General features: G+C 42.7%; 1 protein-coding gene across 4 annotated transcripts; it reads right to left on the bottom strand.

Annotated features, from left to right (window-relative positions):
• Window positions 1-12,720: 12,720 nt before the first annotated feature.
• On the bottom strand, window positions 12,721-51,500 carry RELA (RELA proto-oncogene, NF-kB subunit). 4 transcript variants are annotated; one of them, XM_075188695.1, is made up of 11 exons: window positions 51,318-51,500; window positions 36,124-36,165; window positions 35,611-35,771; window positions 24,054-24,202; window positions 23,781-23,872; window positions 23,545-23,676; window positions 22,765-22,869; window positions 18,465-18,674; window positions 18,296-18,376; window positions 16,948-17,007; window positions 12,721-16,850 (listed from the first exon to the last, which is right to left on the bottom strand). In XM_075188695.1, the coding sequence occupies exons 1-11, from the start codon at window positions 51,322-51,324 to the stop codon at window positions 16,252-16,254; spliced, it is 1,638 nt and encodes a 545-aa protein (XP_075044796.1). In that variant the 5' UTR covers window positions 51,325-51,500; the 3' UTR covers window positions 12,721-16,251. The 4 variants fall into 4 exon arrangements, with proteins under 4 accessions (XP_075044796.1, XP_075044795.1, XP_075044794.1 ...); XM_075188694.1 differs by having other exon boundaries at window positions 16,948-17,004; window positions 18,465-18,677; window positions 51,318-51,499; XM_075188693.1 differs by having other exon boundaries at window positions 18,465-18,677; window positions 51,318-51,499.
• Window positions 51,501-72,089: the final 20,589 nt, after the last annotated feature.

The raw sequence follows: 72,089 nt of genomic DNA on the forward strand, positions 1-72,089 counted from the left end.
CGTCCACTATTCACAGGACACATACCCTTTACTACTAGGTGTGTTTCAATAATAGGCCTACATTACCATTATATATCTAACTTTTCTAAACATTGATTCAATCACTCTATAGTAACGGAAACTATAAACACAAGTTGGTTTCCTTAAAACATGGTGAAAAATCCCAATACTTATAAATATTATACACAGAAAGAATTGGTACATGCAAAGTCAAAATGTATGCATATTGAAATATATCCATGTTGATTAATACAAACCAAAAGTATATTAATATTGCTCCCATTTCTACTTTGTGATTTTGGTGAGCACTTAGCTTTTGCAACTTTTGTCAGTACATATTTCCTATGTCTTTGCAATAAAGTCTTTTGCAACAACTGCTTTGCTGTGTTGTAGCTGATCACACTGTTCAACATGACATATAGCCAGATTACACACCAAAACATATACTAAAGATAAGTCACAGAGTGGAATAAATACACTCAAACATGGAAATAAACAAAGGTAAGCCACATACACGCATCATTCGGGGGTCAAACTCATTACCTTTTCATTGCAAGCTAATTTCTTTAGCCAAACTGCACATTATGCACTGAACCAGCCACAGCCATGTTCTGTGTCGCATCTGGTTACCAGCCGACATGTGGTACAAGTGCTGCTTCAACTCCCGGATCTTCATTCTGAAGTGATCAGACGAATGAACCCCGGGGACTCCTGCCTGTAATTTTGAAGGATAACAAAATTGAAAACTTCCAACAAGGAGGTTATATCTCCTCATCACATTGAAAATCAGCAGTCTTGTTGCAATGTTTTCAAGACTTAAGATTGCTTGTAATTTACTTTTAATAGTTTTATTTCCCTGCCTATACCACACGAAGGCGCTAAAGGTCCAGCAATATTTTTTGAAGATGCGGCCTTCAACAACCTAAACATCTACAGTTTCTTACAAATGTTTAAGGGATATTTTCCCCCCTTCTCTGCCCAACCAGAAATACTTTTGCTACATAGCTGTAACGCTTCGGTCCCGCAAGTAGTACCTGTTCCGTTACCCGCATGTCATTGGTTTGGAAACTGCCATGTTCCAGCGTCAGACAAACTTCATTCATTTCATTCAGCTATACTCAGTTCGGCACAGGTGCAAATCCATTGCACTTCTGGACCTCCCTTCTTTTCTCTTTGGCTGAGCATTTCTAGAGCACTATTTAAACCTCCTGGATTCACCTGTCTGATGCCTGTTCTTGAAGCTCACTTCCTGTAGCCTGTGGTTCTGGTTCCTGTACTCCTTGTGGATCTTCCGCTATTCCAGCCTGCTCTCAGTTCGTGGCCTGTGTTGAACCATCGCTGCTCCAGTACTCTTCTAACCATCTCCAGTGTACTTCATCGTGACAGCTCCGGTTCTCTCATCGCTACACTCAGAGCCACTATTACACCTGTGACTCCTCAGCTGTTTCCACGAGTTGCCTCTGCAATTCCAGCCTGCTCTCAGTTTGTGGCCTGTGTTGAACCATCGCTGCTCCAGTACTCTTCTAACAATCTCCAGTGTACTTCCTCGTGACAGCTCCGGTTCTCTCATTGCTACCACTCAGAGTCGCTACTACACCTGTGACTCATCAGCAGTTTCCACGAGTTACATCTGCTACTTCAATTTGCTCTCAGTCTCTGCCTGAGTTAAACTATCGCTGCTCCAGTTCCACTACTGCCATCTTCAGTAAACTTCATTGTGACAGTTCCAGTTCTCTCATCACTACCACTCAAAGCCGCTACTACTATTGTAACTCATCAGCTGTTACCACGGGTTACCTCCGCTACTTCAGTTTGCTCTCAGTCTCTGCCTGAGTTAAACTATCGCTGCGCCAGTGCCACTACTGCCATTTTCAGTGTACTTCATCATGACAGTTCCAGTTCTCTCATCGCTATCACTCAGAGTCGTTACTACTATTGTGACTCATCAGCTGTTACCACGAGTCACCTCTGCTGCTGCAGTCTGCTCTCAGTCTCTGGCTGTATTAAACTCCTGCTGTTCCAGTACTGCTGTTAACCATCTCAACTGTACTACATTGCGATAGCTTCCGTTCTCTCACGACTATCACTCTGAGCCGCTACTACTCTACTGCATCTCATCTATTGGTGCAACGAGTTACCCTGGCCACTTCAGTTGCTCTCAGTCTCCTGCTGTATTGAACTATTGCTGCTCCAGTACTATTATACCACCTCTCATGTACTTCATCGTGACAGCCCCAGTTCTCTGACCGCTACCACTGTGGACCGCAACTGCCTCGGTGACTCGTCGCCTGATTCCCCAGTTATCTCCACTTCCTTGTGTGGCCTGCACAACTCCAGTGCTGTACTCCAGCTGTTCCAGTACCTCTACCTATCACCCTTGTGACAGCCTCTGTTTCTCCTGGTTGCACCACAGGACATCTACTCTCCTTGTGCCTCATCTGTAGCTGCCCGTGTCACCTGGCTCCTCCACACCATTCTGCTGTACACCCACTCACAGGACTGCGACCTGCAGATTTGGGGCTGCAAAGTTCATACCTCCTTGCGGGGGTGCCTGGTGAAAACCACCGGCCTGTTAGACTCCGCGCCTGTGGGTGGGCTAAGCAATGTCCAGCAGAGCTAGGGATCAATTTCCTATAAGCCAACCATGACAATAGCATTGTATGCTACAATATCACCCATTATGCAAAAAAAATAGCTTGAGGCAAAAAGGGGACACTAACAGGAATTTTACAACATAAGACACACAAGGACTCTCCTGTCACTCCGGTTTCCCCCCCTCCCTCACTGCGAGTTTCTTCTATGGCCACAACATATACCTTTGACGCTTTGGCTACTATTCAAGTTGTGATGGTGGCTCTTCAGACCTCATTGTCCAAAAGGACCAGATTCATAGAGAACACAGTGGACTTGCACACTAATAAGCAAAATGAGACTCAGGACATAGACTATTTACACAGAGAGTTGGTATTTTTCAAGGACAAAGCTGAGGACCTCGAGAACAAAGAACAGAGAAACAACCTCAGGGTTCATAAATGTACCTAAATCGGTGACTCAACACCTAGAACATTACCCAAGTCGCCTATTCCTCCATATTGTCCTGGGGTTTTCGGACCACAATCTTCAAACCTACAGTTTCTGAACCACCGAGAGATGTTGTTCTCAAATTCCTCTCGTTTAATGTCAAGGACAATATTAAATAATATTGGTAAGGTTATGCTCCCACTCTTTGACATCAACCAAGGCCCTTTAATCTACAAAGGTCCAGAAAGATCTCTATTTAAAAAAGAAATCTGATTTTTTTCCTGTAAATCAAAAAAGTACAGCAATACAAATCTTTTATAAAAAAAAAATTAGATGATTTTAGAAAAATCTGCGATACACAAAATAAAATGGGTTTAGGAGAAAAAAAAATCTATCTAGAGGGGAAAGAATAGCAGTTAAACAATTACAGAAAACACATTCTATTACCATTAAACCAGCGGACAAATGGGGGGGTGGTGGTATTTATGTCCACTGCTTATTATATCGAAGAATCTTTGAGACCAGTAGAATATCCATCATACTATACAATTCTTAGTAAAGATCCTACCATGGAATATCAGAGTTTGTTAAAAAAAACAAAAAACATTTACATGCGGCCTTAGTTGAAGAAGTTATTTCAAAAGAGTATAAATTTTTATTCTTGTACTATGCTGTCATGCCAGTTTTTTATTTTCTCACTAAAATCCATAAGTCAATTACCAACCCTCCTGGGAGGCCAATTATCTCAGGAAATGGCTCCCTCACTTCAAATCTTTCTTTTTATGTAGATCATTTTTTGCAGTATCATGTAACTAATCTGAGATCGTATATTCAAGATACGACTTCACTATTATCCCATTTGGACACTATTGTATGGAATTCAGATTATGCTTTTCTAACGTTAGATGTACAAGCCTTGTATACACATGTTCCACACACACAAGGGTTACAAGCAATACGTGAAAAGTTGTCAGCTGACAATTCGCTTTCATCAAATCACCGTGAATTTATTTTAGATTCTATTCTTACTCACAATTATTTTTTGTTCGACTATGTACTAATTATTTACAGATTTTAGTCATGGCCATGGGCACCAGATTTGCCCCAAGTTTTGCCAATTTGTATATGGGCAAATCTGGTGTACTATGGTATGATATATAGATGATTTTTTTATTATTTGGAAGGGTGGATATAATTTGGCACTGGAATTTGTATCCTTTCTTAATATCAATTTATATAATTTGTCTTTTACCCATACGTATGATTCTGAATATGTAAATTTTCTAGATGTTTCTCTCTCAGTGCAAAATGATAGGATTATATCAACTAATTACAATAAGCCAGTTAATGCTATCGATTTTCTTCATTATACGTGTAGCCGTCATAGACTGTGGATTAGAAACATACCTAGAAGTCTGTTCTTTTGGTTGAGGAGGAATTGTAGTAAGCTTGAGAACTAATCAGGTTCAATCGCTGAGTATATGCCGAGTTTTTACAGAGGGGTTGCCCAAGTATTCTTTTAGAATATGCAAGAATAAAAGCTTCTCGGTTAGATAGAACCAAACTACTCCAATGTCAATCAGATTCTAAGTATTCCAAATGTACTCTCTCTGAGGATAAAGATGTTCCCCTATTTATATCGAATTTTAACACCAAATCAATCCAAATTAGAAGAATTGTTAACTGTAATTATGAAATATTGAAACAAGACACTACTCTGGGGCCGCATCTAGGAGAGAAACCCAAAATTGCTTTTCGTAAGAACAGAAATCTGAATAATATATTAGCGCCCAGTTTTTTTAAACATCATAAAGAACAAAATATAGAACCTACGAGCCACCGAAACCCTTGGGTTGCTATAGATGTAATATAAAAATATGTGTGTTAATTGTACATTTTTGGTTAATAGAACAAAAGAGATAACCAGTAATTTCTAAAAAAAAGTTATACTATTAATCAATTTATCAACTGTGAATCGAAGTTTGTTGTTTACATGCTGCAGTGCCCATGTGGACTGCAGTATGTGGGCAGGACCACTAAGAGTCTGAAGACCAGGTTTAGAGAACACAAGCGCAATATCAAACTGAAGTTATATACCCATAGTGTGTCAAGACATTTTCTACAAGTCCATAACAAAGATATTGGAGGTTTACAGTTATATGGGGTTGAACATATTGCAAATACATTAAAAGAAGGAGATAGATTTCGTTGACTTTGCAATGCTGAAACATTTTGGATATTTCAGCTATGAACTCTGTTTCCAGAGGGTTTGAAGGAATCTCTAGAATTTCAAGAATCATAACCTATTCCAGCTAGATACATTTTTAATTGTTTTTTGGGTTGTAGGTTTTAGATCTACCTATATTTGTTTCTTAGTCCGATTCATTAGTGATGAATTCTATTAATTTGTGTTTAAGTATATGTACTCCAGGTTGGTTCCAAAATTATCTATCAGCTTATGCATTTAATGTTTATTATACAATATATTTTTATTTGATTATTTAGATTTGATGGTTTATACATTATATTTGTTTCCTTTGGGAATACTATATTTAGTTAAGCTATTTTGTTGATTTTTTTTATTATTGCTGTGTTGATTTGAATTATTCAATATATTTTATGCTTTTTATCCATTCAGTTTTCATTATTTGTGTATGTTATGTATGTAAATTCCTCTCACGAGTATTGGTTCTAATTGTCACTGAGATACAATGGTGACTACTCCCCAAAACGAAGCAGAATGCAAAGCAGCAGATATCTACGATATCTGCTCTGCGATGCATCTTTAATGAATATGCGGGGGACACATCGGGGCATGGATTCTATGTTAAGTGCACGTTGCTTTTAATCTTATTGCGCTACCATTGTCATAACAGGCCAATGTTTATTTTTCTAATTATTCATGTGTCTGTGAGCTTTCTCCATGTTTTGGAATGATGGCTTTGCAACTACACAATTTCAGGAGGATTAATGTTATTAAAATGAATATTTTGCCCAAACTACTGTATTTATTCCAGACCATGCCTGCAAAAGTCCCGGGGGTAAATTGATCAGGCTGTTGGTTTGAAAAAGTGGAGATGTTGCCTATAGCAACCAGTCAGATTTTAGCTGTCATTTTTGTAGAATGTACTAAATAAATAACAGCTAGAATCTGTTTTTTATAGGCAACATCTCCACTTTTCAAACCCGCAGCTTGATAAATTAACCCCCCCAGATTCTTTTCTTCACACACTCCAATACCTCTGTGGCACATTTATTTGGAACTGCAGGAAACCCAAAAATGGTTGAGCTTGTTTAGCAAAAAAACAAAACACAATGGGAGTCTCTGCCTCCCCTTTTGAAAAATATTACCCTGCTAGTCATTTGTCACTTCCGCTCCCGACAGGTCTGTTCTGATATATAAAGATAAAAGTTCATGGGAGGACAGTGTCTAGAGACAAGGGGTGCGCATCTTACCTTGGCTTCACGGTCTCAGACCAGCCTCAGCTTTCGTTTGCCCCCCAGAGTTCACTTTACATCATCATCATTTATTTATATAGCGCCAAAATATTCCGTAGCGCTTTACAATTGGGGACAAACATAGTAAACAAATAAACAAACTGGGTAAAACAGACAAAGAGGTGAGAAGGCCCTGCTCGCAAGCTTACAATCTATTGGACAATGGGCATTTGACACATGAGGTCAAGTCTACATTTGCAGTCGGCCCAGCCAGACTGCAAAGGTAAAAGTGACTCATAAGCTAAATGATCCTGTCACACAACAATGTTGGTCAAGGGGTAGTTGTATAACGGGTGGTAATAGGGTAATGTAGTGAGGTTAAGAGGGTGGTTGAGGAATATTATAAGCTTGTCCGAAGAGATGGGTTTTCAGAGACCGCTTGAGAGCTTGTATACTAGAGGAGAGTCTTATTGTATGAGGGAGATAATTCCATAGAGTGGGTGCAGACGGGATAAAGTCCTGTAATCGGAAATGGGAGGATGTAATGAGTGTGGATGAGAGACGCAGATCTTGTGCAGAACAGAGTTGCCGAGTTGGGAGATATTTTGTGACAAGAGAGGAGATGTATGTTGGTGCATCTTTGTTGATGGACTCGTAGGTTAGTAAGAGTATTTTATATTGGATTCGGTAGAAAACAGGCAACCAGTGTAGAGACATACAGAGTGATTCAACAGAGGAATAACGATTTGCAAGGAAAATCAATCTTGCCGCAGCGTGCAAAATAGATTGTAGGGGTTTGAGTCTGTTTTTGGGAAGGCCAGTAAGGAGGGAGTTTCAATAGTCAATGCAGGAGATAAGTGCATGAATTAAGGTTTTTGCAGTGTCTTGCGTGAGATATGTGCGAATTCTGGAAATGTTTTTTAGATGTATGTAACATGATTTAGATATAGAGTCAATGTGGGGAACAAAGGATAGGTGTGAGTCAAGGATTACACCTAGACAGCGAGCTTGTGGGGTGGGATTTATGGTCATGTTATCAACAGAGATAGAAATGACATGTATGCTCTTGTTGGTGGGTGGGAATATTATTAACTCTGTTTTAGAAAGATTAAGTTTGAGTTGGTGAGAGGACATCGAAGATGAAATGGCAGAAAGACAGTTAGTTACATGGGACAACAGATGTCGAGAGATCAGGAGGATAGATAAATTTGGATATCATCTGCATAGAGAGGATACTGAAATCCAAAGGAACTTATTAGACTTCCAAGAGAACCGGTATAGAGAACAGCAGAGGACCTAGCACTGAGCCTTGCGGTACTCCAACTGATAAAGGAAGCAGAGCAGAGGTGGCCGCAGAGAAATTAACAGTGAAAGAGCGATTAGAAAGGTAGGATGAGAAGCAGGATAGAACAGTGTCTTGAAGCCCTAGGGATTGCAGCGTTTGTATGAGAAGAGAGTGGTCAACGGTGTCAAATGCAGCTGAGAGATCCAGGAGAATTAGGCGAGAGTAATGGCGTTTAGTTTTAGCAGTGATCAGATCATTGACAACCTTAGTCAACGCAGTCTCTGTGGAGTGTTGAGAACGAAAGCCAGACTGAAGAGCATTCAACAGGTTATTTGCGGAAAGCATGTGAGGCGAGTGTAGGCAAGTCTCTCTAGAAGCTTGGAGGGGCACGGCCGCTGAGAGATGGGACGGTAATTTGAGAGTTTGGGTCGGAATCTTGTTTTTTTTAGAATAGGAGTAATCACTGCATGCATGTATAGTGACGGAAAGATGCCAGTAGAGAGCGAGAGATTACAGATTTTAGTTATAAGTGAAATGAGCACAGGAGACAGGGATCTACCAATTTGCGAGGGAATAGGATCAAGAGGACAGGAGGTAGAGTAGGAGGATAAGAAGAGAGTAGAAATTTTCTCTTCATTTGTGGGGTCAAATGAAGAGAGGGTGTCAGAGGTTGGTGGGAAGGAATTGAGCCAATTGCTTGTTGAGGAAGAGGATACCAATTCTAGTCTGATCTTATCAATCTTGTCCTTGAAATAGGAAGCAAGATCCTGGGCACCGATAGTAGACAGAGGGTTTGGGGTGGGGGGATTGAGAAGAGCTTTAAATGTCTTAAAAAGGTGTTTGGGGTTAGAAGCCTGAGCGTAGATAAGAGATTGGAAGTATGTTTGTTTTGCAGTGCCCAGAGCATTTCGATAGGAGCAGTAGATAGAAGTATATGTGAAGAAGTCATTAGAGGTGCGAGTTTTACGCCAGTGACTTTCTACTTTACGGGAAAGTTTTTGAATATTTTGCGTTGCTGTAGTGTGCTACGGCTGACATCGAAGTCGACGTGTAGTATGTAGTGTCGCTGGAGCTACTTGATCAATGGCTGTTGCTAAGGTTTGGTGAAAATGAGGTACTGCCATCTCAGGGGAGGAGAATGTAGAGATAGGAGAGAGGTGGAAAATTGTTGAATATTAATAGAATTAAGATTTCCGTGGGTATGAGGAGGCTTGGTAGTGTTAGACAGTAGAGAGGTTAGAGCAGTGGGGGTAAGCGTGTAGCCGATAAGGTGATGATCCGAGAGGGGAAAGGGTGTGTTAAGTTAGAACGTGAGCATAGTCTAGAGAAAACAAGATCAAGGCAATGGTCATCCTGATGAGTAGATGATTCAATCCACTGCGAGAGGACAAGTGAGGAGGTTAGAGAGAGTAGTTTGGAAGCAGCTTTGGAAGGTGGGTTATCAATGGGGATGTTGAAATCACCAAGATATTTGGTATAAATTGAACAAATGTCTGGAGCTTGCTTTGCACCCCTCACACCAATATGGAAACACCCACATTTTCAGTTTGGAACATCTGCCACTCTTACTCGCCCTTTGGTGGCAGTGGGTTTCAATAGATTAGTTTCATATCACAGGGGAATCTGCTCCATTCTCTTTTGTTGATGTTTGCAAAAAATATAAATCTCCCTCATACACTCATTTATTAATTTCAAATGAAGTTTTATGCAAGACCAGCTACAATCTTCTAAGCTCCGATCCCAACTGTTTTGGGCACCACTGTATTTATACTCCAGGACGTAGGTACTATATCTCCATACTGTACCAATCTATTTTGTTACCTTTCCCTCACGATGCCGAGCCATTTGAGCAAGCCCTTGGCATCACACTTGATCGGGAAGTATGGTCAGCCAGTCGCCATCAATACAGCTATATGAGAGAATGCCTATAAAGTTTACACTCATTGGTATATGGTTCCCACTAAACTGCATGCCATTTATCCCCAAGCTTCGCAACTGTGGACACAAAAGGATCCTTTATACGCGTCTGGTGTGAATGCCCACTCATATCTCAATTTTAGGACGATGTCCTAGACGAGATTACTCAGATCACCAACGTTCACTTATCCAAAGGCCCATTGACCATTTTACTTCGCCAACTGGTCCAATATGTTAACAAATCATCTGACAAAATTATACGCCACATTTGCAATACAGCTAAACTCCAAATTTCTAGTGAATGGAAGGAAGCTTCCACACTTCCCAAAATTGGTTTTTAAAGAGACTCTGGCACACAGCTTCAATGGAATACATATGTAGCCTTCTCCATGATGCAATTGCTGCATTCCAGAGTCTAGGAACCGCGGTATTATTGTAGCAACCGCAACACCCCCGGGTACTTTGCAGCACCTCATTCTTTTTTCAGTTGTGGTACGACGGTCAATTTCTACATCAGTCTGTAATCCTGTAAAGATTTAGCCCCCTCGCTGTAGCAGAGTTGCTATGTCTGTCATCCTCTCCCACCCTCCATAACCATTCCTTCCCTCCATATACACAATTAAAGAAATAAAATAAAAAAAATCCAGGCTTTTATTTCCAGTTTGAATCTCCTGCATCCATGTCACTTGCACTTTATTTACTTTTTTTTTTTCTCTTTTCTATAGTTGTCTTGCTCATTATATTAGATTGCTACATGCTATAATTGGGCCCCACTGGTTCAGATCGTTCGCATGTAAAGTATTTATCCTGGTTATTCCATATTTTATGTACACACACTCTTTACAATGTTATGCCTTGTTTTGGGACATGTTCTATTCTTCTGTTACAAATAAAATAAATAACATTCATAAATAGAAAGTATATACAGTATATATTTCTATCCATCTCCTGGGATCTTGCAGCTTGAACCTTAAGTCACGCTTTCTTAAATTTCCACTGGAGACCTTGCATGTGATAACTTGCCCATGGCACAATCCCTATGGTGGAGTAAAACATTCCTAACAGTAGGAGCCCCTTTCTTATCAATGCTGGACGATGCATGACTTGCCAGGGACTGGGTCTTGATACACCTGTCTTGCGACAAAGATATATTGTTCTGTATATTTTCTATCTAGACAGGAGAAAGTTTATAAGTTGTGATGGGGTGACTATTTGCCTTGTTCACAATCCAACCATGTTGTTGCAGAAACGCCATCACTTGAGCTATCATACACTTGACAATACATTCTGAATTACCCACAATGTCACCCAAATAAAAACATATCTTGACTCTTTGCTTCCTCAGTTCCAACATAGCATCTAAAAACTTGATAAAAATCCTTGGAGATGTCGCCAGCCCAAAGGGCAGGTTGGAGAACTGAAAGTTCCCAGGGACTAGATCCTGAGGAATTTCATGTGATAAACTGCATCCTGAAGGACTATAGATGAGAGAAAATTCACTTTGCAGATGGCTGTGAGGATTGAATTCACAATTTCCGAGTGCAAATGTCTGGTATCAGTAAATCAGTTTCGTCTCTTCAGATACTGAACAGTGCCAAAAGTGCCTGAAGACTTTTTGAGAAGAAATAATCTAAAATAGAAGCCTGCACCTTCTTGTCCCACAGGAACAAGAGAAATTACATGAGCCTCATTAATGTGTGCAACTATTTTTCAAAGTTACCAATTGTACCCTGGGTGTCAGAGCCCTGGACCGAACAAAGTTTTCTTTGGGAAGCCTATGAAACTCTATTTGCAAAACCCATTGATCTGTGATGGCCCACTTTTGTGTATATTGTGTAAACTTGCCCCTTGCACGACTAAATGGGGCTGATGATCCTAATAATCATAGTGTAGTTTTCTGATTGGACCTTACTTCTTTGGGCCTAAAAACACCAAAAGGACTGATCGAATGTATCAGGCAAATTGTCTTCCTAACTTAAAACTACCATCCCTAAATTGCTGATAAGACAACAAAGAATATTTAAGTCTTCAATCTTGTGGCAAGTGGTTAGATTTACCCTCAGGACTTCTGTATAAGTGGCCAATTTGTCTCTAAAAAGCAGGGATCTTTCACAACTGAAATTTGCAAGACTATTCTGACTGAGCATATGCTGCCTAAAGGTGCAACCAGAGGGCTTTCATAGTCAATGCTGCTGAGGCCATTGTCCTTGTTGTTGAAAAAGCAATGGTATCTAAAGATGCTTCACACAAAAACTATGCTATATCAATGCTTTCAGCATGTACCTAGCTTTCACATGGACATCTGTATAGATATAAAGTGACTTATGCAGCCCAGTCCAGGTGACTTGCTCAGGATCCAGGTAAGACATTTCCCAAAGACAGGCAACACTTCGTTCACTGCCTCAAGATGAAGACCATACTAGTAAGAGACTCAGACCTGCTCCATTAAGCAGTGCATGCATGCTCAGACCGCTGAAGTCCAGAAACAGTGCTCAATTCAAAATTGTTACATCAGATCTACACAAGGAAGTAGAAGGCTTGTGTTCCATGGGAACCAGTCTGGGCCCCGGTTTGTAGCATGAAATTGTGCACTGCCATGACCCAAGAGAAAGTAAGCCCCATCGTAAAATAAAGGGGGCATGCTTGGTGGATGTGGATCAGTTATAAAATCAGCATTTTGTTTGCAGACTCTCTGCTTTTATTATATAAGCCCCCCCCCCCTCCCTACCCAGTTAACATTTTTATGTTAGATTGATTTTTTTATGGAAGCCTCAGTGCAATGATTATTAACAAACCGTTCTCACTTAATATATGGCTAAAAAGCACGGAAGGTAGGAAAACAGGTAGCTATAATACTTTTAGCCATATTACCTGTCCCTATAGGTTAAATTTTTACCTGGATAAATTTTGCCTGAAGTAGGAGTGGAGTCCAATAAATAAAATTTTCACAAGGTCTCTCCAACACAGATTAAAAACTACACTAAGAAATATTTATTTCAAATCAACAAATTCCATTTTCATGTTATAGCTACATGCAGAAATAAAAACAAACACCAAAATTATTTTGAACTTTATTCCCCCTGCCAAAACTTCTTGTTGAATATGTAAATGCTGAAGCACTGACCACAGATTTGTACATTGTTGTATTTAATCTCTCTTTCTCGTTGCACTACTCGATTTAGTTTGCTACTTTGAATGTGAGTGTACAAGTAAACAACCTGAAACCAAGGTGTCATTAAAAAAAACAAAAAAAAAAACACTATTAAAAAAGGAAAAACAATAGTGTAGAGAATGATGCTGCCATAATCCAGAAAATATTGATACTATGTAACTTCAACTTGTTTTCAAAGCTTAATCTGAGCAGTGTACCAAGGTGTTTTAATAATTTGCATAGATTACAACATTAGAGTTCGGGTTGGCTGAAGTGTGTGGTCAACCAAAAACAAAGTAAAGAATGCTAAAACTAAATTGTTTTTCTTTTTTAATTGGAAAAACCACCTATGCCTATAGTCAAAGCTGCTGGACCTAAGAGTGATTAGAGCAAGAGATTACCAAGAGTAACAACTGACTGCTGTGCAAAACTTTTAGAGGCACCGAGAACCTGCAAACACTATGGGGCATATTAACTAAACTGCAGGTTTTAAGTAGTGGAGATGTTTCCTATAGCAACCAAATTCTAGCTGTCATTTTCAAGAATGTACTTAAGAAATGCTAACTAGAATCTGATTGGTTGCTATAGGCAACATCTCCATTTTTCAAACTCCCAGTTTAGTAAGTATACCCCTATGTATTTAAGAAGCGGTTATATAGAGGAAAACATTGACTGGATTAATTTAAAAGCAGAGAGAGACGGACAACAGTTTCCATTATAGAATCTCAATAATAAGCAGTTATGAATTGTAAACTTCCTTAAACAATTAAAGTAATGAACAAGTTAATGAATAAATACACCAAAAAGATTTCAACCATTTTTAGGGATACCTCGTCCATTAGTTGGAACAGTTAGTGATTGCTAACTTTATTAAATGGACTATACATCGACAACCCAAAGTCTCTCCACGATATCTGTTGCAGAACACTTACATATATTGCACATTGAATGGAAAGCTTAGACAGAGCAGCCCTAAAACCGCACTATCAATGTCGAATAAACAGTCATGGTAAAAGAACAGAAACCTGTAGTACACAAATATGTCTATGTAGTTGGACAGGTGTCCTAGAACACAAAAGTAGGAGCTGTATATCTTGTAAAACACACCATAAACCGAGGATTTGTTAAAACCAAAATGGAAGCTATGACTCATATGTAAGTAGAATTATGTTTTATTTAAAGGAAATTGCAACACTATACAATGCTTTGAGACCGGAACATCTTCTTCAGGCTTAAATCCATTCATCCCCCAAGTCTACGACACTAGTTTCTGCTAGTGAACAAAACATACTTTGCCCTACATATTGCCCATTTGTTGCCACTTCTTCCATTTATATAAATGGCCAGTCTTGCCCTAAAACATCATACTGTGGAACTTTAGAAGACGTCTGTTTCTAGGTCTAAAAGTGGAGACTGATAGGTTAGCTTCTTCTAAATCAATGGAAGAGTTAAGTTAAAAGGATACAATCAATATACCTGTGTATTCTTTATATGCGTCTATACAGTTGTAGCGTAGTACATTGTAAATTAACAATTGCGCAAGTTTACATATACTTTGTTCTCTGAAGTTTCCCCATTTCCTTCACAGTGGATCTTTTTTCACTGTGCTGTAAAACAATTAGCTGCATTATTTCTAATAAACTGATAATACTGTTATAGCCTGAGGAAGGATAGATATGACCTAGATCCAGCTGTAGTGCAATCATCTTCAAGAAACACATTAGATCTATAACCAAGAAGATTCCAAAACAACAGAAGAAAACATGTTGTTCAGGACAGTGCACCCATTTATAAAAAACAAAAAAAATATTTTACTTTGAGCAACTTCAGAAGACACAGAAGACACACACAAGTAATTTGGTGTTACGGAGAGAACAAATAAGGAATATATGAAACCTTATGAATGTTTTATAACATACGCATATGAGTAAGAGAAACAAACAGCTGGGAAACTAAAACACAGCAACATGCATGTCTGGAAGGATATTTACTAAAATATTGTATACGTGTTTAGTGCAGATCATTTAAACAAATATTTGCAGCTTGTTAAAATATATAAATAAAACTGGTAATTATTTACTTTTTGTTTACACATCAAAATATTTATCTACATCCTAAAAGTTAGGAAATAATCATGAAAATATAGCTATGGCTCTATGGTCAAAATGGCAAAAAGAGGAAAATGATCCCAAACTTCATATAATTAACGTGGAAACAGGATATTAGACAAGATACTGGAGAAACAAAACTACAATAATGCAGAAGTTTCATGTCTGAAAAAAGCATATGTGCAGCATTGTTTAATTTTACTTTCATCTTAAAATTCCCAAAAAGCAAAACTCTTCCAAATTAACATGCTGAAAGTTTAGACTGCGAAACTTCTACACAGCACCCGCTGTTATGTTTTTGATTAAAACAATAACGTAAACCTTAATATTTATTAAGTAAAAAACCTGTCTAACAGCCATTTACTGTTATGTACCAGCACAACACTTACATAACTGCCATATCTTATTGCTCCTGCAATAACGTAACCGTTTAAAAAGAGAGAAAAACATTTTAAAATCTACCAGTCCAACGTCTAGTCTCTGCTAGTATAAAATACCACCAGTGCCCCAAACACTTCAATCCAGACTTCTTAGAAAAGTCTGCATCGATTTTAAATGAATAGTTTTATGAAGTGATTGTCATAGTCAGGTGCATTTTGCCTACATATCCAGTTATCCTGTATATAGTGAGTGCAGTAGTTGTTTTTCTACAAGTTAGGTAATGTGATAGAAAGAGCTAATGTATATAAGCCTTATTTTGCTGGAATAAAGATAGGAGCAAAGAACAATGACTACAAACAATTGCCTGCAAGGCTGTGTAAGTTGGATGTCCTTATCAGATATCTGGAAGTTAAAGACAGTTACCACCTCAACAATGAAAACACTAATCAAACATTTTTTTACTCCCAAACTATGAAATCCACCAGCACCTGCCAGACAAGAAAGGTCAATGATATTCAGATGCGGCAGCCATTCTGAGTGCTGAATCAATGTTCACGAGATTGCAGCCAACCAATTTATAAAAATGAATGTTTGGGCACTTCATGACAAAGTAGTCATGGGTCACCGATTCTTGAGCATTCAATCTGTTCATTCATCATTGGCTGGTTTCCCCACAGAATGGCTGTCTCCACTATCTGTATACATCAATTGCACTTTACCACCCCTGAAAGCATGGTTCTTTTATTGCATTTCAACTGGAAATGATGAGGACAACAATGTCTGATGGGGGCAGCACAGTCTGCAACGTTGGAGGTCTGACATGACCTTAATGGCAGCAATACCATTATTGGCTAAATGGCACTTATGCCTTGAAGAGTTCTACTGTCCATGAGTGAGTGTAGCACAGCTTCAATTGAGCTTTGCATACAACACTTTACTAGACATGCATTTCATTTCATAGAACCTATGAAAGATGCAAAGTCAAGATCCAAAATGGAGCCTAGACACTCTCCCTGTTGCATATCAAAAATCCCATTCATTAAGCCGCTGTCAAGTCTTTCTGAGCCTTCTCCTCCACATGTCTCCTCACTGGGCCCGGTAGCCATAAGCCGAGCAATAGATTCAGGATAAGCCATTAGGGTATTCTGACTAGGCCCAGGCTCATGAAGAGCTTGTGAAAGAGTATTTGAAGACTGGGATTCACTAAGAAGCTGACCAAAATCACTATTGTCAATAGAGCTTAGGCTTGCACAATGGCTGTCAGGGTCATTATGGAGCATGTTCACTAGATCAAGATTTCCATCATCTGTAAAGGAAGAATAGCCCAAAATAGAGTCTAGGCGGTCATCAGATGTGGGTGGAGGTTGAGATGTAGGAGGCAAAGGGGAAAATCCGAGGTTGCTGAAGTCGCTGACATTTACAGTGGAAAGAAGAGTAGTCACTGTATTTCCTGCATCAACTTTGACCATGGGCATTGTATATTGAGGGATGGAGGGAGTCATCTGCATTGACATGTGAGAGTTTGGCCGAATGGGTGTAGGCACAGGTTCTGGAAAGAAACATACAATTTTTAATGAACAATCCTTCAGAATGTAAAGAACAGTTAACAGTATGACAAGAAACTAGATTAAAATAGACAAACATACCTATTTTTGGCATGCTCCTTACTGGCACAGCAATCCTGCGCTGGTTCCTTGTTTCGCCTGCTGGAAAAAGAAAAATTAAAAACGGGGTATTATGTCTTGTTTACCACAGCAAATTGCACCTTGACCGGAGGTGAGCAGTCACATGGAACAAGTCCTCCTCCACTGATTATAATTAACATTTATATAGATACAGCATACTCCACAGCTCTTTACAATTGGGAAGAGACACAGTAATAAAACAAAACTGGCTGTTAACAAACAGGCAAAGAAGGTAAAAGGGACCTGCTCGCAAGCTTACAATTAATAGGAAAATAGGAGTTTTATATATGAAACTTAGTGCTACAGATTGCAATGGGACGAACTGTAGGGCTCAGAGCAATGTGGGCTTGGAGGTCAGTAGGTTGTTTGTGTAAAGAAAGGCAATAAATGTATATTAGGTGCAAACTGTTTGGATAGCTGTTAATTGGGTAGAATATTTTAGAGAGGTTAAGAAGGCTGAGAAGATGAGTTTTCAGGGAATGCTTAGAATATAGAGAACAATTCCAGAGGGAATGCAGCCAGAAAAAAAAGATTTGTATATGGGAAATGGAGTAATAGGAGTGTGTGAAGCAAAGACCTTGGGAAGAGCACCAAAAATTCTGTACACACACAGCTTATAAAGAACAGGACAGGACATCTCAGACACAGGGACATCTTAGCGCATGGGCACGCTGGGCAGTTATCTGGGGGCCCCACGATCATAGGGGCACCACAGACTTGCCAACTGTTCAGTATATTATTCCAGGATATTTATTTAGAACCTTCAAACCCTTTTTATTAAAACGTTTAGGTGGACTAATCACCTCAGTATGAGTTGTTATATGTAATCTGAAAACAGCAAGTTCGCATTCACAGATATCTTGACGAAAACAACGCACACATACTAATTGTACTGTACAATTAGTACATGTAGGGCCCCTTTGCACCGCTTAGCCCAGTGGTCTATAATGCTGTTAAGACTGCCCTGCTGAGACAGTATCTGTGGGGCAGGAAACTTCACTTATCATGGCATTTACTTCACTGATTTTCAAATGTGTACTGAGATATTTAACAATCAATTAAACAAACAAAAAGCACATTTAAAACAAGTCAATTGCTAGGAAGTCCCACATGGGCAAGTCTTGTAAAAGTGCAACTATTAAAATATATGAATATTATTTTATCAACTTCATGAGAAAGATTTTTTTTTAAAAAAAATGCAGCTTGGTAAATTAAGGCTGCCACCTCAAACAAAGCGCAATTCGACACTTAGGATAACCGTTTAAAAGTCAGAAATTTTTAAACAACAGATGTAATAGGACTTGCTCACCTGCAAATGGATTCTTTTTCACAATGTGTTTAAAACTTTCCAAAGTTCTTTTCCTTTTTTCATCAATGTGATGAAGATCACCTAGAGAATCAAAGGATGAGAATAACGGACACCAATAAAAGCAGTAGAGCTGCCTACATCACACCTAAATTTATCTGGGCTAACATACCTTCATCTGGTAGATACTGGAACTCCATTGGTTCACTGACCTCCTTGTCAGAGGGCCTCCTCAACTGCATCTGGACCTTCACAGGCTGCCGGATTTCTGGATCTTGGTATGGGGGTGTCCTGAAGACTATAGCTACCTGTCTGTGAACATCCGCTTGGGAAAATGAACCTCGTGCTTCCCAGTTGCCAAACACGAACACTACCTCAATATCTTCTGGGGGTCAAAACATAAAACCTAGTTACTGGACAGGGACATCATATTTTATACATTAAAAAGAAAAAAAAGTATATGTTTTTTACAACTCTTTACATGTGAATTATTTAGTCTGGCAGTCTCTTTGTTAAAAAGATGTTGTTCATCTGAAGTATTAAATACTATCCATACCCCCCATATCATCATCTATTTATATAGCGCCACTAATTCTGTAGCGCTGTACAGAGAACGCACTCACATCAGTCCTTGCCCCAATAGAGCTACAGTCTAAATTCCCTAACACACACACTAGCGTCAATTTGATAGCAGCCACTTAACCTACTAGTATGTTTTTGGATTGTGGGAGGAAACCGGAGTGCCTGGAGGAAACAGATGCAAACAAGGGGAGAACATGCAAACTCCACACAGATAAGGCCATGGTCGGGAATCGAACTCATGACCACAGTGTTGTAAGGCAAAAGTGCTAACAACTAAGCCATCATGCTGCCCCCTCCACCAAATGTCCAATGTCAAGGACATCTGCTATTTGGAACACACTAACCTACCTATGTATGTCATACCCAAAGGGATACTCTCATGCATGCAGTAAGCAGATATTGAAATCCACCACTCTGACACATTGCATATGGACCAAATGGATAGAGACGTTGCTTACTGTGTGTTGCTACGTTCTGTCTCCACATGTATTTTCTTACAGATATCATTTCACTACACAGCATTTTAAAAAATTACAATGCCTAGCACATGAAAGGACTACCATACTGTAACCAGTAAATGATCAACATATAAGAAAAAAGGAACACTATATCATATAGAGAAACTTAAATGACCAGCACCATATTAATCATCATACAACAATAAAGGCAATTTTAGGGCTCATCTGTAGTATCAACAGTGGCTGGAAGTCACATTGGTAGAAGGGATGAAGAAAAAAGAAAAACAAAAACAAAAAAACAAGCCAGGATTTAAGTTAGGGGATTGACTTACAACTATACTGTGAGTTGCAAAGGGTGTGTGTATATGTAGATTAAGTGTTGTGACTGGATCACTTAAAAATAACTTATGGTATAAATGTATTTAAAGGAAATGGCGTAGAGCGCTTATTTATATAATTGCAAATGTACTTATTTTTGATATTGTGGGTATGTTGGTAAAAGATATCTTTATTTCTGAGACGAGGGAAGAAACTGGTTTGTTTAACCTTGCTAGAGGAAATGCATGATTTCTGAGGTATATATCTGATACAATAAGCCTTTGTGGAGGAAGTCTTTTGTGTATCGTGATGTGGGGAAAATACTTGTTTGGGGTCTTGTATCTTTCTTTGGGAATGTGCATTCTGCGACTGTCTGAAGAAAGGACCCATGTTAATCTCATGTTACTTAGATCTATTTATGTGTGGAGGGTCTAGCACTTGTTTAATTAAGACTTGATACTAGATTTCCTGCATCTAAAAATGATATGTAGGAAATCACAGCAAGTTTTAGAATATCAAAGTTAAGAGAAAATATTGTTAGCTTTGCATTGCATGTAAATCCATGTTTGGGTAAACAAATTACATCCCAATTCTAAAAATAGCTCAGACCTTAAGGGGGCTGGCTTACCCTATTAGGCTGTGTTCAAATCTGTATAAAAACAACTGTGTTGTATTGAAAATTGTTCTTCTGGTTCCATCTAACCTGATCACGGGTACCTTCAATCAGTGCGACTACAAATAAACATAACTTGCTTCAAAGACCTGCTTGAAAATGTCTTCCGTGCTGAAAATCCTGTGACCTACAGATTAGACCCAAAATGTAATCCGTTCCCGGCTGTTTCTGAGGTTTGGACCCAGCATCCAGTACCCAGCAGCCCTGGCCAGTGTGATCTATCCACAGCAACCTTGACCTATAGGAAGAGGTCAGGCGTACCAGAGAAGTAATGTTGTTTTCACCGCACCAGGAAACCCCTCTCTTTCCAACAATAATATTTTGGGGAGGTGCACCTACACAGTCACATTGACTTGACTTGACTTATAGAAAGAAAGAAGAAATAGTGTGAGAAGGGCACTCTTTTGTTATATTTAAATATGATAATCTTATATGTATTAAAATTCAATTTTTATTAATATCGATTTAAAACATCTTCTAGCGAAATATAAAGTAAAAACAATAAATAAAAGGAAAAAAATGGTTGTGTAACAGTATTTACTTTACCGATTTTAATGCACTGTTAAAAAGTAGTAACCACTACAGTGCTGTCTTGCTGTATCATATAATCAGTCAATGATTTTGAGCTGACTTCATCAGTTTCACTGCAAGTGTGGAGGGAATGTAGCATTGCTAATAATATGCAAATTAGACATAGCCTTATTTATAAAGGTACACTTAGTGGTTTATAGTAGTATATCTTTGTTAATAATCTGACTTGATCCCCCTAAGTAGTTCTTTGTTACAAGTCTTAACAACATGGATACATTCGTTATATTGTCTGCTGTAGTTGCTTGTTTATTAGTACGCATTCAAAATATTTCCCCCCACTGTGTCTTGTAATTAGCTACACATGGAGATAGTATTCATACCTATTAAACAAACGTTTGCTACACAAGCATGTCATTGTATATTGTATGATAAGACTTCCTGAGTAGCAGTGTAGTTACTCGGGGCGTAATAGTATGATACACTGTGAGTCATACTGACTCTACATAGTGTAGCCAATTGCTATTAGGAGATATTCTCATTGTCCCCTCTGCATTGCGCTTTTCACTCAGTTGCTACCTGCGTTAGTTAATTCTGTTCACTAGAGTCATGTATTGCTTGGTCTATCTACACTATAATGAAGATCAGTTGCTTAGTGAGTTACTGGTTCTGCTCATATTTCATGATATTGGAGAATTTATACAGCAAGCTCAGTAAACGCTGACGCGCATTTCGCCAAGAGCTTTGTCAAGGAAAAAAATAAAAACTACCAGCCCATATACACCAGTAACGGAGTACATTAGCAGTGTTCGTTATCCAGAAGAAACCCGGTTCTGGAAGGCGGTAAAGGAGTCCAGTGGTGGCAGCATTTGTAAGCCCCTTCTATTGCGGTGAGAGGGCGCATTTGGGATAACGAAACGGGGTGGTGGCAAAGTAAGCCCAGCCGATTCCCAGCAACAACAGACAGGGTGGCATAAGCTGTCCATCCTGTCACAAGTGTGTGCTGCAATTGGTGTAGGTGACATTAGGGGAAAGACCACACCCATTTATCACTTTTTCAACAGATACATCAACCACAGAACTTTGAAATGAGTGGATTTCACTTGGGTCAAAGTACCTTACTGTATTCAAAGTGAATCCTGTTTGTCAGATATGTCCTCAGTTTTGAAGTGGGAGTAGACAGAAAAATCTCTAGACAGATCAGATAAGAATGTTCACAACAAAAGAAACTTTCAGGATAGATATGTGCTGATCTGGTAGGAGGAAGTGACCTGTCTGAACATTACTGGGGGAAGGACTAAATAACAGGGGAACAGGGGGTCATGATGCGAGAAATGAAATGAAGGCAAGCAGGAAGCCACAAATTATGTTAGATAGTGGAAGGAGCAGGCTCCTCAACAGCACAAGTGATGCAAAGTAATGAAAAAACAGTGGGGTCAAACACACATCTGTATTAAATTAGTTTCATACAGTCAGCATTCGGAGTCTAATTCCACTTTAAGCATTAAAGTGCATTTTGTGAAAATAGTATACTACAAACTCTCAGAGAGCCCTTCTTAAATTAGCACTAACAATATCACAGAAAACATTATTCATCTTTGTATAAATACTCCAAATACATTTGAAGCCATTCTCCAGACATATGGATTTGTACATGACTGTTTAGGTATTCATTAAATTTATGCAAATAGGCAAATTTCATTTTATGTACAATGATATTCAGTTGCACTGAATGTGCACAGTATAGAAAAAATAAACCAAACTGACATGCCATGGAGAACACTAACCAGCCATTGGTTGCTGCTAGCAATGCCAAACGTGTACGATTGCTTGTATAAAGGCAACTAAAAACTATCTTATGGTAGCACAGAGCAAAAGTTTATCAGCTGCAGGCTCAAACCAATGCTTCATACCTTTTTGCACTTTATCACAAAGTAGAAAGATCTCATCTCCTCCTAAGCAACTCCCAGAATTCTTGTTAACTCTGCAAATCTTCAGTTCAGCAGTGTTGGGAGCTCCTATAATAGGACAAAATAAATACCACACAAATTTACATTTCATCAAAAGCAGTAACAGATGGATAAAGTGAATGCTGGTTTAAAAAGGCATAATACACAAACAAAGTAACCTCTCGTAAATAATTTAGGGATGATGGTGGTGGTGGTGGGGGGACAACTGAAAGTCGGGGTGTCTGCTTCCCAAATGTCTACCCGACTTAGTCACTCTCCCCAATTTTCCATTTTCGTACAGGATCACCACATTATAGAGCAGAGATAGAAATTAAGGCACTCGGAGAATTGTAATTAATACCTTTACAGAGACGATGATATGAGAGCCAGGTGCTGGTTCCTAGTAAATTGATAGACTGTTTTCTCATGTTGTAATTTAGTATTCTTTGGGAGAGAGGGGGGATTCAATTTCACCCAGAATACCACCGATTTCTGCTTGCGGCTCCCAGAGCCGCAAGCAAAAAGCCAGGTTTTAAATTACTGTATTAACGTGCACCATTACCATATTAATGGTAATAGGACGCAAGCCACATTACCTTTTACAGTAGTGCTGCCTATTGAATTCGCTTATGGTATAGACCACAAAATGGTTGCCTCCAAAATGTGCCATGTGCTACTTGTGCCTTAGCTTGCTAAAATTTACTTAGTCAATCTAATATTTTAGATTTAGAGCCAATATCTTACTGTTGTCATAAATGGGCTGAGAAACCACAAATTGCAGAGGACAAAGCCCTCCGTTCTGGTCACGTATGTAAACTTGAAAACAGAGGCAAACAGTGTTCAGGTCATAGTCAGACTTGAGATCTTCCGCAGCAACTGGAAAAAAACAAAAACAAAACATATTTAAGATAAATACAATAGTAATAAAAAGTGGACAGAATAAAAAAAAGGAGATATCACCATGCATGCTTATTGATTACCATTAAAAGGATTATTGTTCGTCCGAATACGCTGGGCAATGGCATCCTCCACTTCCCTCTTTTTCACACACTGGATGCCCAAGTTCTGGAAACTTGTTACAAATAAAGAAAGTACATAGAATCATAAAAGTTTACCAAGCAAAGCGAGTATTAGTTTGCTTCAAGGAGAATTTACGTCACAATCAAAATCTAAATATTTTATTTATAAAAATAAAAGGTAAGTGTTTATTTTACAAGTATTTGTACTCTTAGGAGGTTAAAATTGTTAATTACCTGTGAATACTGCGATCTGGCGATAGATCAGCCTCATAATACCCATCTTTGCAATCCTTTCCAACCAATTCATGAGGATGTGGTTTATAGGGAGAGTCTTTAGAGACGAGAGAAATCCTTATACGGGCTGGTCCATGGTAATTGTTTACCTGAAAATGTAATTTCATGATGAGTTAAAAGGCACTGCAAGTTGAAAATGTTTTCTTTGTTTAACTGTGACTATGTCGGCTAGCATATACAATCTCCTGTGCTAGAGCGATAACCTAAGACAATGTGTATGAGCAATCTAAAGCAGTTGTGTCGGCTGCCTGTCTGCCATATTTTCAGTCATTTCTGGAACTTGCCACACTCACAATTATGTCACAAACCTTGTGCCAGTAATTTCCCTAAGCGATTGTATTAAAAAAAAAAAAAAAAACATTGTCATATCACCATAAAAGTTAGAGGAATGCTTTGGGCAGAGAGAAAGAATTAAAGGTGATCAGAAAATTAATAGCCACTATAGTTAATTGTAAGCCTGCAAACCAACCTATTAACACATCATAGGAACTACATAAAATTACTATAAATATAATGTATAGAATCATCCCTCAGTAGTTACAGTACACAAAGATATACTAACCTAGTTAAATTTAGGTGTAAAGTTAGGAAAAAAGAAATAGAAATTTAAAGAATTAAAAATCCCGTCAAACAGATGATAAAATAAAATCACACAGATTATTTTACAGCTGGTTTCTGCTCAACTGAAATGTCACAACAGACCAAACTGACTAGGTAAAATAAAGTCAAGATTAGACACATAGGGCCCGATTCATTCCCTGGGACCACTTTACAGATGAAGAAAAATAACTTTTTATTCTAAGAACTGGAGTTTCAAATACAACCAGTGATTCTGGAGCCTCAGTCAGCTATCATCATGAAAAGGTACTGATGTTAAACTGCTGAAGTACTACAAATAAACAGGCAAAGTTGAGGACCGTAAATGCAGTGGTTGGCCACTGAAACTTAGTGCATCAGATGAAAAACACATCATGCTTACTTTCCTAAGAAATCAGAAGACGTCCAGCAGTGCCATCAGCACAGAATTGGAAATTAACAGTGGGACCCAGGTACACCAATCAGAGAAGTCTAGTCACAAGTGGTCTCCGTTGAAGAATTGCGCCCAAAAAGCCATACCAAGCAACTCAACTATGCACAAAAACATAGGAGCTGGGATCCACAAAAATGGCAGCAGGTGCTCTGGACTGATGCATCAAAATTTTAAATATTTGGCTGTAACAGAAGGTAATTTTTTTGCCGAGGGCTGGAGAGGGGCAAAATAGTAAGTCTCTGCAGGCAACAGTGTGAAGCATGGCAGAGGTTCCTTGCAAGATTGGGGCTACATTTCAGCAAATGGAGTTGGGGATTTGGACATGATTACTGGGTGTACTCAATGCTGAGAAATACAGCCAGGTACTTATCCATCATGCAATACCATCATGGAGGCATCCGATTGGCTCCAAATTTATTCTGCAGCAGGACAATGACCCCAAACATACAGCCAATGTCATTAAGATCTATCTTCAGTGTACAAGGAGTCCTGGAAGTGATGATATGGCCCCCACATCATCGAGTCTGTCTGGGATTACATTAAGAGACAGAAGGATTTGAGCAAGCCTACATCCACAGAAGATCGGTGGTTAGTTTTCTAAGATGTTTGGAACAATCTCCCTGTCGAGTTCCTTCAAAAACTGTGTGCAAGTGTATGTAGAAGAATTGATGCTGTTTTGAGGGCAAAGGATGGTCACACCAAACATTGAGTTGATTTAGATTTCTCTTCTGTTCATTCACTTTGCATTTTGTTAATTGATAAAATAAACTCAACACTGCTATTTTTGAAAGCATTCTTACTTTGCAGCAGTTTTTCCACACCTGCCTAAAACTTTATTCTATGTCGAACAGTTAAATAATTTAAGTGTCCACTGGAAAACCCCTGCTAAAAGGGGAAGAATTGGGACATCTTGACCCTAACTCCCTGTGTAGACAACCAGGTGTATATGGAAAAGAAAGTTAATATATTCATTCTATCTTGGAAGATCTTTGTTTATGTAACACCAGCACAAAGGACTCAGGGCCAGGAACTTTAATGCCATTAGGACAGGGTCTGTGCGAGCCAGTATTCCAGGCCGGGCGACATAGAAACTGTCTAGCTAAATGGTAGTGGTAATACTGCGGGAGGATATGACTCTAAAGGATACCAAGAGTGTTACTTTGGAGTGCTGACTGCAAGAGGCTGCTGAAGGGTACACACTACCATTTACCCTATACCTTGTGATCATCTGATGGTGTTGTGCTCTCGTAATAAAGCCTTATTTTAGATATATTCTGGTCTGCCAGAGAGGCGAGTCCCACGGAGGGTAACCACCGTCCTAGTTAAGGGTGGTTTCCTCACAAGTTTCATACAGACTAGGACGTAATTACAGCCAACTAGGTGGAGCGACAACTGTGGTGGACAGTGTGTTAGCATCCCCAAGGCAAGTGGAAATTATAAACACAATTATATAAAAAATTAATGGAAATTATTGGAAATTATAAATACAATTCACAACAGGTTAAAATTGATCTTCCTACTTCCCTAAGAGAAACCAAAATGAAAACAAAATTAATCTAGCTGACAAAGAAAAACTTATTAAACATGAGCATTTTTTATAACATTATAACGTTTTTACCTGCACGAGTTAATGGAACTAGAATTACAACCACAGTGCAGAAAAAAAGGCAAACTAGCGGCTAGTTTCTACCACTGGTTTCTTTTCATATAGAAGTACAACAAGGCATCACAAGACATTGCGTAGACAAACTAGTAACACGATATCTATCCCAGGAGCCTGTAATGTTGACCGCATCACAGATCAAGGAAGTCCGATTTCCCTAAGGAATTGAACCCCTAACTGAACAGGGTAGGGCAGGTTGACATTACGAAAGGGGGACACCATGCTGTTTCAGTATCACCAGCAGTCTGCCATAGACAAGCGCTGATAGCAGCCCGATTTTGCCGCTACTAGACTAGGCTGTGCTCTGGTGCTGGCAACACTTTTAGGGGTGAGGTTCGGTATATTGTGAATAGGCCAAGTAGGCCCCTGGTTCGGTATAACATGAATAGGGCTAATAGATTGTTAGGAGAATCTGAGAAGGATATAGCAGTCATGGTACATCGGCAGCAGTGAAAAGTTATAAGTAGATGGACGGTATTCAAAACAATTTCAGGGGTTTAAGCTGTAGATTTATAGCAAGGACCTCAAAAGGTAGTATTTTCAGAAACAGCACCTGAAAGATGGGGAGTTTTTATAAAGTGTGTCCACTTTACTCACAGCTCAATTAGCAGTGTACAGCTGTTTTTAGGTGAAGACTGTTGGAGATTTTAAACTGGGGGAGGGGGGGGTGCAGTGTATATATAAGGAATGGACTTAGAAGAGGCAGTGCTGTAAAACTGTCAAATATATGGTAAATCAAGGAGCCTTTCAAGAAAAACAAGTTTTAGAAAATATGATGGTGGAAGGGACCTATGAATGTGGGTATGACTGAAACACGGATGGATGAAAATCATGACTGGGTAGCGATAATGGAAGGTTACAGCATGTTTTGGAAGGATACTAAAGTGAAGAGGGTTGAGCATATATTACGTGCGTAAGATCTGTCCTGTAGAAACATATATATGTGAAAAAAAAAGCCAACACCAGCAAAATAATAATTTGTGTCTGTTATAAGCCACCAAGCATAAACATTTTGTTGAAATTCAATGATTACTACAAAATGAAAGTGCAGTCCACCTTATGGTAGATTTTACCTATCCAGATATAAAAAGAAACAGGTTTCTGGTGACAGAGAAACCGGAGCATTGCAGTTGGACTTGGCGATATCTAAAAGAGCAGCTTATTTCTAAATTAAAAATGAAGGAATATTTAGAGAATAGTGATCACAACATAACATTGACTTGAGTTTCAATAAAATTTTTTGGAAGATGGCTACAAGAATTATGTATTTTAGAAGCGCTTTGTTTAATCAAAGGGGGATGGGAGGACTGAGAAGAAATGAGGGACTTGAAGGTTTGTTTAGCGAGGGAGAGGGCAAAGCAGAAAGAGGAGAGGATGAATTTGAAGTGAAGGAAGTCAGCCAGGGATCGAGATTTTCTCCAGAGGCGTTCGGCAGTGGGAGAGCACTTTTGGAGGAAGCGGGTGAGTTTGGAGTGCCATGGTTGGGTGATAAGGCGGCGTCGGCGGATAGAGGAGGCTGGGGCAGTAGTGAGGGAGAGGTTATAGAGAAAGGATGCCTGGTCAGGACAGGCCAGAGAGGGAAGGGGTGATAGGAGAGTTTCAATAGAGGAGAAAGAGGTAGGGTCGATAGCGTCAAGGTTGCGCCTAGTGAGGGTGGCCTTAGGCGGAGCGGGAGAAGGGGAGGAGGAGAGAGTGAGGGAGAGGAGATGGTGGTCAGAGAGTGGGAAGAGAGAGTTCGAGAAGTCAGAGAGATCACAGAGGTGAGAGAAGACAAGGTCGAGGGAGTGACCAAGACAGTGGGTGGGGGAGGAGATCCACTGAGTAAGGCCAAGAGAGGAGGAAAGAGCGAGAAGTTTGATGGTGGCGGGGTCAGAACAGTTGTCGATGGGGATATTGATGTATTAAACATATAACCACTGCCCAAAACCCGGCGTTTCATCCAGCATATCACTTAACATCGTTGCCCTGATTTATAATTGCCACAATAATTCATAAGTCAATGGTGCCTCCTCTTATATTATTAATGACAAGACAGCTCAAACAGGCTAGTTAGATCAAACTTGCTATCAGAAGCAGGTATTAAAAGCTGGTGTGTTTTGTCATTTCTAATCCGCCACACATCACCAGTGGTTTTAAATTCAACCCTCAACCCGCCCTATAGTAAATGCGGCAGTTTGGAGCTCTGAATCGCCAGGAATTTATGGCATTTTGCACTGGATTATAATTGCTGGAGGAAGCGCTGTTTGATATACGTTTACAGCCAAGACAGATGAAGCATATGAAGTGCTCTTATTTAGACACTCCTCTGAACTCCAATTGGTTCCCACCACTTCTTATGTATCTGTTTAATAGCCTCAAAAGTATTTCAACTTTTTCCCCACCAACTCTCTGGTTGATGCATGTTACAAATCAGAGCTCAGAGAAGAGTCTAAGTAAGAGACTATCTTTTGAGAGTAGCTCAGTGGGCATTGGGACTATGCTGAAGACATGAAAGACATGAAATGAGAGGATTGTGAAAGAAGAAAGGCTAGGAAAGAGAAACATTAAATGTTTCTCAAGACAAGAATGTGTGGTGTATTTTCTGTGGTTGTGTATTGAGCAGCAGTCTTATTCAGTGACCAGCACTAATTAACCCACAGGCTAACCACAGTGATTTGGGGGTGATACAAATGTTTTGGGTATCTCCAAAACAATTATCTCCAGCACATGCTGGCTAGGCAAGGGCTATTAAGTATCGAACAAGGGAGCCTGCAGAGATGGTCTAGTTTTCTCCTCTTGCAGGTCCCTTTTCTTACCCTAGTCACCACCATTACCAGAGTGACTAGGAATTTTAAAAAGAAATGCAGTTTATAGAAGGATCTGCCCTGTATTCTTCCTGGTACGGTCTACTACAATGAGCCAAGCTCTGACCAGCCTGGGGATTTACCAGCTTGATTAATGGACACCGCATGGTCCAGGATTCCACAAACTGTTGGCAGCCCAGTCTTATGCACATAAACACCTATGTCTTTCAATAATTAAGCTGGCCAAAATCAATTCCAGAGCAAGAATACAATTTCAGTGGTGCAGCTTCTTGCTTTTCTTTTGTACAAATTGCACGATTAATGAGGAAACCGAGAAATGCATAGAACAATCCATATTACTGACATCACTCAATATCCTGATGTAACTATTCACTCATTGGACTAGAAAGTCTGCAATGCCAACCCTTTCTTCTGTATGCACTGGTAAAAGAAATCGAAAAGACCCCTGCACAGCATGAGAAAAGTTTGCTTAGTAAAGATGAAGTGTGAGATTCTTACCACTAATCTACACAAAACCTAAAAAATTAAACACATAAGTATTTACTCTCCTTTGTTTTAATAATTTGTAGAAGCACCTTTTTATCTGCAATAACAGATGAATCTATTTGGGCAAGTCGCTGGTGCATTTGAACACTACACTTTTCTCCCACTCTTTGCAATACTGCTAGAGAACCACTGATGACCACCAATTGATGTTTATGTGATGTATTTAAGCCACCTTTAAAGTGGCTTTTTCTGTATGCTTTGGTCATTGTCCTGCCGGAGTAAAAACCTCCTCCAAAGTCCTAGGTTTCTTACAGACTTCAACAGGTTTTCCACAAAGATTTCACTATTTTTTGCTCCATCCATTTTGTCTATTTTGACAAGTTCTCCCAGTTTTCGCACACGATAATGCTTAATGCATGAAACACAATACATTTTTTGCTTCACTCTACTTTATACTGTAATTTTTCAGGCTATTGTGACTATAAGGGACTTTCCGCGCCCATGTACCCATAGAAAAGTATAGGACAAGCATAGGAAGTCCTACTCCGATCTTTCTGCATGATATTTATACTCTAGTGCAGTGGTGGGTAACCTGTGGCTCTGAGCTTTGAAATGTGGAGCATCAACAAAGTATAGTTGTCCCGGTGTCAGCAGGAGCAGATTTCAAAACATTCAGCTGACCGGCTGACTGACAGCAGCTTTACTTTGGGTATATCTGACAATGTGTGGTGGTTGATAGGCATGTAAGTGATATGTGTGGAGGTCTGCTGGCATGTGGGGAAATCCAATGGGCTTGTAAAGCGGTCCAGGGATTGTAGATACGGAAGCAGCAGAAGCTACTATGGAGAGACTATAAGTACCGTATATACTCGAGTATAAGTCGACCCGAATATAAACCGAGGCACTTAATTTTGCCACAAAAAACTGGGAAAACTTATTGACTCGAGTATAAGCCTAGGGTGGGAAATGCAGCAGCAACTGGTAAATTTCAAAAATAAAAATAGATACCAATAAAATTACATTAATTGAGGCATCAGTAGGTTAAATGTTTTTGAATATTTATTTCAAAGAAAAACAGTAAACTAGCTCTGTAAGTGGAAAAGAGTCAACAAAACCAATATGGTATCAACAATAACTTTAAAAGTACAAAAACCTTAGCTCAATCAGCAACCAAGCTAAAACACAAGAGTTAAAATCCTTCAAAACTGGATTCCTTCTCATCATCTGTATGTCCAAACAGAGCTTCAACTCTATCTGGTGTGAGGCTATCAGCATAGACATTGTCGTCATCACAGAGTTCGCAGTCATCACCATTACTGCTGTCGTTCTCATACAAAGCGCTGTCTTCACTGCCATCCATAGCATTACTAATGCCACATTTCTTGAAGGCATGTTGCACCATGTCCTCTGGAATCTCTTGCCATGCATCACGAACCCACTTTGCTACCAATTCTATGTCGGGCTTCCTCAGATTTCCAACTTTTGTCAGTTGGGCTTGACCAGATGACATCCATTCATGCCACATCTTTCGCACACGGTCTTTGAAAGGTTTGTTTAAACACACATCTAGGGGCTGCAATACAGATGTAAGCCCACCTGGGATAACGGCCAAAGTAACTTGAGAAGACTTTGCCAATTTTTTTATGTCATCAGATGTGTGGGCTCTGAACATATCCCAAACTAGCAATGATGGTTTTTTCTTTAAGGCTGTTCCTGGACGTCTGTTCCAAATTTCTTCCAGCCATTTTTTTGTTCCGTCTTCATCCATCCAGCCTTTAATATGTGCATGCACTGTAATTTGTGGTGGGAATTTGACCTTTTTAGGCAAGGTCTTTCTTTTAAAAATAATGACAGGCCGCAGCTTAGTTCCATTAGCCAAACATGACAGAACGACTGTGAAATGTTTTTTTTCATTTCCTGTGGTTCTGAGTAAAATAGTTTTTTCTCCCAAACTTGCCACAGTTCTGTTGCTAGGAAGATCAAAGGTCATAGGTGTTTCATCCATATTCCCAATATCTCCCAGGTCAAAGTTATGGATCCTTCTTTGTTTTATGATGAATGAATGGAATGACATCACTTTCTCTTCAAGGTCTTTTGGCAACTTCTGTGAAATCTTTGTTCTTTGCCGCAAACATAAGGCAAACCTATTCATAAAGCGGGTACACCATCCTGCTGACGCAACAAAATTTTCAATGCCTGGTGCTTTTAATTTGTCATCTTTAGCCAATTGAAGGGCACGTAAGCGAATTCCCATACGTGTCACGCAGTAACCATTTTGACGACACTCTATAACCCATTTATGCAATTCAGTCTCTAGAGCTTCATATGAAGTCGTTAAACCACGTCGAGCCTTTTTTGCCTTTGGAATCTTTTCCAAGTCAGCTTTCATTTTCCGCCACTCCCTCACTTGTTTTTCGTCAACACAAAATTCCCTACTTGCAATACTGTTATTGCTCTCTTCTGCTCTTGACACAACCTTAAGTTTGAAGCCAGCTTCGTATGACCTGCGTTTTTGTTTTGGTCCAGGATTAGAAGTACTGGGATCCATTTCTAACAGGATAAAAAAAAACATCTAGTATTTTATGCACTTTATTATGCTCATCTTCTTTTTTTTTTTTTTTACTTTACTTTTATACATTCAGCTGAGACCCCAGGCTTCCACTACAGTGGAAGCACATTCATTAGAAGCAGCGGCACCCAGCAGTTATGCTGCTCTAGATAACAGTGACCCCCCCCTGTCAGGATGTGTGCATTGCAATTAGTGAGGGCATCTCGGCTTCTCATCAGCACCCCTCGCCGTTAAGTGCTTTGGCGCACAGTCCAAATTCTTGAAGACACACATACTTTCGGTTGCTTTATTTGTGAAAGATGGGTGATGATGCAGGGTTGAATATCTGGGCGGCACGGTGGTGTAGTGGTTAGCACTTCTGCCTTACAGCACTGGGGTCATGAGTTCAATTCCCAACCATGGCCTTATATGAGTGGAGTTTCTATGTTCTCCCTGTGTTTGCGTGGGTTTCCTCCAGGTGCTCCGGTTTCCTCCCACACTCCAAAAACATACTACTAGGTTAATTTTTATTACCGTACTTTTGCAGAAGAGAGACACGTGTACTAATGTTATTATAGTAAAATGATGGAGTTGTGTTTTTCTAATTACATCTTCCAGATATAACAACAACATACGGGTAATCCATTATATACAGTTAATGGGGGAAAATACCAACAAGACATTTCACATCCCCTTGTTAAATCCTAGAGGGATATGGGGGAATGAAGTGTTAACACACAACACAAGACATTTCATTGTGTCTTTTTTGCGATAATACAACCACCAATCGTTGATGGTGACTGTATTCAACCTACCAGGACCACAATGCACGATTACAATTCCACAGACACCATACTGAAGCTAAAAGGACTAAAACTAATTATATACTTATTGAACACTCAAGCGATGAGCGAGTTGTTCTACTGATGGCATGCAGCAACTTCTACATTCATGATTTATGGTTTTTATGCGCATGTTACAGTACGGTCATTACCGGTAATTAACCTACCGGTATATATCTGTTGCTATAATATTGTACAATATTTTAATTTGCTATCAATGCACTGATTTTTTATATGTACTTTGATATTTCATTGCATATTTACATTGATATATGTGCTACAGGATATTATTTTCACAAATTACCGTATATTAGATATATTCCATATTTTTACTTTGGATATAGTATACTGTGGGCACAGAATTGTATTTTGTAACGAGGATGGTGCCTGCCTCCATAGCTTCAGCCCTTAAGTTCCACTTAAGGGCTGAAGAGAAAGAGACAGAAAATATTAACTTACAAGTTTGGTGAGAAAAAATCAACTTTCAAGAGCTTGGTGCCTAATGCCGAACTTCCGGTCGGTGGAACGCACATGCGTTCCACTGCGGAACTTACGGCAACAGGCACCAAGCTCTTGAAAGTTGATTTTTTTCTCACCAAACTTGTAAGTTAATATTTTCTCTCTCTCTTCAGCCCTTAAGTGGAACTTAGGGGCTGAAGCTATGGAGGCAGGCACCATCCTCGTTACGGCCGTGCATTGGTGTCCTGGAGCATCACTCGAGTATAAGCCGAGGGGGGGCTTTTCCAGCACAAAAAATGTGCTGGAAAACTCGGCTTATACTCGAGTATATATGGTAGCCCTCTCAACCCTTCTCCGCTGGACACAACAGCGAGGTAAGATCTGTGCAGAGCTGCGCTGATTTTGATTATTCTGAACGTTTGTGCAATGTTGGATACATTTTTTTTTTGCTTAGCAAGATATTGTAAATTGTGTTATATTTTCAGTGTACGTTTGTACGGTATGTATGAGCATGTTTATATACAGAATATATGTATATGCACACACATATAAAAGGCAAAGTTGGCTCCTTGCAGTACCTATAGATATTTTTTGGCTCTTGGTCTCTGACTGGTTGGCCACCCCTGCTCTAGTGAAATGAATTTGAAACAAAAATGAGCTTTAATCTTACGGTAATCTATAAATGTATATTAATAAAAAATATTAAAAAAAAAAACACTTCAGTATAACCCCCCCACCTCACTGAAGTATTGCCCACAATAACAGTTATGTTAATACCGTTCACAGGAGACAACTAAAATATAAATAAATTTAATAAAATAATTATTTTTTTCAGTGCCGATCTCTTCACCCATTCTGTGTGTGTCAAAACACATGTGTAAACTGCATGATGAAGATGCATATTTGAAATGCTTTTTTATATGCTTTCTTAATGGGGTTTCTACACACAAGTATAAACTGCATGTGAAACACCTATCAACCACATTGTGGCTATAGGCATTTTCACATACTTCATTTCACATCCAACTTTACTGCACTTTTCAATGGCAATGCCAATGCATTGAGTGAATCAGGTAGAGAAGTGGAAACTTGGGTGAAAGTTCCCTGCATCACCCCATATTGAAGTAGCCCCTTGGTCTCAAAGGAACCAGTTTTCTGGCAAACTCTAGGCAAGATTTTATACAAATTTTCTTTCAATGGTTTTCTTGTAGTCACCCTCCCATAAAGTACAGATTTGTAAAGCACACCAGCTATTGTTGTCTAAAAGCACCCTTCACGACAAATGCTCAATTTTAGAGTATGTCCATTCAGAGTTGTGCAATATTCTCTCCGTTTCTTTATGACGGACTTGACATCATAAAGTAAATGTATTTGAATTCTCTTTATAACCTTCCACTTCAGTAACCTTCTTGCATTTTCTTTAAATGTTACTTGACCTTCACGATGAAACTTTTATTTGAAAATGCAATAACCATCCATAACCATCCCTTTGCTGAGGTACATCCCATAGGATGTACCTCAGCAAAGGGAAACAATACTTTAACTGCTAAAGCCATGGTAAGAAGGAAGCACACATAATACAAGCTGCATTATATACATTTTCTCTCTTTTTTTTTTTTTAAATGATCCTCTTTAAATTTAAAATGTTTGGGTATACGCACTGACCTTAATAGTGGGATGTGTTTTTGTTGTATCTGTACTTCTCTCTCCAGGAATACTTCCAGCAGAGCGTCCTTCACACTTGTAGCGAAATCGCATACCACGCTGTTTTGGTTGTTCAATGATTTCCACATAAGGTACTGAAGGCGACATACCTATACCTGTACCTGTAAATACAACAGCAATGAAACATCAAAACTGGTGAAGTGGAACCTGAAAAGAATTGAAAGGGGGACATTCAGGAAAAAGTGAAAAGCAAACAGGAGCAGTCAAGCAAATGGTAAGGAGAAAGACCAATAACAAGTACAAGCACAAAAACAAAACAAATGAAATGAAGGGCACAAGAGAGAAAAAGAAAATGTAGAGACGTGTCAAGAACTGGCAACGGATAAAGAAGAGAGAGAGAAAAAGATATAAAAACACACAAACATAAAATTTTATCCAGAAAATTAAGAGTGAGACAAGTGTGAAAAATGAAGGTAAGAAAATTGCTATTCGAGAGGATAGGCCATTTCTTACTTGACATAAACCAGTCATTTGGCATAATAGACGTTATTAGATCTGCGAAGGGAAATAAAAAAAGAAAAAAAAGAAAAACCAACATGATCATCAGCTATTTAAATAGTGCCACTAATTCTGCAGTACTGTACAGAGAACTCACTCATATCAGTCCCTGTGCCATTTGAGCTTACAGACTAAGTCCCCTAACATACACACACAGACCGAGAGAGACTAAGGTCAATTTAATAGCAGCCAATTAACCTACTAGTATGTATTTGGAGTGTGGGAAGTAACCAGAGCACCGGGATGAAAACCACGCAAACACAGGGAGATCATATAAACACCACAAAGATAAGACCCTGTTCGGGAACTCATGAATCCCAGAGCTGTGAGACATAAGTGCTAACCACTAAGCCACCGTGCTGACCCAACACCCGAATACATACCCAGAGCGGTAATCCAGCATGAATTCAGACCTGATGTACATTATACAATTTCAAACAAAGTTCATGAAGCATTCCTCTTCCTTCCTCATAAGGCAGCCTGGCTCAAGCCAAATGCATATGCACAACAGAGAAATGCAAATAAAGATTTTGGGAGGGCAATAACACATATTGGAAGAAGAAAATGTAAACATGCCTGACAGAATTGGCAGGCAATATAGTGTGTAAAATATATATAAATCAGACTTTACCACAGCCTTCAAATCTTTTGATGCTCTTTGAAAACCCATCTCTTTTTTTGGAGGTGAACTTATCCCCAATAACACTATTCACACTAATGCACCCTCACAACTGTCCCAATCTCCACTGAGCTACATTTGCTCCTCTTGTTTCAGCTGTGCCCTCTTCCACTTAAAATGTAAGCTCTCTAATGAGCAGGGTCTATAATACCCCTTGTTTTCATTTATTTTGTCTACTATGTATGAATGACCCCGCTTTATATATGGACTTTTTCCCCCTACTGTACTGCGCTTCGGAGCACTGTGGCGCCTTACAAATCTACGATAAATTATATAAAAACACACACACACGAAAAGACAGCCCACATCAAGGTTATTGCAAGAAATGTATAGTTTATGTATGTGAACATATTTTTGCAAAGAGGTGCAAGAATATGTTTTCCAAGGGTTGCCAGCCAACAAAATGGTTGAGAACCATTGATCTATAACCTTACAGGTTTATACTTGGGCTCATCCATTCCATGCTTTGATGCAGTTTGTATCACTTCCTGTATGTAAACTCTACTGAACAGGTTCCTCATATTTTGTCAAGTCATGTTTCAGTATTGAATGGGACTATGACTAACAGGTCTGGACACATTTCACCAACAGTTACAGGTCTTAGAATTTAAAGAAAAATTGCAAACCGCCCAAACATTTTTAAGGGTTGGGCTTTGTACATGGATAATCAGCATAACATACCACATAATAACAAGCATATCATGTCTCAAAAAAGTCATTTCAATACCAGCCTGTATTTTCAGTCTACGCTCTTTATGTACCCAATAGTGTTAAAATTATATGTTCGATATATAATTTTAATGCAAGTTAGGCACATGGGAAAAAAAAAAAAAAATCATTGTACTAAAAGAGACTGTACATGTTGGTGTAAAGCAATTTTAATGCACGCAGACTTATTTTGAAAGTATACTTGCTTATAAAAAACATTCATAAATGCAATATGGTTTTTGTGTTTTTACTTGCATTCTAACGTCACATTTCCGACACCAAGGGATATATTTACTAAACTGCGGGTTTGAAAAAGTGGAGATTGTGCCTACAGCAACCAATCAGATTCTAGTTATAATTTATTTAGTACATTTTACAAAATGACAGCTAGAATCTGACTGGTTGCTATAGGCAGCATCTCCACTTTTTCAAACCCGCAGTTTAGTAAATATACCCCTAAGTGGCATCTTACTCTGAGAAACAGCATTTCCAGAGATCAGAATAGTACCAACTCTTAGTGGAAACCCCAGTCACAAGATCAGTGATTAAATAATAATATCATGGTATTATGACACGAAGCTCAAAATACTGGGAAATAGTTCTAATGTCGAATAGCTAATGAACTATGGTGAAAATGACAATACAAAGTGAAACTTTCCCAGCCAGTATACACTTAGGTCTCCAGTATAGGAAACCAGGCAATGCAATGAAGCGATTAGCTGACCAATTTGAGCTACCTCAATTTAATAAGTCCACCATGCAGTTACAGATTAGATTCTGTACACAGAGCTCTTGGCAGCCTGGGATTTATTTATTCATCTTTACCAGTCCTCTATGGAGGCAGTGGGGATAGGACAAACGGACAGTGAGATAGACAGCAGAATTACAAACTCCAGGTTGATCCATCTTAGATGGCATCAGGTGATGGATAGGCTAGTTACATTCTCCAACATTTGTGGAAATACTGGGACTTGTATTTTCACCACAGCATATCCCAAGGGTACAATTTCAGAGGAAAATATTTTTAAAAGGAGTGTCATCTAAGCCAGAATTTGGTGGGAAAAGTTGTAATATTTTTGCAATTAAATTTCAATAATCCATTTGGCTGAGGTACTTTCCTGAGAATCACCAAGTGCACACCATGATGTCACCGATTGGCAGGAGGAAACAAAAACAAAACAAAAACAAACAAACAACCACACATAAGAGAAGAAATAAGAACATGCAGGTAATTCACAACCAGACATGCTTGTTGTACACTGGAAGGGAAATTTTGCATAGGCACTACCCTTCTACTCTCTGGGGGAAAAATGAGCTTCACTTGCCAACTGCTAGACTAGATAGAGAGCAAGAGTATAAACAAATTCAAGAATAAGAGGGGGTCCTGAAAAACAGGGGTTAATCATTAGTAGCCAGGAACTACTACATCCCCAGGGATTGCTGGACCCATGGCTGCTGCAACAGGCTAATTCAAGACTGAAGGCTTGAAAAGAAACCTGGAAATGACAATGCATACAGACCAGGAGCACACAGGAGCTACTGTTAGAACAGAGCTCCTGCTATTTGTCATCCAACATACCTCCATAGCCTGCAGAAGACACACCATGAGTACTCGCACCTACACAGGTCCCCTCCCATGATTTTAACCAACCCCACGGAGATCACTTCTGCAACCATGACTATAGCAAGTAAATGAACTAGTGTAAGTATAAATAAAAGAAAAAACATAACAATTGTGTGCGAAAGTAAGAGGGTAGTTCGGCGGTTCCCAAACTGTGCGCCCAGCCATAAAAAAAAAAAAAAAAGGAAGAGCACATAAACTTACCAATCCGCCGGGCGCCGGGACCCAGCAGCCTCCTCTCTCCCGCAGCTGTCACTGAATATCGACGTCAGTGACAGCTGCGGGAGAGAGGAGGCTGCTTGGTCACGGCGCCCGGCGGATTGGTAAGTTTATGTGCTCTTTCTTTTTTTTATGGCTGGGAGAAGCGGAGGAGGGCAGCGGGCAGCAGAGAAGGACAGAGGGCAGCGGGAAGCAGTGGAGGGCAGCGGGAAGCAGTGGAGGGCAGCGGGAAGCAGAGGAGGGCAGAGGACAGCGGGAAGCAGAGGAGGACAGCGGGAAGCAGAGGAGGACAGCGGGAAGCAGAGGAGGACAGCGGGAAGCAGAGGAGGACAGCGGGAAGCAGAGGAGGACAGCGGGAAGCAGAGGAGGACAGCGGGAAGCAGAGGAGGACAGCGGGAAGCAGTGGAGGACAGCGGGAAGCAGTGGAGGACAGCGGGAAGCAGTGGAGGACAGCGGGAAGCAGTGGAGGACAGAGGACAGCGGGGCAGCAGAGGAGGACAGCGGGGCAGCAGAGGAGGACAGCGGGGCAGCAGAGGAGGACAGCGGGGCAGCAGAGGAGGACAGCGGGAAGCAGTGGAGGACAGCGGGAAGCAGTGGAGGACAGCGGGAAGCAGTGGAGGACAGCGGGAAGCAGTGGAGGACAGCGGGAAGCAGTGGAGGACAGCGGGAAGCAGTGGAAGACAGAGGACAGCGGGAAGCAGTGGAAGACAGAGGACAGCGGGAAGCAGAGGAGGTCAGCGGGAAGCAGAGGAGGTCAGCGGGAAGCAGTGGAGGACAGCGGGAAGCAGTGGAGGACAGCGGGAAGCAGTGGAGGACAGCGGGAAGCAGAGGAGGACAGAGGACAGCGGGAAGCAGAGGAGGACAGAGGACAGCGGGAAGCAGAGGAGGACAGAGGACAGCGGGAAGCAGAGGAGGACAGAGGACAGCGGGAAGCAGTGGAGGACAGAGGACAGCGGGAAGCAGTGGAGGACAGCGGGAAGCAGTGGAGGACAGCGGGAAGCAGAGGAGGACAGCGGGAAGCAGAGGAGGACAGCGGGAAGCAGAGGAGGACAGAGGACAGCGGGAAGCAGAGGAGGACAGAGGACAGCGGGAAGCAGTGGAGGACAGCGGGGCAGCAGAGGAGGACAGCGGGGCAGCAGAGGAGGACAGCGGGAAGCAGTGGAGGACAGAGGACAGCGGGAAGCAGTGGAGGACAGAGGACAGCGGGAAGCAGTGGAGGACAGAGGACAGCGGGAAGCAGTGGAGGACAGAGGACAGCGGGAAGCAGTGGAGGACAGAGGACAGCAGGAAGCAGTGGAGGGCAGCGGAGGAGGACAGCGGGGCAGCGGAGGAGGACAGCGGGGCAGCGGAGGAGGACAGCGGGGCAGCGGAGGAGGACAGCGGGGCAGCGGAGGAGGACAGCGGGGCAGCGGAGGAGGACAGCGGGGCAGCGGAGGAGGACAGCGGGAAGCAGTGGAAGAGGACAGCGGGGCAGCGGAAGAGGACAGCGGGGCAGCGGAGGAGGACAGCGGGGCAGCGGAGGAGGACAGCGGGGCAGCGGAGGAGGACAGCGGGGCAGCGGAGGAGGACAGCGGGGCAGCGGAGGAGGACAGCGGGGCAGCGGAGGAGGACAGCGGGGCAGCGGAGGAGGACAGCGGGGCAGCGGAGGAGGACAGCGGGGCAGCGGAGGAGGACAGCGGGGCAGCGGAGGAGGACAGCGGGGCAGCGGAGGAGGACAGCGGGAAGCAGTGGAAGAGGACAGCGGGGCAGCGGAGGAGGACAGCGGGGCAGCGGAGGAGGACAGCGGGAAGCAGTGGAAGACAGCGGGAAGCAGAGGAGGACAGCGGGAAGCAGAGGAGGACAGCGGGAAGCAGTGGAGGACAGCGGGAAGCAGTGGAGGACAGCGGGAAGCAGTGGAGGACAGCGGGAAGCAGTGGAGGACAGAGGACATCGGGGCAGCGGAGGAGGACAGCGGGAAGCAGTGGAGGACAGCGGGAAGCAGAGGAGGACAGCGGGAAGCAGAGGAGGACAGCGGGAAGCAGTGGAGGACAGCGGGAAGCAGTGGAGGACATCGGGGCAGCGGAGGAGGACAGCGGACATCGGGGCAGCGGAGGAGGACAGCGGACATCGGGGCAGCGGAGGAGGACAGCGGGGCAGCGGAGGAGGACAGCGGGAAGCAGAGGAGGACAGCGGGAAGCAGAGGAGGACAGCGGGAAGCAGAGGAGGACAGCGGGAAGCAGAGGAGGACAGCGGGAAGCAGAGGAGGACAGCGGGGCAGCGGAGGAGGACAGCGGGAAGCAGTGGAAGAGGACAGCGGGAAGCAGTGGAAGAGGACAGCGGGGCAGCGGAGGAGGACAGCGGGAAGCAGAGGAGGACAGCGGGAAGCAGTGGAGGACAGCGGGAAGCAGTGGAGGACAGCGGGAAGCAGTGGAGGACAGCGGGAAGCAGTGGAGGACAGCGGGAAGCAGTGGAGGACAGCGGGAAGCAGTGGAGGACAGCGGGAAGCAGTGGAGGACAGCGGGAAGCAGTGGACGACAGCGGGAAGCAGTGGAGGACAGCGGGAAGCAGTGGAGGACAGCGGGAAGCAGTGGAGGACAGCGGGAAGCAGTGGAGGACAGAGGACATCGGGGCAGCGGAGGAGGACAGCGGGAAGCAGTGGAGGACAGCGGGAAGCAGAGGAGGACAGCGGGAAGCAGAGGAGGACAGCGGGAAGCAGTGGAGGACAGCGGGAAGCAGAGGAGGACAGCGGGAAGCAGTGGAGGACAGCGGGAAGCAGTGGAGGACATCGGGGCAGCGGAGGAGGACAGCGGACATCGGGGCAGCGGAGGAGGACAGCGGGAAGCAGTGGAGGACAGCGGGAAGCAGTGGAGGACAGAGGACATCGGGGCAGCGGAGGAGGACAGCGGGAAGCAGTGGAGGACAGCGGGAAGCAGAGGAGGACAGCGGGAAGCAGTGGAGGACAGCGGGAAGCAGAGGAGGACAGCGGGAAGCAGTGGAGGACAGCGGGAAGCAGTGGAGGACAGCGGGAAGCAGTGGAGGACAGCGGGAAGCAGTGGAGGACATCGGGAAGCAGTGGAGGACAGAGGACATCGGGGCAGCGGAGGAGGACAGCGGGAAGCAGTGGAGGACAGCGGGAAGCAGAGGAGGACAGCGGGAAGCAGAGGAGGACAGCGGGAAGCAGAGGAGGACAGCGGGAAGCAGTGGAGGACAGCGGGAAGCAGAGGAGGACAGCGGGAAGCAGTGGAGGACAGCGGGAAGCAGTGGAGGACAGCGGGAAGCAGTGGAGGACAGCGGGGCAGCGGAGGAGGACAGCGGACATCGGGGCAGCGGAGGAGGACAGCGGGAAGCAGTGGAGGACAGCGGGAAGCAGTGGAGGACAGAGGACATCGGGGCAGCGGAGGAGGACAGCGGGAAGCAGTGGAGGACAGCGGGAAGCAGAGGAGGACAGCGGGAAGCAGAGGAGGACAGCGGGAAGCAGAGGAGGACAGCGGGAAGCAGTGGAGGACAGCGGGAAGCAGTGGAGGACAGCGGGAAGCAGTGGAGGACAGCGGGAAGCAGTGGAGGACAGCGGGAAGCAGTGGAGGACATCGGGGCAGCGGAGGAGGACAGCGGACATCGGGGCAGCGGAGGAGGACAGCGGACATCGGGGCAGCGGAGGAGGACAGCGGACATCGGGGCAGCGGAGGAGGACAGCGGACATCGGGGCAGCGGAGGAGGACAGCGGACATCGGGGCAGCGGAGGAGGACAGCGGGAAGCAGAGGAGGAGGGACAGCGGGAAGCAGCGGAGGAGGGACAGCGGGAAGCAGCGGAGGAGGGACAGCGGGAAGCAGCGGAGGAGGGACAGCGGGAAGCAGAGGAGGACAGCGGGAAGCAGTGGAGGACAGCGGGAAGCAGTGGAGGACAGCGGGAAGCAGTGGAGGACAGCGGGAAGCAGTGGAGGACATCGGGGCAGCGGAGGAGGACAGCGGACATCGGGGCAGCGGAGGAGGACAGCGGACATCGGGGCAGCGGAGGAGGACAGCGGACATCGGGGCAGCGGAGGAGGACAGCGGACATCGGGGCAGCGGAGGAGGACAGCGGACATCGGGGCAGCGGAGGAGGACAGCGGACATCGGGGCAGCGGAGGAGGGACAGCGGGAAGCAGAGGAGGACAGCGGGAAGCAGTGGAGGACAGCGGGAAGCAGTGGAGGACAGCGGGAAGCAGTGGAGGACAGCGGGAAGCAGTGGAGGACAGCGGGAAGCAGTGGAGGACATCGGGGCAGCGGAGGAGGACAGCGGGAAGCAGTGGAGGACAGCGGGAAGCAGTGGAGGACATCGGGGCAGCGGAGGAGGACAGCGGACATCGGGGCAGCGGAGGAGGACAGCGGACATCGGGGCAGCGGAGGAGGACAGCGGACATCGGGGCAGCGGAGGAGGACAGCGGACATCGGGGCAGCGGAGGAGGACAGCGGACATCGGGGCAGCGGAGGAGGGACAGCGGGAAGCAGTGGAGGACAGCGGGAAGCAGTGGAGGACAGCGGGAAGCAGTGGAGGACAGCGGGAAGCAGTGGAGGACAGCGGGAAGCAGTGGAGGACATCGGGGCAGCGGAGGAGGACAGCGGACATCGGGGCAGCGGAGGAGGACAGCGGACATCGGGGCAGCGGAGGAGGACAGCGGACATCGGGGCAGCGGAGGAGGACAGCGGACATCGGGGCAGCGGAGGAGGGACAGCGGGAAGCAGAGGAGGACAGCGGGAAGCAGTGGAGGACAGCGGGAAGCAGTGGAGGACAGCGGGAAGCAGTGGAGGACAGCGGGAAGCAGTGGAGGACAGCGGGAAGCAGTGGAGGACATCGGGGCAGCGGAGGACATCGGGGCAGCGGAGGAGGACATCGGGGCAGCGGAGGAGGACAGCGGACATCGGGGCAGCGGAGGAGGACAGCGGACATCGGGGCAGCGGAGGAGGACAGCGGACATCGGGGCAGCGGAGGAGGACAGCGGACATCGGGGCAGCGGAGGAGGACAGCGGACATCGGGGCAGCGGAGGAGGGACAGCGGGAAGCAGAGGAGGACAGCGGGAAGCAGAGGAGGACAGCGGGAAGCAGTGGAGGACAGCGGGAAGCAGTGGAGGACAGCGGGAAGCAGTGGAGGACAGCGGGAAGCAGTGGAGGACAGCGGGAAGCAGTGGAGGACAGCGGGAAGCAGTGGAGGACATCGGGGCAGCGGAGGAGGACAGCGGACATCGGGGCAGCGGAGGAGGACAGCGGACATCGGGGCAGCGGAGGAGGACAGCGGACAGCGGGGCAGCGGAGGAGGACAGCGGACATCGGGGCAGCGGAGGAGGACAGCGGACATCGGGGCAGAGGAGGAGGGACAGCGGGAAGCAGCGGAGGGGGGACAGCGGGAAGCAGCGGAGGGGGGACAGCGGGAAGCAGCGGAGGGGGGACAGCGGGAAGCAGCGGAGGGGGGACAGCGGGAAGCAGCGGAGGGGGGACAGCGGGAAGCAGCGGAGGGGGGACAGCGTGACAGAGGAGGGGGGCAGCGTGACAGAGGAGGGGGGCAGCGTGACAGAGGAGGGGGGCAGCGTGACAGAGGAGGGGGGCAGCGTGACAGAGGAGGGGGGCAGCGTGACAGAGGAGGGGGGCAGCGTGACAGAGGAGGGGGGCAGCGTGACAGAGGAGGGGGGCAGCGTGACAGAGGAGGGGGGCAGCGTGACAGAGGAGGGGGGCAGCGTGACAGAGGAGGGGGGCAGCGTGACAGAGGAGGGGGGCAGCGTGACAGAGGAGGGGGGCAGCGTGACAGAGGAGGGGGGCAGCGTGACAGAGGAGGGGGGCAGCGTGACAGAGGAGGGGGGCAGCGTGACAGAGGAGGGGGGCAGCGTGACAGAGGAGGGGGGCAGCGTGACAGAGGAGGGGGGCAGCGTGACAGAGGAGGGGGGCAGCGTGACAGAGGAGGGGGGCAGCGTGACAGAGGAGGGGGGCAGCGTGACAGAGGAGGGGGGCAGCGTGACAGAGGAGGGGGGCAGCGTGACAGAGGAGGGGGGCAGCGTGACAGAGGAGGGGGGCAGCGTGACAGAGGAGGGGGGCAGCGTGACAGAGGAGGGGGGCAGCGTGACAGAGGAGGGGGGCAGCGTGACAGAGGAGGGGGGCAGCGTGACAGAGGAGGGGGGCAGCGTGAGAGGGGGCAGAGTGACTGGATGCAGAGTGACTGGATGCAGAGTGACTGGATGCAGAGTGACTGGATGCAGAGTGACTGGATGCAGAGTGACTGGATGCAGAGTGACTGGATGCAGAGTGACTGGATGCAGAGTGACTGGATGCAGAGTGACTGGATGCAGAGGGGGCAGTGTGTCTGGATGTAGAGGGGGCATTTTTGCATACAACTAAATAAGTATTTCTGTCCTGACCTAAATACTTATTACATTTTTTTGACCCAACTACTTCTAAAACAGGACTGCTCAGTAATTATTTTGGAGGGGTGCCTTGAAAAAATTTGGAGACTCTAAGGTTGCCGTGAACTGCAAAAGTTTGGGAACCACTGGGGTAGTGTTTGTCAATATGCTTGGTGGCATAAAGATAAAAACTACCAAAAAGAAACCAAAATTTATACCACTACTAAACACAACAAATATGTAAAAAAGTAATAGAAAGCAAAATTGAAAAACTAAAAACAAAACAAATTAGTGTCATAAAGGGTCAAATGCTATAATGATCTTGTGTGTAGTTGGGTTAAGTTTTAAACACTACAAGGTTACAATTTCACAAAATAAATCTCTGCATGCAGAAAAAAAAATTCAATACAGAAAACAGTTCATCAGTTGGGTAACAGAAGACATAAAATGTGCGTATTCCCCTCAAAAAATCTGGAAAATAACTAGAAGAAAAAAGGAAAATACTGTGCAAAATACATAATGTATTGACAGCTGAAGACAGATCAGTACAATACATAAGTCCAGTTAAAAGAGGTAACAAAGTGGCTGCCAAAAAGAAAGCCCAGCCCCCAGAACGATTCAGATTAAAATGCTTAGTCATCTATATAGTTCACTAAATAGAGAAATTATATCACAGATAACTAGGAAACACAAGTTCATAGTTGTAGGTATTCATAATGTTATACAGGCACATTTATGATGAACTATACTGGTCTGTTCATGAGAATGTTTTATGTTTAGTTTTACTTATCTACCCCTACAATGTTGTCACATTATATTATAGATCTACCCCAGTCTCACGGTCCATGAACGAGAGCTGCTTAAGCTTTCTTCAAAGGCACGCCTATATGTTCATGTTCTAACCAATCACATCATAGCATATCTGTTACTAAAGAAATGTGTAGAGGCACTGGTGCATGTACATTGCGAGAGACACCAGTGTTGATTTAATGCTGAACACTAGCTAGGTATATTATGCAGGTCACTTGGCCTATATAATATACCCTTTTATTGGAATGCTTTGCACAGCTTTTATTTTTTTTTCCCAAGACAGCTGGATCCTTACTTTTGCGCTTGGTTTCTAGTTTTTGCATACATCATCATCATCATCATCATCATCTATTTATATAGCGCCACTGATTCCGCAGCACTGTACAGAGAACTCATTCACATCAGTCCCTGCCCCATTGGGGCTTACAGTCTAAATTCCCTATCATACACACACAGATAGAGAGAGAGAGACTAGGGTCAATTTTTGATGGCAGCCAATTAACCTACTAGTATGTTTTTTGGAGTGTGGGAAGAAACCGGAGCACCCGGAGGAAACCCACGCAAACACGGGGAGAACATGCAAACTCCAAACAGATAAGGCCATGGTTGGGAATTGAACTCATGACCCCAGTGCTGTAAGGCAGAAGTGCAAACCACTACGCCACCGTGCTGCCCATGTCCAAACTCAGTTTATGAGACAAACCTAAAAACAACTTGATGCTTGCAAAGTCTATCTTGCTTGGAGTCAGTCAGTAACTCCTTAGTATAAGCTGGTTAGAGTTGTACAACAAACAGAATTATGCATTTTTTATCCATACTGTATGTACCGGTATACCAATTTATATTCATACTCGCGTCTTTGTGCATTGCAAGTTTTTTGGATACTATTTTTTTCCCATTTCAGGGTGTTCACTGCACTTGAAAATGTCCACTGATCTCTATGACACTATATTGTGTCACCAAGGCTTAATACAAGCCATTTTACCTGTGCAGTGCTGTATTTTTCCCATTGATTGCTATGGCCCATTTCTTTATATGGAATTATGAACTACATGTAGAAACTCTACTGAAATCAATGTGCCACAACACAGGTAATTGCTTTATCCTCCACATCATTAATTAACGTCTAATCTCTACTGATGCATGATCAAATAAGGAAGCGCCCAAGACAGCCCTCACTAGTAGGCAACCATATTGCAGCTAGCCGTGGGAAAACGGTTTATGATTAGCTGAGCAGCTAAGGGGAGTCCAAGACACTTAAATCTTTGTTCATATTGCAGCAGGGCCTACAAAAAGGAGTAGTTGAACGTTCACTTTGTGGATTAGGGTTTTGTTTTTTATTTCTTGGATTTAAATAAAATCTTGGATTACATTTTGTTGCATGACTTGTATTTACTTTTAGATTAAAAACTACAAGAAATACCACCTGATTATGCTGTGTAATAAAATGGTGAATGACGGTATCGGGGAGTGGAGAATTTAATTAAACTATTCTTACTAAAATGTATCTGTGTTCTATTTACTAATATTTCATTTGGATAAAGAGCAGGTATCTTAGGGATCCTGTTTCCATTATATTGGGACCACTGGTGTGGCACAAATTGCTAAACCAGGTGTCCCGGTATCCACAGGTGCCTAGAAGAGATCCAGCACAGGGGTAGTAGTCTTTCAGGCTGCATAGGGGTTACCATGGAAAATGGGTACCAATCAAATCAACCAATAGTTGATTTTTTGAAAAATGCAAGCTCAAAGCCGACATCAAACATGTTTTACTCGTGTCTGGGAGGTTCATGGAGATCATGCCATTGACCTCAACTTGTTTAACTTGAGTTATCGCATTAGAGCAGATTCAAACGATGTTCGGCTATGCACATAGCAGACTAATGCGGTACAGAAATGTCCGCTCATTTTCTCTCGCATCTCTATGGGACGTGAGGGAAAATGAGAGTTAATTTTAGTAAAAACTCTAACGCTCTCCACGGAGACACATCGCATCACCTTGCGGCCAGTTGAATTCCCCCCATTGAATGAAGCAGGCAGTATTTGGGAGACAACAAAGGCATAGAAAAGGAGAGCAGTGTCATATTCCAGGCTCCTGGAAAAAAAAACAGGATAGACAATGACAAAACATGATATACAGGCAGTTTGTAGTTAAATATTTATGGTATCTAGATAAATTCTATAGCTATGATGTCCTATTTATCTCTTCCATGCAAATTATGTTGCATATATTTGAAAGGAAAATCTGATATAAATGGTTGGCATTTTTCTCTGGTTTTGTTTCAAAATATTGCCTTTTTGTCATAGCAGCTGTCCACTAAGCCTATTTAAGGCACATTTGGGTGTGGCTCACAAGCCAGCCCTTGCTAGATGTAGACCAATATACCTGGGAGGTGAGTGCATCTGATTTTAACTGCATTTTAATGGTGTTTAAAGCATATAGGTCAGTGTAGGACCTGCATATAATGAGGTGCCCTTGACGCTGGGATGCAGGCTTAAATGTTTTGATCAAAATATGAACCAATACCTCATGTTTTCATTTTGCTAGACACACTGATATGCAGTGTAAAGGATAAGCGCTAAAAACTGTCTTTTTGTTTTGTATACATATATGGGGATTTATATTGCCATGTAGCTGGTACCATATACAATATGGGATATACAAAGCGCAGGCTTATTACCAAGCTGCTGGTCCCATATATCATGTGGGATATACTGAGCACGGGCTTATTTTTTCTCTAGTTGGCATTAATAGTGTGGCAATCGCAGGTCAAATCTCATAAGTCTCACTTAAAAGGGAAATTATATATTTCCATATGATCAGGACTTAATTTTCATACACATCCTGTGTACAAAACATAAACAGTCTCTACAATAGACAAACATGTGCCCACGTTACAAAAACCATACGCACATAATACACAAATGATAACAGAGCTTATAAGAAAAAAAAAATGTATATTCTAGGGAATAATGCACCTGCTCTAGAGCCTCATGCTTTTATTTGGTCACAGAACTCTTTCATGACGTAATATACTTATTGCATACAGTACATAAATGCATTATCACACATTAAGGCTGTGTACACACTGCAGTGTTTTCAACCAAATATCAGGCCAATCGCTGGATAAACAACCGTTCAGGCCGATATTGCATTAGCATATACACAAACGATGAATGATAGTCGATCTTTTAAAACATGTATAGTGTGTACGCATGGCGATTGGGACTTTTTTTTTTTTCCTTCAGTCGTCCATAAAGTCATTACAGATAACACTACGGTGGGGAAATTCTACAGTGTGTACCTAGCCTAAGATGCCTTATGTATTACATGTAAACGCATGTATAAAAAAAAAATAGAAAAGGTGCAATGAAAGCAACTGACAGCATTGAAAAACAACGTTTGTTGAATTTGGTCACACTTCAGGTGAGCTTTGAGATGTGGCAATGAATATGTCTCAAAGCATAACAATGTTTTTACAGGTGCTCAATAAGCATTGCCATAGGATTCTATATTTTAACATTTCTGAACAATTTCACAAGGAAATTGACACAACTAAAATGAATACTTGTCAGAAAGTGTGCATATGTACACTTCCTTTATTTTATTTTTTAAATTCCCAGTTTTTTTTTTTTTTTTAGGAAAAACTCTTACTAGGATTTCCTAACATACATTAAAAATACAGAGCTTGATTTTAACATTAGTTAGATAATTCGTATTAAGGGGCATATTTAACAATTCACGGTATTGCACTATCGTGCACTTACCGTGTAAATAGGTAAACGAAGTGTCAAATTGACATTTATGAAAGGCGCATCGCACTGTTGAATCTTAAAAAGGAGTCATTTTCTCTGCACTTCGTTTTTGCGAGCAGTCACCATACAACAGAATGGTGACTGCTCGGGGCCGCCATTTAACAAGTCCCGAAAAAATGTGTGGAGGGATCACATGATCCCTCCCTGTCACTCAGCGCGCTCTCTCTGCAACGATACAGAGCAGGGACTTTGTGCGCATGTGCACTGCACATGCGCAATTGAATGAAGAGGAACGAAGAGGAGATCCCGAGACAGCGCATCCGAAGAGAGGGGTAAGTGTGATTTTTTCTATCACAGAAACAGCAGTTTATCGGAACTGCTGTTTCTGTGACCCCTTTTTAATAAATTTGAGAAATAGTTCAATCCTTATCCTTGCGATAAGGATTGATAACTATTTCTCACTTTTGCCGATTAATGATAAATGTGCCCCTAAGACATGTGGGAAAACAGCAAATAATAAAAATATTCAGGGTGAACGTTTGGTCCTGGTTCCCTTTAAAACGTTATTATTCAAAAGCTATTCCCACCACCTACTAAAATCCAAACCAAACAGAGAGGTCCCCATCCCCCAAACCTTGAAGAATCATTCTCAAAATCTAAGAGCTCTGTCCATTAAACTATATAGCTATTTTGCGATCATGACATTAATGTGTTCTAACAGTAAACTGTATTTTTATGCAACTACGGCGATATACACACTTATACATAAAGAACACAATTAAATATAAACCCAATACACAAGATTACATATAGATTAAAACTTTGCTTACAGAGTCAAAGTACTTATATAACTGAATGTTACCAGTAAGCGAATAAATAACTGTTGGACAAAATGAACACACTGCTATAAACCCAGAAACACCGTGCATTTAACTTAACTAACCATAGGGAACAAACTTAGGCCAGAAAATAGATTGTATGTAATGCTACTTCCTTAGTCACTCTTACCGTCCATATTTATGCCAGATAACACCACAAACTCAGAATCGTTGCCGCTCGTACACCAATTAAAATCTCTAACACCGATAATTTCACTTTGCTTTTTCGGCGTTACTTATTTTCCCCAACTCCAATCTTTCTTCCTTCCTAGAACCCACGCCCCCTTACATACATTGATAGACAATCCCTTGTAGCGCTGCGGAAATACCCAAATGACGTAAACTGTAGAACGCCCTGATTACTGCGCTTGCGCGTCTCACTAAACTTTCTGCCCACTTTTCTGTTAACATCCAATCAGCGGTACGTATGTAACGTTCCCTCGCTGATGCGTTTTAAAAAGATGTGTAAACTGCGGCGAACCCTTCAGGGAAAGCGTGAAAATTAACAGATGTCACCCAAAGCGTAAAGAGAATTGTTTAGTTCTGGTTAAAAAAAATGTTCCTTGCATGCCACAATGTTGGCTTGGGAGCCATTTTAAAACAGGACTAATAAGAGTACAAGAATTAGAGTCAGAAATGTTTTGAAAAAGAAATTATTTACTAATGTATTTGGATTATTGATTGATTGAAGCATTATCTGAAAACTCAGGAGGAGATTAATACTTGGATTTATTTTCACGTTGTGTTTAATATGACAGGTTATGTCATTTGCAGAAAATGACAAAAAATTCCAACAATAAAACACAACAACCCCTGATTTGGCACCTAAATAAAAATAATTAACAAACAAAAATTAAACAAAAGGTCAAGCTGCAGCAATAACCAAGGTGGCTGCAACCCACCTGTGTCAAATCCAATAAACAAAAAACAAGATTGCAGCGCTAAAAACCTAACTGGCTTGAAATAAAAAATGATGTATGGTTAAACAAAACCTGAGGTCATGGATCATCATGTATAAATATAATTTATTAATAACAAATATGTAAGATAAAACAACTAACCAGCTTGAAATAATAAGGATAAACATATGCATTAAATGGAACTACCCCCATAAAACAAATCACAGTGCACTGTGATGCAACATGTAGAAAATATACACATGTGCAAACCAACTATAAACGCTACTGAAATTGATAGAAATGACAGCTGTCCAAATTGTAACAGAAAAATATGGCAATAAAAAGATCATTCAGAGTAATTCCACAGTGGGAAAAGGTGCTAGCTAGTGCCACAAATGCAGTGCCGTAACTAGACATTTTAGAGCCCTGGGCGAGACAGGGCATCGGCGCCCCCCATCTAAGTGGGAGTGACAATCATCGAGTGGGTGTGGTCAACCTACTGTGGGGGTGTGGCTAGTGCTTTACAAGTTCTAGACCACACTGATACCCCCTCCTTCCACATTCTTCACGGTCTTGTAAGGATCTTTATGTAATAAGCCTCCATAGAATCAAAGTACTTTAAATGCAGCTATCACATGCTCGCTGTATAAAAAAAAATTAATTGGTTATTGAAATAAAACTCACTGAAACAAATTGAAACATAATTGTAATGGCACCATCTGTATCACACTGCCCCTTCATCACACTGTGCCCTCCATCACAGTTTCTCCTTTAATCACACCATACCATGGAGCCATCTTTATTACATTGTGCCCCCTTATCACCATCACACTAAATGAATAAATATATATATATATATACACACATGCACATACAATATAGTGAGCCTCCTAGTGTCCTCCATACCATACAGAGAGTATTCCTGTGACCGCCATACTATACAGAGAGCATTCCTATGACCGCCATACTATACAGAGAGCATTCCTATGACCGCCATACCATACAGAGAGCATTCCTATGACCGCCATACCATACAGAGAGCATTCCTATGACCGCCATACTATACAGAGAGCATTCCTATGACCGCCATACTATACAGAGAGCATTCCTATGGCCGCCATACTATACAGAGAGCATTCCTATGACCGCCATACCATACAGAGAGCATTCCTATGACCGCCATACTATACAGAGAGCATTCCTATGACCGCCATACCATACAGAGAGCATTCCTATGGCCGCCATACTATACAGAGAGCATTCCTATGACCGCCATACAATACAGAGAGCATTCTTGTGACTGCAATACATCATCATCATCATCCCATCCCCCTCCCCTCTCTCCATAATAGCAGCTCACATGCCCCCCCCTCCCTCCATAATAGCAGCTCACATGCCCCTCCCTCCATAATAGCAGCTCACATGCCCCCCCTCCCTCCATAATAGCAGCTCACATGCCCCCCCTCCCTCCATAATAGCAGCTCACATGCCCCCCCTCCCTCCATAATAGCAGCTCACATGCCCTCACTCCCTCCATAATAGCAGCTCACATCCCCCTTCCCCTCTTTTGAAGCTTAACTTTCTTTGTCTTTCATCCTGTCCAGCTGTCGCTGCCTGGCTCATCTCTGCTTCTCTGCTCCTCTGCTGCCTAGCAACGTCATGACATCAGACGCTGAGGGGCAGAGAGCAGAGTTCAGAAGGGGGTGGAGCCGGGTGCCGGCCGTCATTTTGGATGCGTCGGGCGGCCGGCAGTCTGTTTCTGAGGTCTGTTATTTTTCTTTTTTTTTTCCAAGTCTCCTCACAGAGGCAGGTGCGGACGGCCACTGCCCCGCTTGGGACTGCGCCCTGGCCGACGGCACCTCCCGCACCTGCCTGGTTACGGCTCTGCACAAATGTCAATGATCTAGGTAAGGTGAAACATATCTGTACAAATAGCCATAAATTCGTATGAGAGTGATCTCTATATATTTTGGTGTATATTTTCAAATAGAACATATGAACTTGTGCTCAAGCTCTAATGATGTATCGTCAGAAGTATCATGTTACCTCCATCTGTATCTTGTATGGAATCCTGATGAGATTCTGATCAACGGGAAACTCGATTCCATTAAATGGCCATACGCCCCTCAGTGCTATTAGCACATCCTTTAACAACCACATTATACCAGCAACAATGCAACATATAAGTCCATGCCTAATATTGTACCAACCTGTGCTCCATCACATTATATTAGCCTGTGCCCCATCATAAGATCAGCATGTATCCACTCATTACACCAATCTAGCCCAGTCATTTTACCACACAAATGCCACATCAAAATACTAGACTGTAACTGCACACTATACCAATCTGTACTTCATCATTATACCAGCATGTGGCCCTCATTCTTCTTGGGACATTTCCATAACCCAGCCCTGACTGTGCGAAAAAGTCACAGGTTATAAATAGACCTAGCGTCTGTCAATTTTTCATTATGCAACGGGAGTTCCTGCAGTTCGGATCTAGTGTTCATTGTGCGAGTTCTTTATGTTGCCAAGCATGTTCCGGTAGATTGAGTTATTCAAACTGGAAGAACAGAGGATTATATTTTGCCAACCTGGAATTAATTAATTAGGTGATTTTTTTTTTATGGACAACAACGGACCATTGGGATTACTTTTATTAGGTATTTTTATAAAGCTTACAAGATTGTAATTGTTACAGGTGAAGAACCTGGTGGTTTGGGATATTACTGTTTTTGGTAAAACGAGGTGGGCTGTTTATTTACATTTTGTGTTGATGCACTACAGGTCAAAGCGGGCCCTGGGTGTCAGGCATGCTGGCACTTGTGGTTCCCCAAGTGCTAGCATGCCCTGGCAGTCCTGGGTATGTTGGTGCTTGTAATACTACAAGCACCAGCATACTCAAACTGTTAATGGCAGCCAGGGCTTGCTTGGATCTGTAGTGCACCAACACAAAATAATGTATTTATTATTAAAACCTATTTTATTACCCCACACCCACCGCCCAGGGGTGTAGGAAGAGCCCTAGTGCTGTCAGCTTAGTACCCCTAGGGGGTGGGCCGCAATTGTTGTTGTCCCCCCAGTTTTGCCAGCACTAGGCTGGCATCATTTGGCTTAATCTTATCGGGGAGGGGGGGACACAGTCTTTTTTTTTTTTTTTTTTTTTTTTTTAAACAATTTGTGTGCTGGCGGATTCGGCGGCTGTATTGGGGTAGTTTTAAGCTTTATTAGTATTTTATATATTTGTTATAACTGTTTTGTGCCACCGGGCCAGTCGGCATTACTCGTTTAACGTCGGCATTGTGACTGTCGACATTACTACTATCGACAATCACAGTGTCTACATTTTAAGCATGTCAACAGAATGAATCTGTTGACAGTTACCCATCACCATTTTGGTGTCGACAGATTCAATGTTGAAAAATCGTACCCAACCTGGTATAGGTATCTAACATGTATTAATGGGACTTTTAATAAATAACATTTCCTTTCCCATCTTCCCTTTGTTTTCTGTTTTGATGTTCAATATTATATATATATATGTTGGTACAAATAATCTGATGTCTTTGGTGCGTTGTGTGGCTCTAAATGTATGTTTCGCTATTAGTTAAAGTAGAGATGACAGCGCCGAGGTATTTGTAACTTATAAAGTAGAGATGAGCTGTTTGGATTATGTGAAATCCGACATTGGGGATCCGAGGGAAACAGAGTCGTGACTCGGTTTCTCCCACCAAACTCGGATCTCAAAATGAGGCAAAACTTTATTTCCGGGATTTTTTTTTTCCAAAACTCACAAAAGTTTTGGATTGCTATCTTATATATATATATATATATATATATATATATATATATATATATATATATATATAGTCCTCCATCGTTTTCTCAAGTGCCATTTTAGAAGAGACAGCGTGTAGTAGGGAGGAGGTTAGCTGTGGTGCTCTGCTCATAAAATAGAGTACAGTGTGAACCAGGGACAAAGGAGAGCAATATAATCCTGTAATTATTGTAAAGCAGATCTGTAGAGAATAGTCCATACTTGCCAACTCTCCCGGAATGTCCGGGAGACTCCCGCATTTTGCTAGAGTCTCCCGGACTCCCGGGAGAGTGTGGCAATCTCCCGGATCTGCCCACTTCACTAGGAAGTGCCCACTTCCTAGTGAAGTGGACAGAATTAGGTCCCAAATGCTGCGATTCCTGGTGAATCGCGCCATTTGGCCCCGCCCCCGATGTCAAATGATGCGTTTGCGTCATTAAGTCACGGGGGGCCAAAATGATGCACATTTTGGAGCTCCGCCCCCCCCCCATCATGCCCACCTCCCCTGTAGGCTCCCGGAAAACAAACATTTTAATGTTGGTAAGTATGAAATAGTCAACTACAATAGTTTACTGATCAGTTGCTTTTAGTGTCAGTCTTAAATAGACTTTACAAAGACTAGTGGGTACCAGTTGTTGTTAATGCATTGCATATATATATATATATATATATATATATATATATACATACATATATATATATATATATATATATATATATATATATATATATATATATATATATATATATATATATATATACATACATACATACATACATACATGCAAGTTAACCCGTGCATGATACTCATGCATTCTAGTCAAATCAAGCTACTTAAGGTGTTAAAAAGGTTCTTGTCATGCATTTGGGCCATAGCCCAGGCCTCAACCACCAACCATTCCCCACTGTCACCCCCGGCAACCACCAACCACTCCCAACTGTCACTTCTCCTTCAAGAAATATATATATATTTTTTTTTTAAATCTTTATAAACACTTTTAACAATTAACAAATTAAATTAACAAATTAAAAACATCTTAGTATACCAAATTTCAGCCCTTTCTGAATTTTTTTTCCACACACACTAAGAATTTAGTAGGTCAGTGTATAACTCCGCCCAGCAGGTGGCGCTGCAGCTTGGTTTTATTTTTTCCACAGACAGACAGACTAACACAAGCCACTAGACATTTATATTATAGATGTGTGTATTGTGGCAAGAGCCCGCTACTGCTGAAGCACACGCAAAAAACTTCTTCCTTTTTATGTAGTTTTATTGTCAGGATGGTAAATGTTTTGACACCGTACAGATTTCACAGCAATTCTGGAGACCCTAACCGCTAGCTAGACATAGACCAGCTCTCTGAAGACCAGCCAGGTTCCCCAGCGTTGGTCTCTGTGAACAAATGACACAAGCAAGCTTTTATACATGATACTCCTCCCCCAGCCTTAGCTTGATGGGCAGGTTACACACCCACCTTCCCTTTAAGAGGAGACTCTCATCAGAGGTTCTGTTTGCACTAACAGATACACCCTGTCTGTTTGCTGAGAGGAGGGAGCTTTCAAATCATGTGAGTTAACCAAACTTAAACTATTGTTTGTCATACATAAGTCTTTATCATCAATTTAGGTGCATTACTGCACAAATGTTTTACTCTACTTCCATGCTTTCTCTGCATATTGCCAGCTAAATGCCTCCCTTTGTTACATATCCCTCCCGCTAGCGTGTCCAAGAAGCGGACTTCGCTAGGAGCGCATATTTTGTGACAACGCATCTGCATTTTTGTGTAGAATCCCAGGTCTATGTTCTACCGAGAACTTGAAAGGTTGCAGTGCCAAGAACCAGAGGGTTACCTTGGCATTTACCTCCCGGCTGTTCTGCATCCATCTCCATGGTGCATGATCTGTTATTAAGGTGAACTCTCTGCCTAGGAGATAATAGCGCAGAGCTTCTGTAGCCCATTTTATGGCGAGACATTGTTTCTCCACAGTGGCATATTTTTGTTCCCTCGGAAGCAACTTATGACTTAGGTACAGGACAGGATTTTCTACTCCATTCTTCTCCTGTGACAAGACTGCACCTAAGCCAAGACCAGAAGCATCAGTTTGGAGGAAGAACCTCCGGGTAAAATCCGGTGCTTGTAGAACTGGAGAGGAACAAAGAGCTAACCGAAGATCACACTAGGTTAATCTATCTGGACAACTTTTTTTTAACAGGTCTGTTAGTTGAGCAGCTCTAGTGGCGAAGTGGCTTACAAACCGCCTGTAGTAACCTAGTAAGCCTAGAAAGGTTCTTAACTGCGATTTTTTTTTTTTTTTTTTTTTCTGGTCTTTTTTTGACTGCCTCAACTTTGTCTAGCTGGGGTTTTACACGCACTCGACCAACAACATACCCCAAATGTTTGGCTTCTCTCATGGCTATGGCACATTTCTCTGGGTTAGCTGTTAATCCTGCTGACCTTAATGAAGCTAAGACCGTCTCAACTTTGGCTAAATGTGATCCCCAGTCTGGGGTATAAATCACTATATCGTCCAAGTAAGTGGCTGCATAAGCTGTTTGAGGTTGTAGCAATTTATTCATAGCCCTTTGGAAGGTGGCAGATGCCCCATGCAACCCAAAGGGTAGGACTTTATATTGATAGAGACCATCAGGGGTGGAAAATGCAGTCTTTGGCTTGGCCGTGGAAGTCAGGGGAACTTGCCAATAACCCTTTCTTAGATCAAGTGTTGTCAAATAGTTGCTATCAGCAAGATTTTCTACCAGTTCATCCACACGTGGCATCGGATAGGCATCAAACTACGACATATTGTTTAGGCGCCTAAAGTCATTGCAGAACCTAATTGTCCCATTGGGTTTCGGGACAAGCACAATGGGACTATTCCACTCACTAGTGGACTCTTCAATCACGTCTAACTGGAGCATCTTCTCGATCTCCTTTCTCACGTCCACCCATCTGGCTTCTGGAATACTATACGGCTTCTGCTTTACAATTACTACTGGCGGAGTGACAATGTCGTAATCGATTAAGGTATTGCGCCCAGGGGTGGAAGAGAAGACATCCCTGTTCCGGCGAATCATTTCTTTAGTCTGTTGTCTCTGCTTAACAGACAATGCTGGCTATATGGGCACTTCAGACTTTGCAATGGCAGTACTCGCTACCTGAGGAGAGATTTCCATACCATGCAAAGGTTTAAGGAGGTTAACATGATATATTTGCTCCTCCCTTCTCCTACCTAACTGGCGGACTCTGTAATTGACAGGACCGACAGCCTCTAGAACTTCATATGGACTCTGCCAATGGGCAAAAAGTTTGCTTTCCTGGGTAGGAACCAGGACTAGGACCTTGTCCCCAGGCTTCAAAGATCGAACAACAGCACTTTTGTCATAACTTTTCTTCTGTCGTTCGTGAGCCTCTTTTACATGTTGCTGCACAATAGGTTTGGGACAGGTTCTCTGACAAATGGGACAGGACCTGAGGAACCATTAATTGTTCTACAGGGTGAAAAAACCCTGTACAATAGCAACTCTATACAGAATTATTTTTGACAATAAAAAATGGTATACCTTCTGCTGGCTGGGCGGCTTTTAATACCGCATTTACCTCACTGACAGGCGGGATGGGCTCATCTGCGACATCCCCGACCAATGCTAGTTTGGACTGTCCACGTTTCCCCGCAGGTGGAAGCTTTTGTGCAACTCCTGCTGTGACTCCCAGGATGGCATTCCGGTTTGGCGGTTCCCAAAGATCGATGTCCAGATGTTGTAAATTCTTAGGCGGTTCCTTTAAGACCGGGTTTCCAACCGTTGCACCAGTTGCCGGCATGTCCGGCTGGATCCACTCATCGATGACCTCATTAAACAGTGGGAAGTCTCGACCCAAAATGAGTGGATATGGGAGTTTAGGTGCTATGGCAGCTACCACCATAACGGTTTTGTCGTTCAGTGTGACTGGTAGTATTGTTCTTTCATACTCCTCTGTCGTGCCATGTCGGCAAAGAACCTTCACCTTGGGCAACCAAGAAGTTATGGTTTCGGGTAAGGCAGAGCTGGAAACCAATGAGTTCTCTCCCCGGACAACCAAGGCCAGAACAAGGTTTTGGTTGATTAGCACAGTCACCCGGAACAAACAAGGACTTCCTGATGTGGGACTCATGGTAAAACAGCTTGAAAAAGCAGGCCCAATATGTGCCACGGTACAGTCGATGGGTTCCTGTAGTTTAGGACACTATGCCTTAAAGTGGCCTGGCTCTCCACATTCGAAACACTTCAGATTAGACACCTTTGCATCTGGCCCTCTGTCCGTAGCAGTTTTGCCATTGGGCCCTATAGCAAGGATTGTCAAACCTGGCTTTTGGCGTGGCAGCGGCTTTGTCACAAATGCAGGTTCTTTAGTCATTTAAATGTAGCGCACAAAACCTTTCTACCACTGTGGAAAGCTCTTCATAAGTTTGTGGGTCTGATTGCAGCACCCACCTTTGCAAATCGCAGTTCAGCCCCCGGATGCAGTGATCTATCGCCAGAACTTCAATAATCCGAGAAGGCGAATTCTCCTCAGGCTGCAGCCATTTCTTTAAAATTTTTAGAAAGCTCAGCCACTTGCGCTCTGACCGGTTTTTCTTTATCATAGCGCCATTGGTGATAGCACTGGGCTCGGCCTGGCCCGGAAACTCCAATGCGAGCCAATATCTCAGACTTTAGGTGCAAATAATCAGAGGCTCAGTCCTCATCTAGATCCATATAAGCTCGCTGAGCTTCACCAGTCAGATATGGCACCAGCCTCTCAGCCCAATCTTTAGGAGGCCATTTTTCCCTTTTTGCAAGTCTCTCAAAGTACACCAGATATGCTTCTACGTCATCAGCTGGTGACATTTTCTGCAGAACTGGACCAGGTGGTTCATTTCTGTCATGCCTCACCTGGCTTAACTCTTCCCTTAAGAGTCTTGTGTTTTCCACCTGTGCCTTGGCGACTCCTAGCATCTGAGCTTGCTGCTCTTGCTGCACAGTGGCCACGTTAACGAGGGTTCTCAGTATTTCCTCCATGTTGACGTCTGTGTGGGTTGGGTAGCGGAAACTTGCTTCCCGGATCATCCCACTCCTGACACCACTTGTGGCAAGAGCCCGCTGATGCTGAAGCACAAGCGAGCAATTTCTTCCTTTTGATGTAGTTTTAGTGTCGGGATGGTAAATGTTTTGACACCGTACAGATTTCACAGCAATTCTGGAGACCCTAAACGCTAGCTAGATATAGACCAGCTCTCTCAAGACCAGCCAGCTTCCCCAGCATTGGTCTCTGGGAACAAATGACACAAGCAAGCTTTTATACATGATACTCCTCCCCCAGCCTTAGCTTGATGGGCAGGTTACACACCCACCTTCCCTTTAAGAGGAGACTCTCATCAGTGGTTCTGTTTGCACTAACAGATACACCCTGTCTGTTTGCTGAGAGGAGGGAGCTTTCAAATCATGTGAGTTAACCAAACTTAAACTATTGTTTGTCATACATAAGTCTTTATCATCAATTTAGGTGCATTACTGCACAAATGTTTTACTCTACTTCCATGCTTTCTCTGCATATTGCCAGCTAAATGCCTCCCTTTGTTACATATCCCTCCCGCTAGCGTGTCCAAGAAGCGGACTTCGCTAGGAGCGCATATTTTGTGACAACGCATCTGCATTTTTGTGTAGAATCCCAGGTCTATGTTCTACCGAGAACTTGAAAGGTTGCAGTGCCAAGAACCAGAGGGTTACCTTGGCATTTACCTCCCGGCTGTTCTGCATCCATCTCCATGGTGCATGATCTGTTATTAAGGTGAACTCTCTGCCTAGGAGATAATAGCGCAGAGCTTCTGTAGCCCATTTTATGGCGAGACATTGTTTCTCCACAGTGGCATATTTTTGTTCCCTCGGAAGCAACTTATGACTTAGGTACAGGACAGGATTTTCTACTCCATTCTTCTCCTGTGACAAGACTGCACCTAAGCCAAGACCAGAAGCATCAGTTTGGAGGAAGAACCTCCGGGTAAAATCCGGTGCTTGTAGAACTGGAGAGGAACAAAGAGCTAACCGAAGATCACACTAGGTTAATCTATCTGGACAACTTTTTTTTAACAGGTCTGTTAGTTGAGCAGCTCTAGTGGCGAAGTGGCTTACAAACCGCCTGTAGTAACCTAGTAAGCCTAGAAAGGTTCTTAACTGCGATTTTTTTTTTTTTTTTTTTTTCTGGTCTTTTTTTGACTGCCTCAACTTTGTCTAGCTGGGGTTTTACACGCACTCGACCAACAACATACCCCAAATGTTTGGCTTCTCTCATGGCTATGGCACATTTCTCTGGGTTAGCTGTTAATCCTGCTGACCTTAATGAAGCTAAGACCGTCTCAACTTTGGCTAAATGTGATCCCCAGTCTGGGGTATAAATCACTATATCGTCCAAGTAAGTGGCTGCATAAGCTGTTTGAGGTTGTAGCAATTTATTCATAGCCCTTTGGAAGGTGGCAGATGCCCCATGCAACCCAAAGGGTAGGACTTTATATTGATAGAGACCATCAGGGGTGGAAAATGCAGTCTTTGGCTTGGCCGTGGAAGTCAGGGGAACTTGCCAATAACCCTTTCTTAGATCAAGTGTTGTCAAATAGTTGCTATCAGCAAGATTTTCTACCAGTTCATCCACACGTGGCATCGGATAGGCATCAAACTACGACATATTGTTTAGGCGCCTAAAGTCATTGCAGAACCTAATTGTCCCATTGGGTTTCGGGACAAGCACAATGGGACTATTCCACTCACTAGTGGACTCTTCAATCACGTCTAACTGGAGCATCTTCTCGATCTCCTTTCTCACGTCCACCCATCTGGCTTCTGGAATACTATACGGCTTCTGCTTTACAATTACTACTGGCGGAGTGACAATGTCGTAATCGATTAAGGTATTGCGCCCAGGGGTGGAAGAGAAGACATCCCTGTTCCGGCGAATCATTTCTTTAGTCTGTTGTCTCTGCTTAACAGACAATGCTGGCTATATGGGCACTTCAGACTTTGCAATGGCAGTACTCGCTACCTAAGGAGAGATTTCCATACCATGCAAAGGTTTAAGGAGGTTAACATGATATATTTGCTCCTCCCTTCTCCTACCTAACTGGCGGACTCTGTAATTGACAGGACCGACAGCCTCTAGAACTTCATATGGACTCTGCCAATGGGCAAAAAGTTTGCTTTCCTGGGTAGGAACCAGGACTAGGACCTTGTCCCCAGGCTTCAAAGATCGAACAACAGCACTTTTGTCATAACTTTTCTTCTGTCGTTCGTGAGCCTCTTTTACATGTTGCTGCACAATAGGTTTGGGACAGGTTCTCTGACAAATGGGACAGGACCTGAGGAACCATTAATTGTTCTACAGGGTGAAAAAACCCTGTACAATAGCAACTCTATACAGAATTATTTTTGACAATAAAAAATGGTATACCTTCTGCTGGCTGGGCGGCTTTTAATACCGCATTTACCTCACTGACAGGCGGGATGGGCTCATCTGCGACATCCCCGACCAATGCTAGTTTGGACTGTCCACGTTTCCCCGCAGGTGGAAGCTTTTGTGGAACTCCTGCTGTGACTCCCAGGATGGCATTCCGGTTTGGCGGTTCCCAAAGATCGATGTCCAGATGTTGTAAATTCTTAGGCGGTTCCTTTAAGACCGGGTTTCCAACCGTTGCACCAGTTGCCGGCATGTCCGGCTGGATCCACTCATCGATGACCTCATTAAACAGTGGGAAGTCTCGACCCAAAATGAGTGGATATGGGAGTTTAGGTGCTATGGCAGCTACCACCATAACGGTTTTGTCGTTCAGTGTGACTGGTAGTATTGTTCTTTCATACTCCTCTGTCGTGCCATGTCGGCAAAGAACCTTCACCTTGGGCAACCAAGAAGTTATGGTTTCGGGTAAGGCAGAGCTGGAAACCAATGAGTTCTCTCCCCGGACAACCAAGGCCAGAACAAGGTTTTGGTTGATTAGCACAGTCACCCGGAACAAACAAGGACTTCCTGATGTGGTGATGTGGGACTCATGGTAAAACAGCTTGAAAAAGCAGGCCCAATATGTGCCACGGTACAGTCGATGGGTTCCTGTAGTTTAGGACACTATGCCTTAAAGTGGCCTGGCTCTCCACATTCGAAACACTTCAGATTAGACACCTTTGCATCTGGCCCTCTGTCCGTAGCAGTTTTGCCATTGGGCCCTATAGCAAGGATTGTCAAACCTGGCTTTTGGCGTGGCAGCGGCTTTGTCACAAATGCAGGTTCTTTAGTCATTTAAATGTAGCGCACAAAACCTTTCTACCACTGTGGAAAGCTCTTCATAAGTTTGTGGGTCTGATTGCAGCACCCACCTTTGCAAATCGCAGTTCAGCCCCCGGATGCAGTGATCTATCGCCAGAACTTCAATAATCCGAGAAGGCGAATTCTCCTCAGGCTGCAGCCATTTCTTTAAAATTTTTAGAAAGCTCAGCCACTTGCGCTCTGACCGGTTTTTCTTTATCATAGCGCCATTGGTGATAGCACTGGGCCCGGCCTGGCCCGGAAACTCCAATGCGAGCCAATATCTCAGACTTTAGGTGCAAATAATCAGAGGCTCAGTCCTCATCTAGATCCATATAAGCTCGCTGAGCTTCACCAGTCAGATATGGCACCAGCCTCTCAGCCCAATCTTTAGGAGGCCATTTTTCCCTTTTTGCAAGTCTCTCAAAGTACACCAGATATGCTTCTACGTCATCAGCTGGTGACATTTTCTGCAGAACTGGACCAGGTGGTTCATTTCTGTCATGCCTCACCTGGCTTAACTCTTCCCTTAAGAGTCTTGTGTTTTCCACCTGTGCCTTGGCGACTCCTAGCATCTGAGCTTGCTGCTCTTGCTGCACAGTGGCCACGTTCACGAGGGTTCTCAGTATTTCCTCCATGTTGACGTCTGCGCGGGTTGGGTAGCGGAAACTTGCTTCCCGGATCATCCCACTCCTGACACCACTTGTGGCAAGAGCCCGCTGATGCTGAAGCACAAGCGAGCAATTTCTTCCTTTTGATGTAGTTTTAGTGTCGGGATGGTAAATGTTTTGACACCGTACAGATTTCACAGCAATTCTGGAGACCCTAAACGCTAGCTAGATATAGACCAGCTCTCTCAAGACCAGCCAGCTTCCCCAGCATTGGTCTCTGGGAACAAATGACACAAGCAAGCTTTTATACATGATACTCCTCCCCCAGCCTTAGCTTGATGGGCAGGTTACACACCCACCTTCCCTTTAAGAGGAGACTCTCATCAGTGGTTCTGTTTGCACTAACAGATACCCCCTGTCTGTTTGCTGAGAGGAAGGAGTTTTCAAATCATGTGAGTTAACCAAACTTAAACTATTGTTTGTCATACATAAGTCTTTGTCATCAATCTAGGTGCATTACTGCACAAATGTTTTACTCTACTTCCATGCTTTCTCTGCATATTGCCATCTAAATGCCTCCCTTTGCTACAGTGTGTGTATATATATGTATATATATATATATATATATATATATATATATATATATATATATATATAATATATATTACAACCGCTTGGTGTATTATAGTGGTTTTTAACAGACTCCACTCACCACCATTGAGTCTGGAGGCTGGGAGGACCGCTGTGTTTTAGCTGTCCTACATATCCAACGATGAAACCACATGTGAGAAAGTACAGCATTCACAGGAATCCGACACAGGTATGCTGAACCATTTAACTGTTTATTAGCAGTTGTCAGGATGGTAAACCGTTCCAACGCTGGTTCAGCAATCATATCCAGTAACAGTACTCAAAAATCCCCACCACCTACATCTGGCTAGACATAACTTCCCTGTCTGCAAGCTGGCCACTTACTGGCATCGGTGGTCCCACCCCCACATACAGACAGTGTCTTTATCCTCCACCCCAAGCACTACAAACAAATCACAGCAAACCAATCACACCCATGTGCAACACCTGTTTGTGTGTGTGCTAAAAGAGGATCCCAGCGATCTTTTAACCCTGTCTGCAGACTGGCTGCGTTTTTAACAGATCCCCTGCCACTATATATATATATATATATATATATATATATATATATATATATTGTAACAAAAGGAGGCACTTAGCTGGCAATATGCAGAGAAAGCAGGGAAGTAGAGTAAAACATTGGCACAGTTATGTACCTAGGTGGAGATTAAACCAGGTAAAAACATATGTGTAGTTTAAAATTGGTTTACTTACATGATTTAAAAGCTGCTTCCTCTCAGCAAACAGACAGGGTGGGTCTGATTGTCTAAACAGAGCCAGGGATGGGCGTTTCCTTTTAAAGAGAAGGTGGGTGTGTCACCTGTCCATCAAGCTAGGCCTGTGGGAGGAGTGTCAGGTATAAAACCCTGCTTGTTTCATTGTTCAGGGAGATCAACGCTGGGCTAGCTGGCTGATCTGGACAGAGAGCTGGATTATGTACAGTAAGCGTTGAGGGTCTCCATGATTGCTGTGCAAGTATACGGTGTCAAAACATTATTACCATCCTGACAATAAAGAACCATAAAAAGGAAGTAGTTATACGCGTGTGGTTGTGCAGTAGCTCTTGCCACTATATATATATATATATATATATATATATATATATATATAAATTTATTATATGCAAATTGTCCACACAGTGGGGAGGGAGGGAGGTAGTGCGGAAGGATCCGCGGCCAATATGGAAGGTCCCGGAAGAGGGGTCAGCCGCCAAGCAATAGACTTTTACCGGTAGCTCCACCGGCCTAAAATAGACTTTTTCTGTGGGCCCCAGCCGCATATGCCCCCCAGCCCAGCCCGCCCCTGATTATGAGATAGAAGGTGCACTCATCTATATAATAATTTTTCTTATACTTATAGGTATTAACAAATAGATAAAAATAGATTTTTATGCATGGACCTTCTGATTGTTCACATAGTTTGTCGGTTCAATGTCAGTAAAATATTTCTAATTAACTGCATAAATATCAAAACTGATACTAAGAAAATATTTCCCTTTATCCGTATCAGACAGTTACAAGAAGAACAAATATCTCAAGATCAAACAATAACAATAATGTCCAGTGCAGAAAGGTCAATCCTTACAGAAAAAGCTTTTTTCAACTGTAATTCTGAAGTGAGAAATGCTGTAAATGAGCCACAGCTCATTTTTATTACCCAATGGTATACTCACAAGACTTTGTGACAGCAACATTACATTTTCTCAATAAAGTGTATTAGCGACAGAGACTGCTACATCATAGGAGACGATTGTTAGTTTTGGGAGAAATTGTGGTCCAACTAAAAGAAGGGTGAACACTAACATTACTGTTCCACAATATTACATTTGACAACTGTACTGAGCATCTCCATGCTATTGTTTCCTGTTCATAAGCTTTTACTACATTGAGTTAAGTCCTGGGGCATCCGAGTACCTGTGAGTGCGTCCAACTCTACGGGAAAGCTTATGACAGGTACTGGGAATCCGTAATTTCGTAAAGGATCATATCCAGGGACCAGTGGTATAATAGCAATCTGACCTTCCACTGTTTGGTTTTGCTACTAGTTGTTTGCTGACTCACATTGCTCTCTCCTTCACCATTTTTCTTTAAATAAAAACTATGACCTTTTGTCAAATTTACATTGGTGTATGTGTGATTATTTATTAAATTACAGTAATAGTAAGTCTGAACATGCAAAGGTAGTTTGGGTGCAATGAAAGGGAGATATCAACATTATGCAGTTTATTATTTTTTTTAATTGAATCAGAGAAAGCAAATCCTTCATTAAGACAGCTCACTGTAGACTTTGGCCAAAATTGGTGAAAAGTGGGACTGTTGTGAAGGGATTATTAGAAAATAGACTGGAAATGATTGGAAATTAATGTTAATGCTATAAATAGTAATATAAAAACAACTCAAAATTACATTATTTTTCCTATTCACAATTTTTAATGAAATCCTGATCCAAAACCAAAACCTTTTGCGTTTGTTCGACAAAATCGGTAGCAAAGCCGAAACACGAAGTCGGTTTAGAACCGACAACGGTTTCGAAACCGAAACAAGAGGACCAACGCACATCTCTAAATTCAATATGACCGAACTCTCAAGCAAATATATGCCACATATCTTGTAGTTATGAGACCTGCTATAGCTATAATAGTGTTTCTTAATTTAAAAACATTTCAAACACCGATATTAAATCTAGTTTAACTTTAAAAATAAAACAAATGATTTGCATGCTAAATAATATAACTTTTTTATTTGTGCTTCATAATTTCCCACAACCTGTTTTTTCATTGGGATTTGCAGTGACTGCTATAAATAATTATCAGTTCATCAGTAATCATCATCATCACCATTTATTTATATAGCGCCACTAATTCTGCAGCACTGTACAGAGAACTCACATCAGTCCCTGCCCCATTGGAGCTTATAGTCTAAATTCCTTGACACAGAGACAGACACAGACTAGGGTCAATTTGTTAGCAGCCAATTAACCTACCAGTATCTTTTTGGAGTGTGGGAGGAAACCGGAGCACCCGGAGAAAACCCACGCAAACACGGGGAGAACATACAAACTCCTCACAGATAAGGCCATGGTCGAGAATTAAACTCATAACCCCAATGCTGTAAGGCAGAAGTGCTAACCACTACGCCACTGTGTTGCCCACAATAATGTGATTATGGGAGGCTCCTACCAAACTGATGCAGAAATATTGGTGGTGTCAAACAGACCTCTATATGAAACAAATTACATACATATAACATGTTTTATATACATAATTAAATGTAATAGGTAGAGTCTTTTTCCCCTAAATACAACCAACCTACCTAACTTGAATCATTGGTTAGATACACTGTTTAATAAAAAGAACAGTAGACTGCTGCATTTCATCACACTAAGGTACATGTTAGATGCACTACAGTAGAGTACATATATTGAACAATTCAAGTTAGGTAGTTGGTTACGTTTGAATAATATCTACTGATCTATTACAATTATAGAAAGAAAATATGAATGTTTCACTTTCACTTAAATTGAGGTTCAACTTTACAATCATGAAATATTGGCACAGGGAATTAATAATAGACACAGAGGTATAATGCTTTGCATTGTTTTCTTTGATTGAAAGTTTTCAAACAGGTGCAAGTATGAATAAACAATGCAGTAAATTTCGCAATGGACTTAAATAATTGTCTTGGACATTTTAAATATATTGCCTGGGATTTCCTGCACTGGTTCTTGATGCTTATACCTGTATGAAAACCTGCAAACTATTTAACCATACTTGCCAACTCTCCGGGAGACTCCCGAAATTTGGGTCAGTCTCCCGGGCGAGCTGGAATTTCTCCCGCATCCCAGGTTTCACCGAGAATCGCGTCATTTGACACGATTCTCAGTGTTTCACACCATTTTGGAGGGCGGGGCGAGGCCAATTGCGTCATTTTGGCCCCGCCCCCGCAACGGGGCCAAAATGACGCAATTGGCCTCGCCCCGCCCCCTCCCGCTCTCCAGTCGTGCCCCCTCTCCCGGAAACTTGTTTCCGGGAGTTGGCAAGTATGTATTTAACTATTACTCATTGTACCTCTGTTTCTGTTATAATTTATGTGTCAATATTTTATGATTGTACAGCCAAAACCTCAGTTTAATTGTGTCACTCACCGGAGTGTGAGTGCCTCCACTCTGGTACGTGGTTCTCCATCTTTCCCGCTCACACCTGTGTGGAACCGCGGCCGTCCGCCATCCTGTCGCACTGGGCATGCGCAGGTCCCTTTAACAACTACACCTGATCACTAATGTGATTGATGGATCAATCACCCCTCCCTACTTAAGGCACCTGCAGCCTTAGGTAGTGGCCTGATCTTGAAGTCTCACTCCCAGTGAACTTCTCTATGTGTGTGAAGTTTCCAAACTGCTTCCAGCTCTACTTCTGTGTGCAGTTTCCAAACTGCTTCCAGCTCTACTCCTGTGTGCAGTTTCCAAACTGCTTCCAGCTCTACTCCTGTGTGCAGTTTCCAAACTGCTTTCAGCTCTACTCCTGTGTGCAGTTTCCAAACTGCTTCCAGCTCTACTCCTGTGTGCAGTTTCCAAACTGCTTCCAGCTCTACTCGTGTGTACAGTTTCCAAACTGCTTCCAGCTCTACTCGTGCTTCAGCTTCCACGTTGCTCCCTGCTCAACTCAGCGGCGGTTCCCATACCGCTACAACGCTTCACTTCTCAGCTGATTCCGGATCTACACAACTGGGTATGCTCTACTGACTATTGACTATTGCTCGCATACCAGTTGTATCCATTGTTGTTTGCTGCACAGGGTACAAGTACCCATATAGACTGTGTTACTGCATTGCTTTATTTAGGACAAGCTTTCACTCAAGCTACGATATCTCCTCACGCTACTACTTAGCGTTATTGTGCATATCTGCTGTGACCAGCTTCTCCTCACTGCAAGGCATCTACTCCATACAGACTATTCATTGTGCCTTCCATCTCTGCCTCACAAGACATTGCTCTACTCGCGCTGTTTCCATACAGCCACCGTTTGCCTTTCAACTTCACTCTCCTGCACCTGGACAAGTCCTCATTCCTTCTCACAGCAGTGGTACAACTTGCTGCACGCAGACCACTGACTTCCCTGCCACCTACCCGCACCTGGACAAGTCCTCCTATCACAGTGGTGGTACAACTTGCTATATGCAGACCACTGACTCTCCTATTACCTACCTACACCTGGACCAGACTCCTTACCATAGCGGTGGTACAACTTGCTGAACGCAGACCACCGACTACCCTGCTACCTACCTGCACCAGTACTATTCTTCCCATCACTGCAGTGGTACAACTTGCTGTACGCAGACCACTGACTCCTCCTCTACCTACCATCACCTATCCACATCCACTCCTCGTGTCTACATTATCTTCAGCCTCCAGTTTACTGCTCCAAGTCGCTGACTTTCCTCTAACCATAGCTGCAAGTCGCTGACTTCCTCAGACTATCTTTACTCTCCTGCTGTTGTGCCGCTCCAATCATTCACCTGCCTGCTTTGAGGTGCGTGCCATAACCCCGCCTCTCTAGCAGAGTTCCATCTGGTGAAACTCGGGTAAGCAACTCCTAGTGCCCGTGACAAATTGAAACTGAAACATTCACTACTAACACTGGATAAGGGGGTTTCCATAAACTTAAACACCATGACTAACATGTTTTTACCACAGGCGAAAAACTCAAACAAAAACAAAACACATTTTCTATTACAAACATAAATGTTTGTTGCGTTAGCAGGAATTACAAGGTGTTGTTCTGCCGATGTACAGTAGGTGATTATTTCCTGTAGATGACCATTTTTCTTGCTAGAGCATTTTGACGAAATGTAGTTTATCTAATGACTGTTATTTTCTGTTGGATTTATGTATAACACTTAATATTTTATGTAACCTTTCAAAGTGTATTTTACTAACTGACCTGAGTCTGACATAGGCAAGTGTCAATGGTCTTTTGAAATTAGCCAGGCCCAGAGACAGATAAGATCTGATTATTTTGTGTATGCAGAGAAGTTAGACTAAAGCTGGGTACACACTACAGAAATTGCCACCAACTTTTTATGCCGATCGATTTTACATGCGATCGATGGTCCGATCGCTCGGTCCATGGACTGCATACACACTAGCCTTGTTTTAGACGATAAAGGGAAGAGAGGACCTCCCTTTAGCGACTTTTTACAGCCATGTTGTCGTGAGCATTAATTTTAATTTCGTACACACTGAAGCATCATTTGCGGGGCATGTAACGATATACCAAAGACATTAGTCTAAAGGGGCAGAGCTTTCACTATAGTTAACACCCAAAAGCCGCATAAAAAGAGAAGGCAACGCGGTCTCTTCATTCATTCCTATAAAATAGAAGTTTATTACCATACATAAAATTTAGAAAAACATTTAACTGCTAAAGTGCAATGCAATGATTATTCCCTAATAATAAAATCCCTTCGTATGTAATGGTATGCTCCATTCTCTGCGGGCATCATCGCTGATTGGTCCACAGCAGAATCCAACACCCATGTCTGAGTGTATAAAATGACAGAGGAACCTGTCTGGCGCCGAGGAGCGTGAGAAGATGGCGAGTGAGAAAGTGTCAGTGGGTGTTAAGGTTGATGAGAAGGTGTC

This window comes from Mixophyes fleayi, chromosome 10, assembly GCF_038048845.1.
Source record: "Mixophyes fleayi isolate aMixFle1 chromosome 10, aMixFle1.hap1, whole genome shotgun sequence".
Lineage (NCBI taxonomy): Eukaryota > Metazoa > Chordata > Amphibia > Anura > Limnodynastidae > Mixophyes > Mixophyes fleayi.

Coding starts and splice junctions, on each gene's coding strand:
- RELA (XM_075188693.1), bottom strand. Junction 35,772..36,123: donor AAATGACTGGTTTATGTCAA/GTAAGAAATGGC, acceptor TTGTATTTACAG/GTACAGGTATAGGTATGTCG. Junction 18,377..18,464: donor CCAGTATCTACCAGATGAAG/GTATGTTAGCCC, acceptor TTGATTCTCTAG/GTGATCTTCATCACATTGAT.